The sequence below is a fragment of the Mesoplodon mirus genome (assembly GCF_964341445.2).
Source record: "Mesoplodon mirus genome assembly, chromosome: 3".
Classification (NCBI taxonomy): Eukaryota; Metazoa; Chordata; class Mammalia; order Artiodactyla; family Ziphiidae; genus Mesoplodon; species Mesoplodon mirus.
Window position 1 is genome coordinate 171,495,660 of NC_138978.1, and position 72,089 is coordinate 171,567,748.

The 72,089-nt window shown below is 38.3% G+C and overlaps 1 protein-coding gene across 1 annotated transcript; it reads right to left on the bottom strand.

The window, feature by feature from the left end:
* Positions 1-15,294: 15,294 nt before the first annotated feature.
* On the bottom strand, positions 15,295-33,190 carry NTMT2 (N-terminal Xaa-Pro-Lys N-methyltransferase 2; the record flags this gene model as incomplete). Its single annotated transcript, XM_082613515.1, is given in 5 exon segments — positions 15,295-15,447; positions 15,449-15,573; positions 16,344-16,593; positions 22,368-22,543; positions 33,037-33,190. Coding segments are annotated over 5 exon segments (858 nt in total).
* Between the last annotated feature and the right edge of the window lie 38,899 nt (positions 33,191-72,089).

The following is a 72,089-nucleotide window of genomic DNA, read 5'->3' on the forward strand; positions in this document are numbered from 1 at the left end:
ATGTGGCACATATATATACAATGGAATATTACTCAGCCATAAAAAGAAACTAAATTGAGCTATTTTTAATGAAGTGGATGGACCTAGAGTCTGTCATACAGAGTGAAGTAAGTCAGAAAGAAAAAGACAAATACCATATGTTAACACATATATATATGGAATTTAAGAAAAAAAATGTCATGAAGAACCTAGGGGTAGGACAGGAATAAAGACAGACCTACTAGAGAATGGACTTGGGGATATGGGGAGGGGGAAGGGTAAGCTGTGACAGGGCGGGGGAGTGGCATAGACATATGTGCACTACCAAACGTGGAATAGATGGCTGGTGGGAAGCGGCCGCATAGCACAGGGAGATCAGCTCGGTGCTTTGTGATCACCTAGAGGGGTGGGATAGGGACGGTGGGAGGGAGGGAGACGCAAGAGGGAAGAGATATGGGAACATATGTATATGTATAACTGATTCACTTTGTTATACAGCAGAAACTAACACACCATTGTAAAGCAATTATACTCCAATAAAGATGTAAAAAATAATAAATAAATAAATAAATAAATAAAGTAAAGTCTGCCCTGGGAACCAGCTTGCAACACACCCACTCTTACAGCATGTGTTTCATTTTGCCTACTGTAGACGCAGAATGCAATCACAATAATATCATGAGGCCATATGGAAGTGTGGGGTTAGGGCATACTCATTTTGTAATGAGCCAGAGTCGACTGATAGGATCACTCAACAAGTGGACCACTTTGGCACTAGGAGGGCTGGAGGCTAGGAAACATGAACAGAGTGGATTTGATGTCAGTGAATAGATGGTAAAGTGAAAAGAAAAATGATGTGTGGATTAGAAGGCATTTGAAAGGCAGAGGGAGCTGGCCACTGGAGGCGTTACAGTTGAACAAAGGAGCCTACAGGCTACTGAAATTCAAGGGTTTGGGTTCCTGGGTAGGGAATCCAGGCATGATCTGGCAGCTCAGAAAAGTCAGAAGGTTGCTGGGAAGAGTTTATTTGACTTAATTGTAACAGTAGAGAGATGGAAAAAATACCTAATTCCAACAGAAGAGTACTTGGGTCCCTGGAAAATCTGGCTATAGGTGAGCGATGGGGAGATCACTGTGAATTGGAATATTTAAGGGACATCTGTTAGAGGAGGCCTCTTGGTAGGATTTGATGAAATGAGAAGAAATCAGGATGGCCTGTTTGTTAAAGGTGAACAATTGGACAATAGCAGGAAAGCAAAAGTGGACATGGTGACAGTAAGGAAAAGATGGAACTAAAAATGCGTCTAAAGACTGCTGAATCCCTCACCATCCTCCACCCCGTCATGAGTCCAACAAGTAAGCAATGAAGAAATCTTGTGCTTGATTTCTTGATTAAAATAGGAAGAGAACAGTTACCTTCTCCTGGCTCAAATTTTCTTTCTGAGAAAGGAAAAAGTTGTTCATGATATGTTGGTTTCAGTTTTCATTTTTATTTTTTGTTTATTTTGGTTGGGTTTGGTTTTTAACCTCCCCAGGTCAGTTCAGGACAATAAGGCAATTCAAATTTAAAGGTATTGCTGAACTTATCAGAACCATTTGTCTTCTTTGACTTTAAAAGCCAGGCACAAAATGTTGCAAAATAAGATTTCCAGTCTTCCTGGCCTCTGCTTGTGCCAAGAATGCCCCATGACTGCCCTTTGAGAGGTAACAGCCTTTCAGATCATCAAGAAACCCTGGAGGTTGCTAATAAAAAGAAAATGATTTTCCATACAAAGTAAACAGATCCCTACCGCACGTCTAAAAGGATTTGGCTTTAGATGTGGGTGAAGGTTTGGAGTGGAGTTTTAATTTTTATATTACAGAAGCTCATTCTGAGCTTGAATTTTCATGTTATTCTTCAAAGTACAACAGAACCCCCTGTCAGGATATATCCAGCAACTGCATTCTTAGAACAGCTGTAAATTAGCCTGCTTTTCCTTTTCTCTCTTGAACTTGAGGTTCCTTTTAGGGACGCAGCAGAAACCCTTTAGGATGAAGGAAGTGAACTTTAGAGGATCTGTCCTCTTACCTAGAAGGATTGTTTCTATGGAATCTAGTCTTCTCTAGTTTCCCCCCCAAAACTGAAGCCTACTTTTTAGCATCAACAAATCATAACAGGCAGATTCTGAACCAGAAAAATCATCTTCCTGGGCTAAATTCTTTGTCTTTGCACAGCTGAGCAGAAGATTTGTACAATAAAATTTTTCATGTGAATTAAAAGAAAAAAGAGAGAGAGAGAGAATTCCCTTCTCTAATATCATCTCTTTATTTATAAAACACTTCTGAGTTCATTGGCAGAAAGGTACAATCTAATGTAACATACGGGGTGGTCCATTTAAAACAGTCCCCTTTAACACAGGATAGTTTTAAGTGTGGCCCATTATAAATGGGTCACCAGATGTATTGTTATGTCAGTCCTTCCTGGCATTGTAAAACTAGGGAAGTCTTTCAGGGGTTGGGAGTGTATGTGGAAATGCAGGGAGGCTGATTGAGCTTTACAGCTCTGAGGAAAAAAGGAATCCATGAGGAAGCCTGATTTTATACCTGGGATATAAGATACAAGAAAACAGATAGGAAATGTGTTCAATCGTAGTACCTTTGTTGTCACATGTAAGATTTTTTATTGTTAGTTTGGTTTTTTTTGTTTCGGAGTTTTGGGTTTTTTTAACGTCCCTGCTGGTTGCATTTCATTTACTCATTCAGAAAATATTCATTGAGCATCTATGTTGGGACAGCACTCTACTGAATCCTGGGGATGACAATAAAAAAGCAAAGGCAATGCTTTCCAGAGCCTATATTCTATTGTATAGAGATAAACAGATATAGCCATAGTATGTTGCTGACATAATGTCAGATACTGATAATGCTCTAGAGAAAAATACAGAAAGTGAGGAGGAAAGGGAAGAAAGAGGAGAATTAGGGAAGTCCTCTTTCAGCTGAAGGAAGTAAAAAGGTAAGCCATATGCATACCAAGGAGAGGAAACAGCAAATGCAAAGGCCAAGAGGCAAGAGTGTTCTTGGTCCTTCCAGGAACAGCAAAGAAGGAAGAGCCTAGAGTATAGGTCCCTGTGAGAGACTCCAGCTTTATTCAAACTTTTCTGAAGTTAAAGATAAGGGATGGAAGTGGAATGGGATAGAACTTGGGTTACTGTTATTTAACTGAAAGTAGAAATTGAGGCAAAGAGGCAACAATTAAGCTACTTTCCAAGCCCCCAGGGAAGTAATCACAGAGGATGGTATATGGTTAACAGGGAATCAGAGGGTGAGGGGAGAGAGGGAAGAACTTTGCCCACTAAAGCAAATGGGGGCAACCACATTTTGACTGAAGACTAGGTGAGTATGGTGATGCCCTACCAGGCGGGCATCTGTAGAAAGGATCACAGTCATCACATTCCAGATTAAAAGCAATCCACCATAATTTCCCAGGGACATTAAATTTTAAATATGCCTATTTGTACACTGAGTCACCTGGCATCACCCTTCTTCCTGATCATAGTGGCTTCAAACTGCAAGGGAAAGAGTGACTTGAGCATTAGACACCCAAACCCCAGGCCAGAGCCTGTGTTGAGTGCTCATCTTTCCCTAGCCAAGGAGCTAATACTCCACTGTGGACAATCTGGGCTCTTGGCTCCTTACACCATTTCTTCTGAAGCCAGGCTTGTGGTCCCAGGACCTGCTCACATTACAGAGAGAGTTAGGCTTTCTCATTAATCTCTGTCAGGACCATGTCCTCAGATTAGCAACCACTGAAACATAATCCCTGTGACGAAGAAATGGAGGGCCTGGCCCAGAGGATGTTTGTTTGGCATTTGTTTGTTTACTTATTTTTTAATATTCATTTATTTTATTGAAGTATTATTGATTTACAATGTTGTGTTAGTTTCAGGTGTGCAGCAAGGTGATTCAGTTATACATATATGTACATATTCTTTTTCAGATTCTTCTCCATTATAGGTTGTTAAAAGATATTTAATATAGTTCCCTGTACTACACAGTAGGTCCTTGTTGTTTACTTATTTTATATATAGTAGTGTGTATATTGTAATCCCAAACTCCTAATTTATTGCTCCCCCTCCCCCTTTCGTAACCATAAGTTTGTTTTCAATGTCTGTGAGTCTATTTCTGTTTTGTAAATAAATTCATTTGTATCATTTTTTTACATTCCATATATAAGTGATATCATAAGATATTTGCCTTTCTCTGTCTGACTTACTTCACTTAGTATGATAATCTCTAGGTCCATCCATGTTGCTGCAACATATATATATATATATATATGTTATATATATGTTTTATATATATATATGATAGATATATCATATCTTCTCTATCCATTCACCTGTCAGTGGACATTTATGTTGCTTCTATGTCTTGGCTTTTGTAAATAGTGCTGCTGTGAACACTGGGGTGCATGTATCTTTCTGAATTGGAGTTTTTGTCTTTTTCGGATATATGCCCAGGGGTGGGATTTGCTGGATCATATGGTAGCTCTATTTTCAGTTTTTTAAGGAACCTCCGTATTGTTCTCCATAGTGGCTGCACCAATTTACATACCCACCAACAGTGTAGGAGGGTTCCCTTTTCTCCACATCTTCTTCAGCATTTGCTATTTGTAGAATTTTTAATGATGGTCATTCTGATATGTGTGAGGTAATAACTCATTGTAGTTTTGATTTGCATTTCTCTAATGTTTGCTTATTTTTTAAAGAAATAAAAAAAGCTCAGTTTCCTATCTCACAGGACTGGTGAAAGAATTAAGTGAAATAATGGATGTAAAGAACTTAGCATTCACTGAGTGTTTACTACTATTATTATTTCACCACTTCAAAAGAAATTCCAAAGGGTTGAAGAGAGGAAGAGACAGAGAAAAGTATTTCTCACGTACCTTCTGAGCCAGAGAGAGGGCCAAAGGGCTAATATTCCAGAGACAGAGTAAAATTTCACGTCAAGAAATGGTAGCTTGACCCAGTGCAACACCCAGAAAGGCCTAATGAACAGGATTCAACATGCCACTGGATATTTCATTGTTTGGTGGGCTGGCTCTCATAATTTAAATGCAGTTTTAACAATACATATTGTCGGAGAACATCTGGTAGACACAGAGGGGCTGTCTGCCACATTCCTTTTTCCTTCTTGACAAATATTCCTCTAACCCTAGAGGGGGTGAGAACCAGACATTCTTCCATGACATCCTTTTGTTCTTACAGTAACTGAAATCCTTTCTGTACACATATTTAATCCAGTGGTGCAGGAAAATCGCAGGCTTTTTCGTCTGGCGAAAGTCCCAAGTGCAGGTGTTGGCTGCCTTCCCAAGACACTCTTTTTAAGAGTTCCTATCAAGAGACTGTGTCATTTCATCTCCAGTGCACAGCATGAAGATGTTACATGATTTAAAATTTTCTTATTATTTCCTGATCTCAGTCACTAAGGACACTCAGACACTGAAGACAATTTGGAATATCTTCCCAGCTCTGCCCCTCCTTTAACTGTGTCCCTCAACTACAGCCCACAGCTGGGGGGAGAGAGGATGGGATACACACAGTCATATTGCACAGCTGATGGGACAAGAGGTGAAACTCTAACCTGTGCCAGGTCAATTGGTGACCCTTTCCAGTGAAATGAGAATTGAGAACAAGATCAAGGGCTACTGAGAAAGAGTCAGCCGCTCTCTGTGGTTAAACCCAGAACATGCAAACCAGAAAGCCATGGTTGCCCATGTTTCCTGTCATACGAAGTAGCGAGCAGAGAATGCCACCCACAGGGAAAGAGAAAAATGAAGCATTGAAGGCAAATCCAGCTTCTGTACCCTGACACTGAATTAAATCACAGAGACAGAGTTTTGGGTGAAGTAGAAAAGATTAGCTTTATCGCTTTGTCATGCAAAGGGGGCCACAGCAGCCTAATGCCCTCAAAACTGTGTCCCCACCTGGAGGCGGTAGTGAGGAGTTTTATAGTAATGGTTCGAAGAGGGCGTGATCAGCTCGTGGACATTCTTCTGATGGGTTGGTGGTGAGGTAAGTGGGAGTCGGCATTATCAACCTTCAGGTTCCAACTGGTCTAGTGTCTAAGTGCTTGTGGACAGCATACAGTTAAATTCTCCCACCTGGTGAAGGTTTCAGCATCTGCAGAACAGCTCAGAGATATTGTTATGTGTATTCCTTGAGGGGGAACCAGGACCCTGCCCCAAGTTTGCATTGTTGTATCTTTTGACTGTTCCTCCCGTGTCTCCACATCCATTCCCTTCCCTAATTAGCGACTGTTTGAACCTGCTCACTGGAACTCAGGAAAGGTCATGGAGGCTGAATAAAGCCTATTTCCTGTAATCAAGAAATGGGGACACAGACAGGCTTTTGTGGCTAGGAGCCCCACAGGATCCTACTTTGTTTCGGTGTATGTGCAGAGAGAAGAAAAGGCTCAAGATGGAGAGGGTCTATTTCCTGGTTCCCAGTGGCTTTCTTGCCTCTGGTCCCATCCTGAGACCCAGCTGTACTCTGCCCTTGAGTTTTATAAGGCACCCTTGCATCCATATTCTAAACCTTCCCCTTTTTAACCCAGCTAGAGAGTGACCCAGTGTATTTCTTGAGTCCTCTATCCTCCATTTCCCTCAGAACACTGACCCTGCATTTCGTACACAGGGGGAGGCACATTCTCCTATTTAGGGCCCACGGGTGACTAGGTTCCTTTACCTGCATTTATATCACCAGTTTGCCTGTAGCTAACATAGAACCTGTCGTCGCTAGGGGAATGCTTATTACTCCATCCCTCAGTTTCCACAGACTTCCAGTCCACTTTCAGGAGAGACAGTAGGGGAAGGAGGGAGCATTTCTATCCCTTATGGTCTCTAACTCACTCTTCTGCACAGAAAGAGCAGCTATTTCTTTCACTGAGATTGGGAGAAGTGACTGGAGTCACAGAGTAGGTATTTTCTTCTCTCTTACTTGCTCTTGTTTCACTGTGGAAAGAAAGTGTAGAGGCCTCACAATCCTTTCGCATTGGTCCTTCATCCTCCCTGGGTAAAGGGAGACTGCAGATCTCCTTGTACATGTCTTGGCAAACATCAACTCTTCAGACCTGATTCTTTCCTGGGAGTTGGTGTGGGGAGGAGGGGAAGCAGTGGGCTGGTGAGGGCAATAAAGTCCCAAGATCTAGACTTGTGGAGGGGAGACAGAGCATGTGAGGAAGGCTTATCTGGGCTGCAGATCCAAGATACGTTCTCCAGCCTTCCTTTATACACAGTAAAGTAATATTTGATCCTTGATTCCTGAGTCTATTTCTAAACTGGGTAAACCATTTAGAGGAAAAAATACAATTGGTCCCTCAGGATCCTCACCAGTCTTGAAGATACTTTAAGGAATGTTGAGTGCCATGAAAGAAATAAATATCTAACTACAGAATTAGGTGCACTCATGAAGACTCTGCTGTGTGATTGCCTATTAAAAGATGTGTAATCTACCAGGGTATCTTAGTTGTTCTCCTTTATTTCCTAAACTGGTAATAGGTAACATATTCTACCTAGTGACTAGTTGAAAATCTTCGTCTTTCTTGATTCCTTTCTTTTTCTCATTAACCTCATCAAAATCAACAACTCCTATTGATTTTACCTTCCCAGGGTTTCCTCTGTTCTTATGGCACTGCTTAAGTTCAGGTCCCTTTATCCCTAGGTTTTTTTTTTTTTTTTTGCGGTACGCTGGGCATCTCACTGCTGTGGCCTCTCCCATTGCGGAGCACAGGCTCCGGACGCTCAGGCCCAGCGGCCATGGCTCACGGGCCTATCCGCTTCACGGCATGTGGGATCCTCCCGGACCGGGGCACGAACTTGTGTCCCCTGCATCAGCAGGCGGACTCTCAACCACTGCACCACCAGGGAAGCCCTATCCCTAGTTTTAATCACTGCTGAATCTTTCTGGTTGTCTTCTTGCCTCCAACCCCTTTCACACTGTAGCAAGAGTTACCTTTGTGAAATAAACCTGATGAGGTCAGTGCCCTGACTAAAATCCTTAGGTAGTCCTACAACCTTTTGCCTGTAGGACAATCTGAATGTACAAGACCTATCACAATCTGCCCCAGTCTACAATCAGCAAGTTCACTTTCTTCCATCATGCTTTATGATGTTCCAGCATCTCTACATCTGTAGCACCATGCCCCAACCTGATACCCCAACCAGATTTATATACTCATCATTTCTTCGTACATGCTATTAAATGCTCAACCATTTCACTGTGCCTGAAACATTGTTTTGCAGGCCTCTCTGACTCAAGAACAACCCTTTTATCCCTGGCTAAGATTTAAATCTTATGTGAATTTGGTACCCTTCATGCTCCTCGTTGCTATTTCCAAACGAATCTCATTCTCTTTCCTCCCTAGACACTCTCAGAGTTGTCTCATGTAAATAAATTATATTACTCATTGTTCATCATTGTTGATGTTGCTCACCATCCCCTAGATAATACCCCTTTATATCCCACTGATTTTAGTTCTTGGTTCACTTTCACTCTCTCCAGTTCTGCTAATGTCTCAATTCTTTGAAGATTGCTATATACACAGTAGACGACTCTAGACTATCAGTTTCTTGAATTCCTCTCTTCCAGTGATCCAGCCCTCCACACCACCCAGGCCATTCATTTATATATTCATAACCCTAGACCTTCTCATTACCAGTAATCTCTCCATAATCTCAGTTTAATTCATTCCATTCTCTAACCATAACCTCCATCCATCCCTCTAGTGCCCCAGTTCCAACTTCACCAGGATCTCTAATCCACTGATCTTTCTATCTTTTCACTGTCTCTAACCTTCTTAATAGTCTCTCTTTCTCCTCTCCTGATTCATCTTAAACTCCACAATCAATCAATATACTCACTTCTTTTCATATACCCTCAGTTCCTTGTTGTACTCACTTGACAAAACCACAACCCTGGTTAAATTCATCTCTTTACCTAATTTGTGCCTTCATTCATGCAAAAGAATGCACTGAAGACAAATGCTCTTGATTATGAACCTCAAGTGAACCCATATGCTGCTTGATGATCGTATTATTTTTCTCCCATCTAAAGTCAATCCCTCCACTTGCAAACTAGATCCCATCTTGTCTTACTTACTCAGTGACGTTGCTCTAGCAATTCTCCCATTTCCTCTCCTCAATCACAGATGTCTCCCTCTCTACCAAATCTTTCCCATCAGTCTACAAACTCAATCAAATTATTTCTCCCACCTTAAAAACAAAAACAAAAAACCCTTCTCTTGGCCCTACTTCCCTTGCTTGATACTGCCTTATTTGCAAATATGCTTCCCTTTCTAGCAAAACTCCTTGAACAACTTGTCTATATTCATTCTCTACAATTCTTTTTCTCCCATATTCATAACTGCTCCAACCCAGCTTTTGTTCCTACTTACTTATCAAAGCTGCATGGTCAATTCTCAGTTCTCCTCTTACTTGACTTATTAGAAAGAGTTGATATAGTCAGTCCCTCTGGCCTCCTTGATATACTTTCTTCACTGGGCTTCCAAAACACTCCACTCTAGCTTTACTTTATTGCTCATGCCTTAGTCTCCTTTGCTGTTTTTTCCTCTCCTTCCCAAACTCTTAATCTTTAACTGCTCCAGGGCTCACCCTTTGTCTTCCTCTCTATTTTCACTCGTCTTTTTGGCACTCTCACCCAGAATCACAACTCTGAATACCACCTCTATGGTAATTTTCCATCTCCAGCCCAGACTTCTCTCCTGAACTTCAGACTGGCCTATTCAGTGAGTTCCTCAATATCTTCACTTGGTGTCATCTAAAAACTCACACATGTTGACTTTAAGCTGTTCTGATTCCTGATCTTTCACCATGAAAATGGTTTCACTACCAACTTTCTGTACCTCAAATGATAGAAACTATGTTCTGGTTCAGTCCCAAACCTTTGCTCTCATCTTTGACTTCCCTTTATTACACTCCCACACACAGTCATTTAGCAAATAGAATTGGCTTTAATTTCAAACATAGCCAGAACCCAAACACTCCTCACTACCATCAGTGCTACCACCCTAGTCTGAGCCGCCATTACTTCTCTCCTGAATTACTGCAATACGATAATTTAGGGATTAGGAAAGTTGGGGGGGGGTGGTTTTTGTTTGTTTGTTTATGTAAAAGGGCCATATAGTAAATATTTTCTGCTTTTCGGGCCATATGGTCATTGTGGTAATGCCTCACTTCTGCCATTATAGTGCAATTGGGCATAGCTGTGTTCCAGTACAAGTTTAGTTACAAAAAAGCAACAAGCTGAATTTGGACCATGAGCCATAATTTACCAGATCCTGGTCTATCTGGTCTCTTTGCTTTTATCCCCACCCCCACTATTATCCTTTCTCAACACAGCAGCCAGAGGAATCCTTTTAAAACACAGGTCATATCATGTCACTTCTCTGCTCAAAACTCTGCAAAGGCCTCCTTTCTCGATCAGAATAAAAGTAAGAGCCCTTTCCATAACGTACAAGACCCTGTGTGATCTGGCCCAAGTCATATCCCTAAAGCTCCTATCTTATTACACTCTCTCCCTCATCCACTCTGCTGCAGCTGCACTGACCTCCTTGTTGTTTCTCAAATAGTCTAGGCACACTCAAGACTTGGGGCATTTGCACCAGGTGCCTCCTCTTCCCCCAGGTGTCCATATGGCCAGTGCTCTTACCCTCTTAACTTTGCTCAAATGCTATCTCTTCAATAAAACCAATACTGGCCACTATTTGAAATTATAACCTTCCTCCGTGACTCTCAATCCCCCTCACTCTATTTTTCCCTTTTACTTTCCAAAAATTTGCCACCTAACATTAAAAAAATAATTTACTAATTTCTATTTACTGCATTCCTATTTCTCCTAGAATACAAGCTCCACAAGGCCAGTGATCTTTGGCTTTTATTCCCTGTGTAACTTGAGACCCTAGAGCAGTGCAAGGCATATTTTTTTCAAAAAATATTTGTTGAATGAATGGAATCTGTGTGGCCTCCCTCAAATCCCAGAGATGTAGTGAGTCACTCTATTTTGTATATTACTTTAATTCTTTGTTCATGCTATTGTTTTAGTCCTCTTTACCCTGATTTATAATTATTTATGTATCTCTCTTGTCCATTACAGTGTCATGATCTTCTTGGACATTTTCTATATGTATATTTGCAGTAAGTAATACAGCCTGTCACACAGCAAAAGGACAAATAATGCCAACTTAATGAACATACAAAGGTGCTGTATGTGCGTAGTTCTCTGACACCAAATCATTAACTCTGCAAGTCAGTTATTATTTTAAAAGTCTCTCCTCAACCCCAGCTCTAGATACAAGTATATACACACACTACTAATTGAGATAATTTAAATCTATTTTTCACATATTTGCTTAATTAACTTGCAGTGACCTCTGCAAAAGCACTGGCCTCTGATGATTGTAAGAGGTAGTTTTCTGGTATAGACACCAAAGCATCAAAGAGTCAGCTAGAACTAAGGAAAGCAATAACACAACTGGTTTTAATTACTCATGACAGGCATCTGAGTATATCTGACACAGGTCTTCTCCCCAATACATCATTCAAAACAGGCCAGTTACAGGAAATGGTGGAGAAAAAAAAAAAGCCAGAATGGGGCCAAAATGTGTCCACAATATAAAGCAGATCATCTTTCACGTGGATGACCTTGTTCATTTTGTGTTATATTTTTACGATGGTCCTGAATGTATAAAATTGCTGACCCCTTAAGACTTGGCATGCTTCTCTACTGATGCTGAGGAGGGGTGGCTCAGGTTCTCAGAAGAGGAGATAGGTGAAGACTGTGCCTATTCATGAGTCACTGTATAAACCAAGGGGTCCTCCAAAGTTAATCTAGAATGGCAGGCATGTTTGTGATTAATTCATCTGTGAAGTAGAGGTGAGCAACTTCTACTTCTCCTCAACATTCACAGAAGAATTAACTTCATCGAACCTGGTTGGTTCTTTGGACTTGTTGCTTAGCAGGTAACAGGTGAGGATTCACCTGTTAGTCACTTTGTTAACACCTACTCTCAACTTTAACATATCTCTCTTACGAGGTACACCCTCCCACCTAATGAAACGATGGGCTTTGGTTGGTCATATCCTTGAGTCGGCTCCTGTTAAAAAAAAGAGATTTCCTAATCAGGCAGGATTTTACCGCAGGACCTAATTTTCTTGCTACAATCTCCTCCCAGATGCTTGTACGATCCCTGAGCTCACTGCCTTCTTATTTCTGTGCATTTCCTGGTTCTTGCCAGCTTGCACTGTTTGATCACTCTTTTGTCCAGTCTTGCACATTCCAGTGCTCGTGGAACTTCAGAAGCCCTTGGTTTTTCCTGCTGCTTTGCTCTGATTCCTGTTTGATGCCTCCAGAAACACAGACTGCCTCCTGAGTCTTTCTACTTTTATACTTTCAATAAAAGTTGGAGTTCCTGCAGTGTGCTAGGGCATATGCTAAAGACTGAGACTCTAACATGAATGCTCCATTAAGAAGCTCAGAATTTAATAGAGGAAATGGCAAGTAAGCAGGCAATTACAATGCACATGATAAGTACTGTAATACGTTAAGCGGAGGGTATGAGGGTAGCATAGAGTAGCGGCACCTAAGCCAGCACCTGGGGGGTGAGGGAAGCTTTCCTAGAGCCAGTAACATCTATGCAGTCTGAGCCAGACAAAAGAAGAATGAGAGATGTTCTATTCTAAGGAAGTAACGTCAATAAATGCCATGAGCCATAAATCATAGCTCCTTTAGAGATCTATAAGTATTGATAATTAAGTACGGCTGCAGGGGATGTGGGAAAACTGAGGCTGGAGAGGGAAGCCAGGGTTAGGTCACAAAAGGCTTTATATGTCATTCTAAGGTGATGGGAATTCATCGTATCAGTGACGGGGAGTCACTGAAAGTTTATACATAACATGGTCAGATTATGTTTTAGAAAGATTGGCATCAGCGTGGAGAATAGATTTCACCATCTAGCTACTTCCCTGAACCTGGCCTGCTTTCTTGCCTGCACTGTCTTATCTTCCTTTGACTCTAAAGGGCCCAGTTCGACACCCTTTTCCCTATCAGTGTCCTCAAACAAAACTAATGAATCATTTTGAGACCTTACAAAAATACAAGTTATTTGATCCCATTTCACAGAATCAAACTCTCACAGAGATAGAGCCTGGGAATCTCTATTTTATAAAAATTGCCCAAAGGATCCTGGGGCAGTTGGACTATGGACAGAATTTGTGAACTAATGTAGATTGTCACTTATAATACAACAGAGATGTGTTGATAAACATCAGCAATGTGTATGGCTTACTGAATTAGATTGAAGATGGCTGGAGTAGGTCTCACTCCAAATGTCTTCTTTCTACAGCATTAGAAGACCAAAACAATCAGCCCCTTACTTGGAACCTCAAGATCTTTCCCTTGTTCTTTGAATAACATGTCCAGACCTTCACATGACCTATTAAGCAGCATGATTTGGCTCCGATGGCCTCACCTCTCAAGCTACTCTTCCCTTTACCTTGTACTAATTATCAACTTGTTAAAGAGAGGGGATGTTGATACATTTACTCACCAGTTTCTACATTCTCAATTAAATTACAGAGAGATATGGTTTGGGGAAACTTTGTGAAATAATAAAGATCTGGAACTTTTCTAAGGAGAATGGAAAATGATTTGATTGAGGATGAGAAAAAGGACTGCTGCTCAACCTCAAAGACTCCCCTGAGTTAAAGATCATACATCCATATTCATAGGACAATTCTGTTATTTCCTCCTTGAGGAGCCAAGGAGCAGAGAAAATGGACAATTTTGTCAATCAGCATGGGAGTACTGGCAAAGCGTAAAGTCAAGAAGTAAGAGAATAAGGGTGCTCAGGTAAAAGAAACAGAAAATTCCTGGGATGGGCCAAAAAGGAAGATTCAGTTAATTTGCTCCAAGACACGAAGGATGAAAACCTGAGTACCCTTGTTTTGTCATATTACTCAGTCTGTTTGGTAATGATTCCCCATTTTATTTAATTCTGGTCTCTGGCTTCTCCACCAATGGTTCTAACTCACATTCTGTTACGTTACCCTAGAGCACTGCGAACAACATTCTGCAGCTGGAAGGTGCCAGTGGCAGAGTAAGTGACATAATTTTCCAGGACATAAATGAAACTACCTAGGTAAGGTTATATCAAGGTAGTAAATGTTTTAGAATAATTGTTTTCCTCCTAAGTTAGAGGTATGACTTACAAACATGATTTTTATGGTGATAGCATATCCATACAATAGACTTTCTTTACTTAAATTGATTGCATTTCATAGAAGACTCGATATATATCAAAACACAAATATGTCCTTCACATGAAGATATGAGAGTGTTTTAAATACAGTAGCTGTTATATTTAAACATTCTGCTAATAAAAATTAATTACATTTTTGTTTTTGAAAGATTTTAGATAATTTTTAATTAAACCAATGCCTTAAGTTAATCCAGTTAGTTCAATTTTCAGGTTTATCATTTCGTTTCTCTTTCCAATGTACAGTCATATCAATCAAGGAAACAGGAGCAGCTGCAATGAAGCAAGTTGTGTTGGAAGCCAATGGCTAAAATTAGATTATCAATGACATTTACTTATATGTTCACAGCTGAAATTTCAAGGGTAAAACATTTTCTCCTGAAAGGAGACACTTCCCCCATCACTGAAATGCAGACTTTTGTTATCAAATTATATCCATATTACATCACTGGGTGGTGAAACTGACCCAAAATAGAAAGTGAAACCATAGTCTTTTTTTTCTGCTAAAGCTAAAGACAAAATTAAGTAATGGAATTGTTTTTATAAGATTATTTTGACTGGTGCCTTCTTACTTAGGGGGAGATTTTTATCTAGAGAAGTAGTATTCCCAAGGACGAAGGAAGTATAATGTATCTAGCATGAGGGCAGAGAAAGGTGGTCTAGGCTTTACCCCACCCACCCTAAACTACTCTATAATGCAAATCTTCGGAGACCAAGGCAGTTTAGATTTTGTGAACGTTGCTCTCTTTTCTGTTTTTTTGTGTACACTTGTACAGTTTAGCAGTTTTTCCAGATGCCACTTTCCATTTCTCTTTTGGAAAATCCACAGAGTGTGTGCATGTACTTACATAATTAGTGGAAACATGTACATATTACATCAGTCATTTCCAAACATGCTGTAGTCCCTTCCCTTCACTCCTACGTGAATTACAAGGGGCACCTCAGAGGAGAACACCTCTTCCCAAAGCACTACTGTGCAGTGCAGCCGTTCACTCCCACTGCTGGTCAGGAGTGTCCATCGCTATGCAGTGCAAACATCCACACTGGGATGCACTGCTCTGGAAAGCCGTCCTGCTTCTCCTGGCCCAGCACCACCAGCCCACTCTTCCTAATGAGGCTCTGGAGGATGTCCATATCCCGAGTCACACAGATGGAAGACGTCAGACAGATGGAAGATGCAGCCCTCCCGAGCCACATTGTCCTTCAGTATGATGATGCCCTTTTCTTTCAGGCCATTTTGGCACCAGGAAAGAAATGCAAGAAGGTCTTTAATGGTCAGGTACCCTACAGGTGAGGCCAAGTAAAAGGGGGAACAGGAGGAAAGGGTGGATGGGAAAGGAGGTGAGTAGGAAAGACGGACCAACCACAAGGCTACAAATCAGGAGCTCATTTGTTCACTCAGTCATGAATTATTTAATAGCCTGAATTGTTTTGCTGCAGGAGGCTTTGAGAATTTAGATAAGAGGACAGGTATCTTCTTTGAGGTGAATCAGTGTACACTCTATAAAACAGATATTATCCTACCTAGTCTATCTATCTCCCAGGCACAAGATAAACTATTGCTCATCCCTTGGGTTCCCTCCATGTCCCCTGGACAGCCCAACTCTGTCATCATTCCTCTGTGGCTCACACACACACACACACACTCAGACCAAAATCCAATTCACCGCTGTCTCATTTCCTGGGAAGTTAAATCTAAGAAAGTCTAGTTTTTCCAGTAAATGGGGATAGACTCTTTTTGTCCCCACTTTTTAAAGTTTTTCAAATATTTAGGTTTCTTCTATGATTTAGGTTGGTCCAAAGGCACTCCGTCCCTAAGGATGGGAATTGTCAAGCTTGTTCAGAGGATGTTATGGGAGAAATCTGGAGGACCAGAGCTTTGGGGGAGTTCCCATGATACCTAAGGCTAGCTAACTGTTCTAAGCACAACTATAGCCAGACCTCCCTTTGAGTCCTTGTTCCGCCTCCACAAATCCTCCAATCAGCCCCATGTGTTTTCTTCTTCTCTATCTGGAAAGGGGAGAGTGGCAGATGCAATGCCATGCAGGACTAACCAGAGACCCACTGAATCCAGATGACATCGTATCTCCCCAGTGGGGGTGTGAATTCCTTCAGACTATAGCAGTGGTAGCTTTCTACCTTGTCCCCTCTGACCTGCAGGTAGTTCTGTGCCTCGAGGAGGAATGATTCCATCATGTCCACCAGTTCCACAGTGTTGAAAACCAGCAACAGGACATGCTTGCTGACCCTTCCTATCCCAGAGCCGCAATCCAGGGCACAGTCTGTCCCAGCTCTCCCAGGCCCCTGCAGAAAGGTACCTTGTGGAATACTTCAGGAACAGACACTCACCCTGAGTTTGGACACTCAATTACCTCTTTAAATAAACTTTATTTGGGTCAATTTCATATAATTAAATGTACTATTTTAAGTATACCATTCAATGAGTTTGGACAAATGTATACAGGCATGTAAACACTACCACAATCAAGTTATAAAATATTCAATGACTTTTTTCAAAGAAAATCCAAACATGTCTAGTTTTTGCCTTCTTTATTTTATTCAAATATAGGTCTTTCAAAGAATTTCAAAATAGGATTTTAGAAAATAATGTCTTAAGTTTGAAAACTGGGTAATTTTCTCTAAGATAAATGGGCCTTTGAAAGCCCTATGAAAATAGAACTTTGTTAACTGTAAATTTGGGTCAAACCCACAGCTAAATGGACCTGCACCGTAGCTTATTGCCTTGTTAAGAAAAGAGAGAGCAAAGCAGTGAGAGTCTTTCAGAGTTTTAAAATTACTTTTCAAATTCATACAATGAAAACATTTCAGTTCATACTGGGATGGATAACTGAAATTTTATTTTTTTCAGAACTGATTTTGGGGGCTCTGAATTATCTACTATTCTTGTGTGGAAGATAATTTTTAAGACTTGAGCTGAGGAAATGCAAACTGTTCCATTCTCAGGCCAGGATTTTACTTCAAACTCAGCCTCAATGGCACACAGCACATTCATGAGGATAAAAGGTGGTTGCAGCAAAGTCCCCTTGTCTCTTTTCATGCTAAAAATTGTTTTCTGCTTTTATACCAGAAGCTACATGATTTACTGGGCACAAAAGCCCTGAAATATTTTTAAAGAAAATCTCTGCATTAAATTAACTGAGGGTGAAAGATGAATAGGGGGTAGAGGTAGGAGGAAATAAGCCAATAAAAACTTTCTCAAACTTGCTTCTATAAAGTAATATACACATATACATATATGTATGTGTATATGACCAGTATATATCTATGATATGTATATGTATATATATGTGTATGTGCATATATACATATATATGTATATATATGGATATGTGTGTGTGTGTGTGTATATATATAAGATTCAGCTGGTCTAAATTATTTGGTCACAGTTGGGATGGCTGCTGAATAGGTTTTGTGCTAGAAATTACAGTAACAAGATACTTGAAGTTGTCAATCAAGATCTTAAGGAGAAAGTCTACACTTGATTTCTCAGGACCTAAGGGTTTTTTTTTTTTTTAAATAAATTGGCTAAGGATCAAAAGGTGAAGTTTAAGCAGAAGGAAACATCAGAAATGCTGCTTTCCAGTCCACTCAAAAGGCCTTCCTTATAGCAAGAACAAAGAAGAACAAAAAGTGAAGTAATTGTAGTTTCTTTTCAGAGGAAATAATAATAATCATGATTTATTGACTGCTTGTGTGTAGCAAGCTCTTTGCATCCAGAATAACTATAGTAATCAAAAAGCCCCACAAGATAATGATTATTCTCCAATTTGGAGATGAGGACCCTTAGACTTTTTTAATATCACCCAGCTAATGGCAGAACTAGAATTTGAACAGCGAACTGTGTGAATCCAAAGCCAGTTCTACCTTAGGGCTGTCACCTTGAGTGCCACAACTCTGATTCCCTTGGTAGTAGCTGTCTAATGTTACGTTGAAGAGAATTCTAAGGCTTCATTCAAACTTATCAGGAAGAGGTCTATGATTGATTAGTTATGTCTGCCTTGAGTATGGGAAGGGGAAGTGGTAGTACATGTGCCATTTGTTTGCCATTCCTACTTACAATATGCTACATCCCTCATTCAGATATTATAATTTAAACTAAGCTAATTCATTAAAAGGTCTAGGCTAAAGTTTTATGTTATGAAGGCCATAAAAGTAGCATCTTTTAAATAAATTTATAACATAAACAAGATGGAGGGAAATATAGGGAAATTATTTTAAGCTACTGAAAATGACTTTAGTTGAAATCTGTGTGCTCAACTAGAGATTCTCATTATAATTTTTTCTTATCATTATTTGGCCCTAAAGCCTCTACTGATCATGTTGCTCAGATTATTATAGCAAGTGGTTTTAAAAATTGAACCATGGGACAATAAAACAGAGACAACAGAGATCTATGCCAGAGGATTTAAAGAAGGTTATAATAGCTCAACTCTTTTCTCAATGAACAAATAACTATGAAGCTGTTCTGGTTAAAGTGAGGCAGGGCCTCACCCACTCAGCCTTCCTATCATTCTTCCAATAAGCCCTTGAAGGATCTCAGCACAACCCTGGAGTTTTAAAACCATTCATGTCTAATCTCCCTACTTTTTCAGACAAAGAAACTGGGGCCCAAAGAGGTGAAATATTTGCAATAGAACTTCCTTGAAAATGCGCATCCTCTGATGTGTATTTATCACCAACTTAGACCTGTGATATCTGACCGCATTTATCCTTGAAACAAGTTATTTACAAATACAAAATATGCCTTTCACTCAAATCCTGAGCACCTTAGCCCTTTGCCACTACTGCCTAGTTCTCTTCATTGCATATCACTCCACTTGGTTGGCACTACCTCTCATATCCTGGCACCACGTTTATTCCTCTGTCTCTCATTCACATGCAGCACCTCTGAGAAGGGACATTTAAAGGCTGATCTTGGGAACAACATCTCTAGCCTTTTGGATATCATGGCTGCCCACTACTGCGATTGGATTGAAATTTGATGCTCTTCCATGAATGTGACCAGAACTACATACAATGTGTGATTTCAAAACAAGATGTTTTGTTATTTTCATTTATTATCTTATCTTCATATTTATGGATTCATATAAAATAGTGAAATATTCTTAGAAATTTCATTTTCATTTTGATTCTGCCTATGTATTTTGTTTTGAAGAATATTATTTTACCTTCTTTCCATTGGAGTTTAAAACTAAAATGAGGGCTTCCCTGGTGGCGCAGTGGTTGAGAGTCCACCTGCTGATGCAGGGGACATGGGTTTCGCCCCGGTCCAGGAAGATCCCACATGCCGTGGAGCGGCTGGGCCTGTGAGCCATGGCCACTGAGCCTGCGTGTCCGGAGCCTGTGCTCCACAATGGGAGAGGCCACAGCAGTGAGAGGCCTGTGTACCGCAAAAAAAAAAAAAAAAAAAAAAAAAAAAAAAAACTAACTAAAATGAAAGTGCTAAATGCCACTTTAAAAAAACCATGAAATACAAGTTAGCCCCAAATTTTTTAGTCATCCAATCTCTGAGAAATGTCAAGAGATAAATATCATCAAATACCAATTACTTTTTATAAATTTCTACTTTCCCCAATAGAAAGCTAGAAGTAAGGAATGTTATCAGCTATGCTGTTGACATCATCTTGGTATCATTTGTTTATTTGCTAAAGTAAGCACATTTGCAACAAGTTTAAACACCTTTTCCCACTGTCTCATGTCACTAAGTGTTGAAAGGAAAGAAAAACTTTAAATTAAACAATCTGTCTTTTCCCAGTTGACACAAGGATAAATCATGTCAGATACTCATATTCCCTAACTCCTTGTATCCTGACCTGGATACTAATTTAGCATATTATTAAGGTCAAAGTACCAAAATATCATTTCTTTAAAAAGACTGTGTTTGTACTTAGTTAGAGGTCACAGCTTCACAATGAGCCTAGTCTACTAAGAAGGACTCCTTATATTTGTTTGAAAAGAGCAGGCTGCTCTTTTCCAACATAAATATGCAAGCACAAGGCTGTTTCCTTTCCCGGGTCCATGGGCGTGTGTATGGGCTCTGTCTGACCAGCATCCCTGTGGTCAGCTTGGCATTCCACATGGAGTGACAAGACAGCTGGATTACTAACTAAGCTTCTGAAATGCATTGGGATCAAAGTCAGCCTCACCATGAGGCGAGCAGGAGGGATTGCTCTTGGCCAGACTGGAGGAGAGTTGAGGTCTGTGGTACACACACACACACACACACACACACACACACACACACAAAGCAGGGATTTTTCTGCTTCATGAGACAAATGGAAAAAATATGTCGTGGATAAGAGCAGGGAGTTTGGTGTCAGACAGACCTTGCCAGGCGTTAAGTCCCAGCTCTGTCTCTTACCAACTGTGTAACCTTGAAAACTTACTTAACCTCTCCAAGCCTCAGTTTCCACAACTGTGAAAATAAGAAATGATAATAGTACTTACCTCACAGAATTGTTATGAAGAGTAAATAAGACAGTGCTTCTAAAGTGCTTATCAGAGTGACTGACTATCTCAGAAAAAGTGCTCAGTGAAATCAGTCAGCAACACTCATTTAAAAATATTCCAGGTTAACCTGACCTAGAAATAGCCCCAGCCAACATCTCTAGCTCCATAGTCCTTTATGGCCACAGCTGATGTCCACTTTGGCCCAATGGGTGCTCCATCCTGATCCTTTTTTCTATACTCAGGCAAAGGGTGCTCCAGGGAAGCTGGATGTGAAGTGAACCTCACCTCAACACTAGGGATATTATTAATGTTATGCTTCTAAATAGGTTGACAACATAACCCCAAATATTCATAATATTCTTAATGTTTCCTTCATTAGAATAAAATGGACACCAAATTTCAAACGAATGACTTCATAGAGAATTGGAACAAAACCTATTTGCTGGGTAGGATTTTGTTCTCAGTAGAACCAACAACAGCTTTATTGTGCGGGTTAAGTCTATTCTAACAACTGAATGAAGCTCCTTAAAATATAATGAATGCATTTTATGAAAGCTTGTTATTAGTAGTAGTAGCAATACATTAGATTTATTGGGCAATAATTATGTGCACTAAAGTAAGCACTTGACTTATATTATCTCGTTTGAGCTTCACATTATCCTATGAGGTGAGTTCTGTGGTTATGCCCTAGTCACAGGTGAAAAATTGAGGTTTAAGAGCATTTAAGGAATAAGCCCAAGGTTGCTTATACAGTAAGAAGAACTGTAATGACTCTAGAGCCCAAGATTTTGGCCCCTACAATATATGATCCATCTTCATATGGCATGGAAGTAAGGAAGTGGAGTTTCACCCAACACCAAGTCTACAAAGGGATCACATTCTTTCAAGGCAATGTCTCAACTATGTATAGAATAATATAAAGAGATTCTACTATACTTACCACTTTCAGACTGAACATAAGCTTGCATTTCCTTACAACATTGAATTTTTATTACAGGGACTCAAAAAATCACCCCCAAATCCAAAATGGCATGATCTCTCATCAATCATCTGGGTATCAACTGTTTATCTATGAGACTCTGAAAGAGAAGTCTTCTTTTTTTTTTTTTTTTTTTTTTTTTTTTTTTTTTTGCGGTACACGGGCTTCTCACTGTTGTGGCCTCTCCCGTTGTGGAGCACAGGCTCCGGACGCGCAGGCTCAGCGGCCATGGCTCACGGGCCCAGCCGCTCCGCGGCATGTGGGATCTTCCCAGACCAGGGCACGAACCCGTGTCCCCTGCATCAGCAGGCGGACTCTCAACCACTGCGCCACCAGGGAAGCCCAAGAGAAGTCTTCTTAATCCACTAATTGTAATATTAACACTGCTAGTTCACCTTCCCCTGTAGCATAAGAAATTAGCTGGTGCTAGGAGGGTGAAATGCCAAGTGGGACAAACCAGTCATTTAATGTGACCTATCCTTTCTGAACATCTTAAAACAGGCTTTCACACTAAACTCTTGGCAGAGCCATAGGGCTTTAATATGACTTAAGCAACAACACAGAAGCATGTGAGCTCAATGTTTGCAAGGACTTTGCCTCCTCATCAAACTGCAGTTGGATAACTCACCCCAACAAATTTCCTAAGAAATTCCTGAGAGGCCTGGATATCTGGGTTGGACAGTTCAATGAAATTTCCCATCATACCTTTTTCTGTAGCTGGTACTTCTTGGTAGAAGAGTTTAGCTCTGGCATAGAACTGCATCTCACCATTGATGACTTGACTTGTTAAAGCACACAATTTCACTGCAAATGAAATATTATTAATATTTATCAGTATTTAAATGGCAGAACAAGTTTATTCTTATCATGCATTGAATTTCCTCTTAGAAGCCTGCAAATTTGTGCTGTGGAAGAAAGGGTATTAGTTTGATGTCAGAAGATCTGGGTTTGAGTTCTGGCTCAGTGACTTATTTGCTATGTAACCTTGGGTAAAGTTCTTAACTCCTATGATCTTCAGGTATCTCATGCATAAATCACAATCATGTGGCATTTTCATGATTTAATAACACTAGAGTTTAATTTTAAAAATAGCTTGTCACTGTATTAAAAAAAGCTGAACAGTGTTTGCTACAGTAGAATAAATAATATCGCAAGTTTCAAAGTAACTTTTACCTTTGACCTCCAAATATTTTATGAGAATTTAATCACTAATCTTTACTTCTAATCACGAGGTAGATTACGCATAGCTATTTTTTCATCTCTTTTTTTTATGCAACTCATACCCAAATATCTCTTTGTACCAACATTACAGAAAATGTGCTTGAGCTCTATCTTCTGAAAATAAAATAATAAAAAGAAATATAATATTTATTGAGCAACTATTCTGTACCAGGTAGTGTACTAGGCATATTCACATATACTATGTCATTTCATTATTTCAGGTATTTTAAGACATTTATTTTTAGAAAAACATGTGTTTTACTTCTGAGGGGTAAATGAGTATGCATTTAAGTGTGTTTTTTAAACCAAAAGGCACACTTGCAGATATAAAATATTTTCATTAGAGGATATTCAGAAGGAAATGATAGAAAGTGAGATAAAAGGGAGAAACTTATGGTTCAAGATTGTAGGCTGAAAACATGCATTTGTCCTCCCTGCTCCCCAGTATTCCCCAAGAATCGCTTTAATAAACTCAACCCTTAACAATGTAGAAAATGAGAAGGGGCCACCAATGGATTCATGATTTCAACAAATTTCTGAAAGACAAAAACAGATAAAGTAGATGGAACAGAGCTAAAGAATTTACAGCTCGGGATAGTTGCAAAAGGAAGTAAGAGTTAATAAAAAAAAAAAATCTGTCTACAGGCCAACTGGTGAGGTGACCAATGCACTCCCCACAAAAGTGACAAGCAGCACAGCTATAATCCTAGGGAGGGTAAATATGTCTCTTCTCTAAAAAAAAGGAAAAAAATTAATTAAGTGCCTTAGGAGAAAAAGACCAGTTAGTGTTGGAATCCTAGAACACTACTCATTCTAGCATATAGAGGATTCCAAGTACCTCATTTGCTCATACTCAGAGTCTGGCAAGATCTACCAGCAAATGTAGAGCTTCTTGTCATCCTTTCTATTCAGTGGAGAAGTATATAACAGAGGAAACCTTCTCCATTACCTAAAATCATTACCTAAAATCCTTCATTTCTAACTATGGATAAACAATGATTTCCAAACACATGGGGGTAAAATGGCAGTCTGAAAAACAAAGATACAGATAGACAATCAAAACTGACCCCAAAGGAAATAGAAATAATCCAGGAAATGAATGAGAATTTAAAGCAAACCTAAACAAAAACTTACATCCTTGAAGAGGTATAAGAACAGGTGTATCCATAAATCGAAGATGTCAAGAAAATGATAATTTAAAGAATAATAAAGAATTCTTAGAAATTAAAATTTTGATTACCAAACACTTTGGAATATAACGTTGAGTAAATTATCAGGACATAAAGGAAAAGATAGATATGGAAAATAGAAGTAAAAAGATTAGAGCTATAAAGACTTAATTCATGTACTCCCCTGGTGGTGCAGTGGTTAAGAATCCACCTGCCAATGCAGGGGACACGGGTTCGAGCCCGGTCCGGGAAGATCCCACATGCCATGGAGCAACTAAGCCTGTGTGCCACAACTACTGAGCCTGTGCTCTAGAGCCCGTGAGCCACAACTACTGAGCCTGCACACTACAGCTACTGAAGCCTGCACGCCTACAGCCTGTGCTCCGCAATAAGAGAAGCCACCACAATGAGAAGCCTGCGCACCGCAACAAAGAGTAGCCCCCACTCACCGCAACTAGAGAAAGCCCGCGTGCAGCAATGAAAACCCAGCAGAGCCAAAAAAATATAAATAAATAAATAAATAAAAGTTGTATGAGTTGAAAGTGCTAAGTACATTCCATCAGTGCTCAGAATTCAATGAAAAGAATGAGCTATGATCAAAAAGAAAATTTGAAAAATATTTTTTTAAAAAAGACAATTCAGAAGACCCAACATCAAGCTAATTAGGAGTCTCAAAAACAGAAAATGGAGGGAAGAAAATTATTACAGAAATAATAGAAAACAATTTCCTAGAGCTGAAAGAGACTATAAGGTCCAAAAGTACTGAGCAGTATGGATTTAAAAATGCTAATAATTAAATAAAAGTCACATTTATACATATCCTTAGGAAATTTCAAATCACAAAGAGTAATGAGAAGATCATTAAGTTATTTAGAGGGAAAAAGTTTGTTGACCTTCAAGTAGGGTTGCCAGATTTAGCAAATAAAAATACAGGACACACAATTAGTTTTGAATTTTAGATAATCAATGGATAATCTATTAGTATAAATACACTTGAAATATCACACATTGCATGGGACATACTTATACTAAAAAATTGTTCATTGATTATCTTTTTTTTTGGCGGTACGTGGGCCTCTCACTGTTGTGGCCTCTCCTGTTGCGGAGCACAGGCTCCGGACGCGCAGGCTCAGTGGCCATGGCTCACGGGCCCAGCCGCTCCGCGGCATGTGGGATCCTCCCAGACCGGGGCACGAACCCGTGTCCCCTGCATCAGCAGGCAGACTCTCAACCTCTGCGCCACCAGGGAAGCCCCATTGATTATCTTAAATTTAAATTTAGCCAGCTTTTTATATTTTATCTGGCAACCCTATGTTCAAAGAGCTAGAATCAGGCTTAGAATCAGATCTCATCAGAAACCCTGGAAAACAGTGGAGCAGTGTCATCAATATTCTGAGGGAAAATTATTTTGAGGCTAAAATTTGTTACCATTCAAATGGTGAAAGAATATTTACCTCCCATGGATTCATCCTTCAGAAGTTTTCTGAAGCTATATTCCAGCCCAATGAGGGTTAAAATCAAGAGAAGATATACAATGAAAGACAGTGAAATTAACCCAGGAATCCAATGAAAAGAAATCCCAAAATGACAGATACTAACAGATCTAGAAAGAAATCAGCTTATATTACAACAGAAAACATAGGCTTTAAAAAAATATCTTCAGGAAGTAGAATGAACTGGATTCTGGGTAATAGATAGTAGGTAAGAAGTAAGGAGACATAGTGATATTCTTAGGAAGACATATTTTTAACCTCAATCAACAAAAATAAAAGACAGTTGAAAATTCTAAGTAAAATATACAACAGTATAAAAATGTTACAATCAGGATATGAAGCAAACCAAAATATGACATAATTTTATGTAGAAGGAGTATAAGAAAAGACAATCTATTTAACCTTAACTAGGAACATTTTTCTTCAGGTAAACAAAGATTGTGACATTGGACTAATGCACTACCTGGCTTTGAATTGAACAATGGTTACATAATCCCAAATTTTGATTCTAAAAGTTAAAAATCCAATAAACACTACTACTATCCATTTTAGTATGCTTCATCTGTGGAGCTAAATCAGTATTTCCCAACTTGAAAACACTGGATGTGGCCAACATTTGGACCCTTGAATGATCATGAATTTGCTTAAAGGGGTATAGGAATCAGTTCCCATGTACTTTATTTTCTAGAGACTAACAATGTTATATACTATATCTCCCATATATATTAACCAACAATAGATTGTCATTTAAAAAATACAAATCTTTTAAAACTATTAATAATATATAGATTTTTTGACATTTTATACTCAAGTTAGTTACTGATTGAGAAAATAAAACATTAAAAGGAGCACCCTTATGTTCAAAAACATTGGAAACCACTGACCTACACCAGTCCCCCTTCCCTAGTACTTGGTAAAGTGTTGTGTAATCAGGTAGCTCAAGAAATGCTGATAATTTCAACAGGGACAACAAAAATTAATCTTCGCCATGCCAACAACATGACTGTTCCAAATTCTTCTGTATGTCTCAGAAAAGCAGGCTAGGAAATCACAGCTTACAAAGTCTTCCCAGAGTTGAATGCTTTTTGGGATCACAGGCAAGCCACAGCCCAGTACTCTCTCATTGATCCAACCAAAGCAGCAAAACAGCCACACTCATCATCACCTGGTTAAGTCAACAAGTTGGTGGAGTTTATTAAAACCCTTAATCTGGAAATGGGAATGGTCCATTATGCCAGCAACATTTAGACTACAAGTGAATGCCAAGTTCAGCAGGGGTCAGACTCAATAGGTAAGTTTTTATGGTAATGGGTTTGTCACCTAATTGACAGGAACATTTCACTAAAAAGATATATGAGGTGTAATGGCCAGCCCCAGGTTCTCCCTTCTTGATAGCTCCTGCAATGGTGCCAGTTGATTCAGATAAGGTTATCAGTCATCAGCCTGTGCCTTTTTATTATAGAAATACATCTAGTGGCTTATTCTTGCATGATTGCAATGTTTTTGTGAAACTTGGGGTAGTCTAAGACAGAGGCTAGACACTCTATTAGTTCTTGATATAATATGGTACTTATTTCTTGACCTACATTATGAGTTGAACTCCCAAGGACCTTCCAATGGCTTACTTGTTACAAAAATAAAAATAAAGTACATGTGAATTTGCCCTGAAGAAGAATAAAGATCTCATGAACTCTCTAAGAAAAATTTTGTTGAGAGATAAGTGTCTATGTTTGCTGAGTACCTTTTTCCTTTTCTCTTTTTAATAGTTGGATATAACTATGTTAGACTTTATTCCAAACGCTAGACCTGTTTGTCAACTGAAAATTGACCTGGGAGTCTTCAGAGGATATGTAGGCTAGATTTAAATGGTAAGTTTGAAATGATCGGAGATAGAATATTGAATCAAGTTAGTCTATAAGAGAAAAGAAAGTCCAACTAGAAGATGCCCTTATGAAGTGTAAGATCTCCCATAAAAGAGGTTTGTAGGTGATGACTTCTCATTTTAGCCATTAAAGAAGTAATGGTAAAAATTTAAGGAAGGAAGAAAGAAGTGAGGGAGGGAGGGAGGAAGGGAGGATGGAAAGAAGGAAGGGAGGAAGGAAGGAAAATGTACCTGGGCACAATGGAATATTACTCAGCCATAAAAGGAAGAAAATCCTGCTATTTGTGACAACATGGATGGACCTTGTGGGCATTATACTAGGTGAAATAAATCAGAGAAAGATAAATAATGTATGATCTTACTTACATATGGAATCTAAAAAAAACCAAAGTCATACCTGTGTTTTCACCAACAGGAAAGGGTAGGAAGTGGGATTTTATCAATGTTCCTGGTAAAATCCAAGGGTCTGTGTGTGCCAGAATGCTAGAAAGTCATCATTAACAAGTCTCAGAATTACCCTGAGAGGTCCTCTAGGTTTTATTTCTTCCCTGCATGCTTTAGGTGTCTGGTGTTTCTTGCCTCTAAAATAATGCACTGCCTACCCTGAAAGTTTTAGTGGGTTTTTTTCTTTTCAACTGAGAGCTATTTCAGTGTTCCCTAAATTCTTTTCAGCCTTCAACACAAATAACATAAGCAGAGGTGGAAAAGGAGGGAAAATACACTTTCCCCTCTTTAGCAAGAATGTACTCAAGCTCCCACCACACATCACATCCCCTGCCCACTTGGCTGAATGTCTTCCTAACTCTATTCCAACTTGAGTGTTCTGCCTGACCCACTGTCAAATTTGGAAAGGTCAGAATTCAGGTGAAGATACTGGGGACAGATTTTTCATGGTGAGAGTTTGCATCAGAAGAGTCAGAAGCTGATTCAGCAGTCACCACGCCTCCTCTGCACCTCTGCAGCATCCTGCAGTGGTCTGCATCACGATTTCCACATTCCACAAAAATTATCTCTGTGGGTCTCTCTCCTACACTAGACTCTCAGGATAAAGCTCTATTTTATTTTCCTTGTAATCCTAGGACTTACAATTACACTTAACACATAGCAGGCCTCCTTTAAACGTTCACTGAATAAAGGAATATTGTCTTGCTTTTTGTTCTTTGAATAATACACAGGTTCAGCAAAGTAGTGAATGGCTATAAGGAAAAACCAGCATAATCACAAATAAGTCACACTTTTTGCAGTTTACGAAAAACTATAGGAGGATATATCTTCTCTCCTAATTAGGCATACCCAAATAATAAAAAATATTAACTATCACTGATCAGATATGTATATATGTGCTACATATGCTAAGCATTTATATCTAACTGAATATGTAAGATAAATGTGATTATCTGCAGAAGAAAACAGGGCATCAAGAGGTTAACTAAACTGCCAGTGAGTGACACAACTGGGATTTAAACCTAGGTCTATTTAAATCCAAAACTCATACTTCATCCATCTAACACAGTGTATCTGAAAGTCTGCTAAATAAAGGGAAATGATCTGGTTCTTCATTTCTTTAAAGTGAAAAAATGATCTTACAGCATTTGCACTGCAAAGGTAACAATAAACATTTGGAAAATGTATCACTGTACAAAAAGTTGTGCAGCAATGCCTACCACAGGGATGAAATCAATTTGAAAAATGCCAAGAGTTGTATGCTGAGTTTCATTTGGAAGTTCCAAGTGTATTATAGGAAATGTTTTTATTAATTCTAGTTTTTAATTGCGATGGCAAAGGCGTGGCCATTGTTCTCAATTTCCTCCTCAGAGCCTAATTCTCTAAAAAGGGGTAAGTGAAGGGGGGTTGGTTACTAACCATTAGTGGGTACCTCCTATGTTCCAGGCATTATGCTAGGCACTCTCACTCATGTCATCTCTTCACACTCTGATCCTCACAACGACACTACAAAACTGGGATTATAATCATCATTTTACAGGTAAGTAATGAGAAAATCAGAAAGATTTAGTAACTTACTCAATATTACACAGAAATGAAGCGTCACAGCCAGGCCCTAACCCAAACCTATTTAAATGCAAAGTCTTAAGTCAGAAAGAGAAAAACAAATACCGTATGCTAACACATATACATGGAATCTAGAAATAAAAGCGGTTTTGAAGAACCTAGGTGCAGGACAGGAATAAAGATGCAGACGTAGTGAATGAACTTCAGGACACAGGGAGGGGGAAGGGTAAGCTGAGACGAAGTGAGACAGTGGCATGGACATATATACACTACCTAGAGGGGTGGGATAGGGAGGGTGGGAGGGAGATGCAAGAGGGAGGGGATATGGGGATATATGTATACGTATAGCTGATTCACTTTGTTGTACAGCAGAAACTAACACACCACTGTAAAGCAATTATACTCCAATAAAGATGTTAAAAATAAACAAACAAACAAACAAGTAAATAAATGCAAAGCCTTTGTTCCTTTTGCTAAACCACGTGGAACTATTGTTCTAAATGTGAAGTTAAACTAAGCCTTTAACAATGTCCAGGAGTAATAGATTCTTGCTCAATATATAATTAATAAATATTCGCTGACTTCTATGTACTAGAAATATGCTGTGGATAGTGCTAGAAGAATTACTGAGGAGTATTTATATGAACATCTCCAGTTGGGCCATATATAGGCCCCTGCATGCACTGGTCTACAAACTGGAGATTTATATGAATTGTTTTCCTATTCTACTTCTGATTTGTTCACAAACAGCCACCTTTGGAAAATTCATTCACTCCAAGCCTCCAACTGAATTTGGGCTGGTAAAACTAGATTATATGAACCTACTCACTGGCTGCCCATCTTGTTGATTATCTCAGTAGAAAGCCAGTGCTCCTCATAGACTATGTTTTGTATTCCTGTCAATTCAAAAAAATGTGGTAAAACTTATATTGCGCCTCTCATTTGTCAAGTTGCCATTTACACTGGGAGGCAGCATGATTTTGTGGTTAAAAAAGACAGACCATGGAGCTAGACTGCCTGGATTCTAATCCTGCTCTACACTCGCTACCACATGCTCTTTGGCAAGTTACTTACTTCCTCTGTTCCTCAGATATAGGCTGGAGAAAATAACGGCACAACATAATAGAGATGTTGTGAGGATTAACTGAGATAATATATGTAAACCACTGAGAATAGTAATAAGCTTGTTCCCATTTCTTTGTGAAGACCTGTTGTATTCAATGGCATAGCTAAGGTCTCCATTGGAGATTTTGAATATGCATGCTCTTGCTTCTCCATGAATCACTGAGGCTAGCCGGGGATATTTCAGCAAATGTCCCCATGACTGAATGTCACTGCACGGTGTGCTGATGTGAGCCTGGCTGCCTAACACAGGCAGTTGGAGGGAGGAAGGAAGGAAGGAAAAAATCAAAGAGTCCGGTTAGCCACTGTTCTTCCCAGAACTACCCCAAACAACAAACTCTCTGTGCAGACTCTACAGTAGGGTTCCCCAACCTTTTTAAAGAAGGGCTTTATTTTCATTTCTATGAAGTCTTGAAATCACCAGGAGGAGGGGAAGCCAACTCTAAAACACTTCAGTGGGGCTGAGTTTTATTTCCAAACTGAAAAGACTAATATCCACGGCAGCCTGAAAACGCCCATATAGCAAATCAAGCTCATCCTCTTCGGTAATGCCTGTTCTAAGGAAGGCTACGTGGTGACTTTAAAAGAGATCTGACTCTAAGGAAGGAGATAAAAAGCTAATGCTTACTGAGCGTTGGCTAGTTTCACATATATAATTGCATTGAATCCTCCAACAGCCCCACCGTTTTGAGGAAAATGATGCTCAGAGACTTTAGTAACTTGCAGAGGTGATTTTCTCTACCACTAACAGTGCTAGAATTTGGACTCAGGACATTGGTAACCTGCAATTAATTATTAGTAAGGGGCCCTTAATTTGTCTAATAAATATTTATTGGGGTCTTTCAATTCATCTTTAGCTACTTTCAGAGATGAGTTTCTTTTCTAATAATTATTTTTAAAATTTGGCAGTCATCTGCCCCTTAGTGAACCTCTCATAAGTTATTGTAATTAATATCTTTCTCCAGACTAATGCAACATGAGCCAACAAGCTACTGTTATTGAGGTGTGGCCCAAAGAGCGTCTCCAGAAAAGCAATGCTCTGACAATATGTGGAGTGGTCAGAACGTCATCACCTTCCAAATAGACTGCTCTAATTTTTCCATTTGAATACAAATGAGGTGTACACTATGTCCTAAAAGAATTACTCATGTGTAGTGCTATCTACCAGAAAGAGCCCTGGTCTTGGGTTCTTGCTTTGGTATCTAAATTAGATCTCACCATCTCTGAATTTTCTTTTCCTCACTTGAAAAAATAAGATAGGGGGCGAGAGTGAGAAGGTGGGTGGAAAAATAATAATACCCTATTTATCACATAGCATGGCTGTGAGGATCAAATAGAGTCATGAATGAGAAATTTTTATAAGAAATACATATAAATATAAGATGAAAGTATTTGTATGTCTAGAGTTAAAGATTCCCTTCAGAAATGGACTTATAGAAAGAGACTTTGGTAAGCTGCTAACATAGTTTTGAATGCAATACAAAGAATTATGTAGCTCCTTTCACGTCTGGAAACCCTGGCCACATCAAGTGTACAATGGGGCTTTCAGCAAGCTTAACAAAGCAGACTGGGGTTGATACACACTGTTCCTGCTTTCATGGGGGGGAAATATAAATCAAAGGGAGATACTTTACTCCTTAATCGCAAGTTATTTCCTCTTCAGTGTTGTTAAGAGTGCCCTGAAGTAACCATTTTCACAGAGGCTGAGAAAAGTGGTGTAGACAAACCAGATAAGCTTTTTATTGCCCTATTGTCCAATTCCCTGAAAACTAGAGGAAATAACTAAAATGGAGACAGACTACAGCCCAGTTTTTTTCTTAATATTCAAAGACCAAACTAAAATCTGCTCCTTTTAAGCTCTTGGACTATTATCGTAATTTAGAAAGGTCAGAAAGGATTATGTGGAGTGTGTGCTCATGCATACAAACACACACACACACTCACACACAGCCACACACACCAACAACCTTGATCTATTATTGTTTAGCCTTTTTAAAAAATTCTTTGTTGATATGCTTCTGTATTAATATTCTCATCTTTGAGTTACCTAATTTGCCCATCTCTAAATTTTTGCAAATATTAAAAATGTCCTTCCAAACTCAAGAAATTAATTTCTATAATCCTGACACTCAGGCAACCAACACCCAGAGAAGCAAGTTACCCATGTCTGAGGTGCATGGAAGTCCCAAAATAGAGGCTTGCCCTGCCAGGCAATACTTGATCTTTGCACTTTCCATAAAAGAATGCCATTGAAACATTTAAGCCCACTGACATTGGTTGTTGTGTCCTTTTTTATCTGAAAAGTGTCCTTGTTCTAATTCCTTTTGCAAAAGCCCCACAATCTCACACAGTTGCTCCAGTCATTTCTTGTCCCTTATCTAGTTGCTCTGACTCACTTACCCAGGGGAATATTTTCCAGCAGGTAGAGATAGCTGTGAAAGAAGTCATTGCAAATGGCTTTGTGAAGAATAAAGGACATGCTATGCCGACTGAGTTCATCATTGGTCTTCTGCCTGCGGGATCTGAAGGCAAAGTGGGCTCCCAGGTAGGCCATGGTGAAAGAGGATAATAGTTATCCCTACAGAACAAGGAAGCTTGCCTGGCTGTTTCTTTGAATTAACTTTCTCTTCCTACACGAACTTGAAACTGTCATTTTAAACCAGCCCCTGTCCATCTGTATCAGGAGAGGTGTCACGGGGTTTGGGGGGAGGGGCGGCAGACACGGGGAGGTCAGACACTTGGCACATCTACCTTCTGATTGCTTGGCTGACACCACTCCAAGCCAACAGGTGCTAACTAAAGATGAAAACAGGCTGAGTGAGACCCTGCTTCATCCAGGAAAAAGCACGCCTCCCTCCTTTAGCTGCCACTTCAAACAGGCAGGAGCACAGCTGGCTAACACCCTGAATACTTGCTTTAATTTGATTCCTAAATTGGAATAGCCTAATTTCCATTTCAAAGAGTTGTGAATATTTTGCACGAGATCCAGTTCCCTGATTTCCATCACTCCTCCTGGAATGCCATATCCTCAAGTTACAAGGACCCTTCAAAGTCATCTTAGCTACCCACACTTCTTTCATCAGTACAGTTTTGCCCAAATCATTTCATAGAGATGGACGTGTGTTTCCCAGTTTTAAGGATCTTCAAGAGACACAATTATATGAAAGCCTGTTCTGATGTTAAATACCCTTCTCTGTCACCAAACTCTTCCATCTAGCTTGCTCTAAACAATACCTAGTAGTGTAAGCCTGTTTCTTCCTCTCTGCCTATAATGGATATGATTTTCCTCATAAGTACTCATTTGATTTCTGTACTGGGTATCTTCTGATTGTCCCTCCAGGTCTGCTCTCCACTCTTCCCACATTACTGTGTGCAACTGGAGACTGGACTATATTGACAACATCAGTGAACTTCCTTGCCTTCTGGCTTCTGGTTGAGTTCTGCCAATGGGTAGTGCCAGCAGGAGGCTGGAGGAGAGTGATTCAACGTACTTATTCCCCTGGCACGTTCCCTGCAGAGATGCCATAGGCTGACTGCTTCCTATGGTGAAAAGTCATAGCTCCTGTCCAGGGGTCTTCTCATACAAATATCCTCTCCTAGTTCTGATATCTGCTCCCTCCTCATGCTGCTTCAGGCCTCGGGGGAGTGATACACCAAGCTGTCACAAACCCTGGAATAACATACTATTCCTTGTAATTTCCCTGTACTTAACTTACCACACCTTTGTAAATAGTCCCTTTATTAAGCTGGCTCAAATTCTCAATTTGTGAATGTCATACATTTCCTGTAGGGATAACAACTACCATTTTAACCCTCCAATACTCTTAACAGGAAAATCCATAAGAACTCATACTCTTTTGGCCCCATACCATGTGCAACCACTGACTATCCAGTGTCCCTGAAAACACATGTTCACACCCACATACACACAAATGTACACTTTATGGTAGGCAGCTTCTAAGATGGCCCCATAGATCCCCAACTTCTGTATGATATTCACACCTCTGTGTCCTCTTTCCTGAGAAAGAGCTAGACTTACTGACTCACTTCTAAAGAATAAAATATGGCGGAAGTGATAGAATGTCACTTCCAAGATTAGGTTATAAAAAGACTGTCTTGGGCATTTTCTTTTGCTTTCTTGCTTGCTTGCTCTCAGGGAAGCCAGCTGCCTGTTGTGAGCTTCCCTAAGGAGAGGCCTACATGGCAAGGAAATGCCTCAGTGCAACAGCCCAGGTAAAGCTAAATTCTACCAACAACCATAAGTGAGCTTGGAAGATCTTTCCCCAGCAACCTGATAAAAGACGCTGAGCCAGCTAAGCCACACTCAGGCTACTGACTCAGAAATAAATGCTTCTTCGAAGCAGCTAAAATTTGGAATTTGTTACAATGCAGCTAATGGAGAGCTAATTCACACATGGTCAGTGGAATTTTTTTAAGATTTGGAATCTAACCATGATCTTTCTTTTAGTTTAATTTATGTGTTAATCTTTTAGTGGGAAAGGAAGTAAGGATTCCATTTGATTGATTCTGACCTACTTTTTTCATTTTCCTGTGCTTCTATATTTCCATTTCCCCTCTCCCTACCTCAAGGGGCAGCCACTCAATTTCGGTAGGATTGTTCCCATCCCTGGCTTCAGGAATTACCTAAATTGCAATCCAAGTTATCCACTTTCCCCTTGCAACACTGTGTGGTTCATGGATGGGTACACCATCCTGTCCTGAGCCAATGAATGCATGGTGCTCCCCCAGCTCCAGTTTTCACTTGGAAGTGGGCACATTATCTAAATCTGTTATTAATGTCAGCTTGAGTTGGGCTTTCTGTGCTAGCAATATGGAATCTCATCTAACACAAATACCATCGTGTTTCATTTTTACTCAATTCTGATGAGGATGGAGATAAAGTAGATGATATTAAACAGAACAGGGAAACTTTAAGTAAGACTATTTCATGGTGTTAAGAGGAAGGCTCTTAACTACAGTTAAACACATTTGACTAAGTTAGAAACTCATTTCCACCACTTACATACTTGGTAAACTTGACAAATTCTTAGCCTTTCTGAGCCTCACTTTCCTCTTCTGTAATATGACGGTAAGGATAATAGTATATACCTCATATGTTAGCTGTGAGAACTAAATATACTCCATGTAAAACACCTCAGTGCCTGGCACACAGTCCATGTTTAGTAAATGAGAGCTATTATCAGTATAGTCTTTGGAAGAAAGCTGATAAGTTATAGGTCCTAAAAACACTTTCTGTCTGTCTGGCTCTTTTGGGGTTATATTCAATGTAGCATTGCCTCTTACTGTGAAATTTCACCATATATCCAGGAGACTTTTTTGCACTGTATGCATTTAAAAGTTGAAAAGAAAAGAAACTCAAATTAAATATGTTATTGGAACTCACTCATCATCCCTTCAGAATTTTCTGTTGTTGTAGGAAAAACTAAGCAACAGAAGAAGAAAACTCAGGGAACCTCCTTTGTTACTTGATTTGTCAATACATCTAACAGGAGGCAGGTTCTTAACTTCAACATCTTAGTAGTATTTTGATAACCTCTCATATGCTGAAAAGGTTAGGATGTATGGTCCTAGGAGAGAGACTGGCAATCACTGACTCCAGCTACTCAGTATTCTTTATTTGCAAGATATTGCAAGATATTGGCAAGTTTCTCCATTTTTTACAAAAACTAACTTTCTTTCACTATAAAATGGACGTTAATTACTTATGTTTTGAGAAGGATTAGTAAGTGTTCTAAGATCTCCATATTTCAGACCTGTAATTCCTATGTGGGAATGAAAGACAGATTGGCTTATACAAAATGCCTTCGTCAGCTTTTGTTTACCTCTGTGAGTCACATTAGGTTTTGCGACTATTTCTCATACTGGTATAGCTTGTACCAATTTCTGGTTCATTGTGTTTATTTCCTTATGCAAATAATTTTTCTCTCATGGCTGAAATGTTCTATTTGCTAAAACCTCATATGACTCTCGACTATATTCATAGTAAATGAATGAGGGTATGATATAGATCTCCAGTCTACCACAGGCATCCAGTTTCCAGGTAGGAAAGGAAAACAATGAATGTAGAGGAAAGAAATAAGACTATAGCAAAAGAATGTGGAAACTCTGAATTTATCCAGGTTGGTTTGCCTTCTAACAAACAGCAGATTCCTTAGTGAGGAGTAAACCACTGTTAAATAATAAATTAGCATGGAGAAAGACTCAGAATTAAGAAAGATAAAGAAAGAAAAAATTCATAGAGGAAGTATATTCATTCAGTAGTATGATAAACTAAATATTTGGGGAAATCCAATCAATATAAAATACATATCAAATTAAAATTCCATAATACTTCAAACTGAAAATTCAACAGAGAAGATAAAGTAAAGATACTTTCAAATGAAGATAGAACTTACCATTCATAGATGCTCACTGAAAGGAATAACTAAAAATATCTACTTCAGGAAGAAGGAAATTAAGACAGGGTGCTATTAGCATAAGAATAGCTAAAAAGATGACTAAAGCAGAATGCAGAGCCCCCCCCCAAATCTATTCACATATGTTAAGTTGATATAAGACAGAGATAATATTGCAGTAGAAAAAAAAGATACTTTCAATAAGACCCCTGATGTTGGCACAATTGGATCCCTACCTCACATCCTACACAAACCAACTCCAGGTAGATTGAAGACTTAAAGGTGGGAAGCACAATTCTAAAATTCTTTGAACAAGTTACAGGAAAACATATTTATGACACCAGGGTAAAAAAAAAAAAAAGATATATTTTTTAAGATGCAAAAAACAAAAACCATAAAGAAAGAGAGTTAATTAATTTGACTGAATTAATATTTGAATAATGAACTTATGCCCATCAAACGAAACCATAAAGAAAGTGAAAAGTCAATCAACAGAAAGATAAATATTTGGAGCATTGATAATCAATAAAAATTTGGGTACTAAATATATGAATAGTTCCTATAAATAAATAACAATACAAATAATCCTACAGAAAAATGGAGAATAAAGAGTATATAGAGACATAGAAAACAAACTTACAGTTACCAAAGGAGAAAGGGAGGAGGGGAGGGATATATTAGGAGTATGGGAGTAACAGATACAAACTACTATACATAAAATAGATAAGCAACAAGTATTTACTGTATAGCACAGGGACCTATATTCAATATCTTGTAATAACCTATAATGAAAAATAATCTGAAAAAAATATATATGCATATATATATAACTGAATCACTTTGCTGTATACCTGAAACGAATACAATATTGTTAATCAACTATATTGCAATTTTTTAAAAAGTATATAGAATTGGTGGTTAAAACAAGACTGAAATAAAAGCACCTGGATCAAGATTCCCAACTCCAACCCAGGGAAGTAGATCTGGAAGACTAAAACAACAGGCCAAAATCATCTAAATTAAATTTAGGATAAAATCAATGCATTTTATTGTATACAGGTTTTAACGAAAATTAGTGGTGAGAATACAGAATGAGTAATTATTGCTTGATAAACTCTATGTGTCTTTGTACTAAAATGGGCATTTAAGTAGACTTTAAGCTTGGAATGAGACAGCAGTATGAAAAATAGGGCAAATAGGTTTCTATGAGCAAATCTTAAACAGACCACCAGCTCTCACTTCACCCTATACTGGTATAACCTCATATGAAGTGTCTGCCTCTTTCTTTATCCTGTTATGTTTAAGAAACAGGTACCCAATAAAGATTACCCCTGATTATAACTTGGAAGTCAGTAAGAGAGATTATTACCCTATATGTGCTTAGAATATATGGTACAAGAGGAAGTTTGGATGACTATTTTCATCTAGTGCAGTGCTTCATGTAGTACAGAAAGGCTGTCTATCCATTGAGTTAATTAGATTCAAGGTCAACAATCAGATTTCCACTTAACAGTCATTATTAAATAAAAATGGGGCTTGAGGTAAATGACCCGTTGCAGCTGAAGAAATATTTAAACTCATAATTTTCAGGTTAAGTTATTCAATTAAACAGACAGAAAGACTGGAGTAGCCCTTGAAGAACTCTTTCCTGTCGTAATGAGGAGGAGAGAATTCAACTGGGCTGCTTAGTTCTAATTATGGTTTTGATTCCCCAAGAATTTAAATTAAAAAAATACATTTACATTTCTAACTAGGGGAATATGTCCTTGCCTAAAACATATGTTTGGGTGTGTGTGTGTGTGTGTGTGTGTGTGTGTGTGTGTGTGTGTGTGTGTGTGTGTGTAGACTTTTCTCATTTCTCATTTATGTTAATTTAAGGAATTATAATACATTCAACTTCATTTCAAATTCTCCTTTTAAAATATAACAAAGCTTGATTTCACATAATTTCCATAATTTAATACTTCAATATGATTTTGGATAGATAAAAGTGCATACATAGAACACTATCTAGGTAAATTAACTTTTGTACATTTTCCCTAACCAAAAGATATTAGGCAATTATTAATAAAAGAAAATCAAATTATCCTTTTTAAATCTTAAAGAATTAAGAAATATGATGAAGTGTCAGATTGATATCCTAATATTTCAGCTTTCCCTTCAGTGTATCAACCCTTATTTTCCATTATAGTAGGAAGGCAAGTTGAGGGAGGAAGTAGAAATATGAGCTAGAATGTAAAGAGAATATGCCTTATCAGTAGTACTAGGTCTTCGTAGATTCGGGCAGAGCATGATGAGGTGAACAAGTAGGTGGGCTCTGGCCTTCCCACCCTCACATTGGCCAGAGGAGCAGATTTTAATTTTAATATAGAATTCTACATAGACTTTCACTTGAAAACAGTGTTCTGGTCCCATCCCCTCCTTTCATCATGCTTCCCCTTTACCTGATACCCTGTTTCTTACTCAACTTGCCCTTGGCTTTCTCCTCAACAATGTTTTCATATGTATATGAGCCTCCATAATTACCCCATTGTGCATTTAGGAAGCTATATTTTGGGATAAATATTCTATTTACACTACCCTCTGATTTCAGCTGAAACTGAACATATATCACTACCAGATATAAATTTTTCAGAGGCCTAAGTAAAAGAATATGCTGTCCAATCCACAATATGTAATACAAAATAAAATTCCCTCTGTTCTGTCTCTTAATCTCAATCCCCACCCCCTGTCTCTCTCTGTCTCTCTTTCTCTCCCCAACCCCCTGCCACCCCACAAGCATAGAAACTTGGACTCTTGATGTCCTTTGGATAACCCAGCATTGACGACAGAGTTTCTCAAAGTGTGAACCTCACACAATGAGCATCAAAAACTTCTGGGGTGTTTATTTTTTCCAACTAAAAGCTAGAAAAATAAGAGACTTTTTTTCTCTGCCACAGTTATGTTTTTTATTTTCTAATTGACTGGGTTTTGAAAATTATGAAATAATTCAGACTTACAGAGATTTACAAAACAAGCATTCATGTTACCATCCAATGTTAACAAATGTTATATTATGCTGTATAAGCTTCAGATTTGTCTTTTCAAGAATTAAACACTTATACAAATACAGTTGGGAGCTCTTTCCTACCCCCATTGTTCTACTGCCTTTCTCAGAAAACACATGCCAATTTGAGGTATGTATCCATCCTATATAGGTGTTTGTATTTTCAGTATATATGTACATATCCATAAATTGTCCATAAATTGTCCATTGTGTCCATTTTTAAATGGACACAAGTTGGTATTCTGTAATTCACTTTACTCAGTCAACTATATGCTCTTGATATTTTATCCATGACATTACATATTCAACGTACAACGGGGAGAGGGGGAGCAAATACACACACATTCATTCATTCATTCATTTTAACTACAATATAGTGTTCTATCATATAACTGTACCACTTTTCATCTCTCCCTATTGATAAACATTTAGGTTGCTTCCAATCTCATACTTTACCAACATCCTTCTAAATCCTCCTGGTGCATATGTGTAAGAGTTGCTCTAGAGAGTATGCTCTACTGGAATCTGTGGGTTGTAGCCTATGCACTGCTTTAACTTTGCTACACATTCCAAAGCTGCTTTCTAGTGTGGATACACACATTTATCCACCAGCAGTGTGAGACTTTCAATTTCCCTATATTATTCCTAAAATCTGTGATACGTTTTAAGTTTTGCTTATCTGTTTTTATGGGCATTTCACTGATAATACTAAGTAAACATTTATATAGCACCTAAATTATTCCAGGCATTGTTCTATGTACCTCTTTGAGAAGGTTCGTTTTAAATTTCTTTTTTAAATTGAGGCATAGAGAGGTTGTATAATATGCCCAAGGTCACACTGTTGATAAGTTGTAGGGTTGGGAGTTTGAACCCGGGTAGCCTAGCTCAAAAGTACATTCTCTTAGCCTCTGCACCACTTAATCATTATTCAAGAGAGCTGCCTGTAAAATGGGGGAAAAAATGACTTTAAAAATCTGTCATATTGGGGCCTCCCTGGTGGCGCAGTGGTTGAGAGTCCGCCTGCCGATGCAGGGGATACGGGTTCGTGCCCCGGTCTGGGAGGATCCCATGTGCCGCGGAGCGGCTGGGCCCGTGAGCCATGGCCGCTGGGCCTGCGCGTCCGGAGCCTGTGCTCCGCAGCGGGGGAGGCCACAACAGTGAGAGGCCCGCATACCGCAAAAAAAAAAAAAAAAAAAAAAAAAAAAAAAAAAAAAAATCTGTAATATTATCAGTAAAGTAGCAAGAAAGTCTTATTGTTGCAATTTTCCATCTCAAATTATTTTGATGAGGCTCTTCTGTAGGAGAAGAAAAGAAATATCTTCAATTGTGCAAGCTGCACCAGGCCCTGGGAAAGCAGACATGAAATGGTTGGGATGGCCAAAAGTTGTCACTGGGGACTAGGGATTAGAACCTGGTCAAAGCAGCAAATAAAAAAAAATTTTAAAAGCTCTTAAAGGAACCTGACAAGGGAAGCTTAAATCTTATTTAAAGGGTTGGGTTGTACTAAGCCTTGAAAAATTCAATCCTCTGGAGGACTATATCTCACTAAGAAAACTCCATGTAAGTTTATCATGTATCCAACACCTAGACATTGGGCCTTGGAGACCACTAGGATAATATTTCCTCTGGATTAGCACTGAAGTTTGAAAGTGACATTTGTACGATGCATACTTTAAACTCTAGGGCTTTTCTGATTACAAAATGATAATTCTGAGGGGAAAAAAGTGCTTACTGCAGAGAGAAGTTGCAATGATTTATATGTCTTGGACAATCTTCCTTTTTCACACAGAGTAACTTATTAGACCAAGTATGTTTTGCTTTTCCTTTTGTTTTTAACTAAAGTTGTCTTTTGATTGATATTAAGGGTAGAGCGTATTTGTTTTAGTGTGTTTTTATTTTTATAGTTCCACCAAGTCCAAAAGAATGATTGTATAAATGCTAGTTACAAGTGACATTGGCAATTAAATTGTACACATAGCACAGAAATGCCAACGTTAAACCAGAGTAACCCCTGAAGCTTCACTGAGCGGTCCTTCCCTGCACAGACTCAATGGATCACTCTCCAACTGCTCTGGCTCTCTGATGAAAGACAGACAAGAATGAAGTGAGGCTGAAAAGCTGTCCCTCCTTTATTTTTGGTGCATCTATCAAGATCTCTGGAATCACTGTAAAACTCCTATCGTTCCAGTTATAAAGGGTGCTTTGAATGAATTGAATATCTGGTGACAGCCAAGGTCATAAACTGCTTGATTCCCTTGGGTCATTTTTCCCAGGCTGATTTTAATCGTACTTTGGCCAGTATGTATATTTTGTGCAGTTGTGAATACTGATGGGTTCAGTGACATAACTTAAAATAGTACATCTCTATATTTGCATATGTATGCATACATCCAGGGTATCTAGAGAGTAAGCGAGACAGACTTGCATTTGAAGCCAAAGGAAGCCTTCTAACTTTTGTTCTACTTCTTAACTGCAGGCTGGATTCCTAACTGATTCACCTCTTTTATAAATCTGTGAAATTTGCCAGTACGGGGACTAACAGATTATGGCTAGATCAGAGCAAATCCATCACCTCTAGTAGAAAAACAACACCTAGACTTGCTGACTAGATCAGTAAAATCATCGTTATATGGAGAATTCTTCCCTCTCAAAACTAAAATGAATCTTGAAGCCAAATGTCAGAAGCCAAGTATCAGAAGACAATAAATTTTTTACACTTCCACATATTCTATAGAAAGAATTAGAAAACTGGTGTGAAAAAATTCCTGGCTTCGCTTATCTACTCTGTGCTCACCTTGCTTTTCCATTTTTCCATCACTCATTCCCTATTCCTATCCTCAGCTCCAAGACTTCTTTTATCTGGATTTTGAAAGTTTTTATTAAGGCCTGAAAGGTGTAGTCAGTTCTTGAGATATATGAAAGTCCGAGCAATTTTACCAAATTTTTAAAAAGTTAGAATACACACACTTTTAGGAAACAGAAAATTGGTGATTCTTAAAGTTAGACAACTCTAGAACCACATTTAAAATCAGCTTTAGCCAAAGTGACCCCACAATAATATAAAATTAATATTCAATTACAGTGATTGAGATCAAGATTCCAGTTTTGAAGATCCACATGAGGCAATTATTAAGAACTAGAGGAAGACCAGCTGAAGAGCAGATATGCAGATCTGCTATGACTTTGTAGAATTTAGTGTGTATCACTTGAGGGAGAGAGAGCAAGCCCTAAAGTTTAGAACACTAACAGTTTGGAGGAATCGTGGAACATTGGTGGTTGGATAAGATCTAATATAGAATGAAAATCAATGACTAAACAGACAATTTTACACCCACGCATTCATTTAAAAATATTTTTTGAGGGAATTCCCCGGCAGTCCAGTGGTTAGGACTCAGCGCTTTCACTGCCAGGGCCTGGGTTTAATTGCTGGTGGGGAACTAAGATCCTGCAAGCAGCATGGCGAGGCCAAAAATTTAAACATTTAAAAAATTAAAAATAATTTTTTGATCACCTACCATGATACTGTACTAGGCACTCGGGTCAAATAGTGAACAAAACTAATCTCAGTCCCTTATCCTCCTGAAGCTTACAGTCTAGTAAGCAACAGAAAGTAGCCAGGTAATCAGAGCCTTGTGAAAGCATGCATCTCTATGACGAGTCCTAAGAAGGAGAAGCACACAGGCCATGAGAGCCTGTCAAAGGTAGAGATGATCTATCTAGGGACCACTGCCCTGAGAAAGTCACCCCTGAGCTGAGATCTGGGGAATACGCAGGAGTTAACTAGAAAGGAAAGGGAAAGACAGATGCTTCTCATTAAAGTAAAACAGAGTGTCTGGGTTTTTTTTTAACATAATTAATTGATTTAATAGTTTTTAAGACCAGGATTAAAAGATATTAGAAGCAGCAGTGTGAATGGGTGGTAACTTTTTTTTCTTTCCCTGAGTTTATTGAGGTACAATTGACCAATAAAAAGTATATAACAATATTTAAGGTGTACAATGTGATGCTTTCATATACATATACATTGTGAAATGTTTGCTAATTAACATAGCCATCACCTCACAGTTATCTTATTATTATTATTATTATTTTTGGTGAGAACAGAAAAAAAAAACAGATCTACTCTCTTTGCAAATTTCAAATACACAATATAGTTGCTTTTCTTTTCTTTTTTTTTTGGCTGTGCTGCCCAGCTTGTGGGATCTTATTTCCCTGACCAGGGATGGAACATGGGCCTGCTGAGTCCTAACTACTGGACTGCCAGGGAATTCCCTACAATACAGTATTATTAACTATAGTCATCTTGCTATTCATTAGATCTCTAGAATTTATTTATCCTGCCTATCTGAAACATTAAGATTTTATATGTTTACTCCCCAACAAATCAAAGGAGCCTGCTCAGGCCCCTTGTCTGGTCCTATTTCCAGGCTCTGTCCTCCACTGTTAGGATGTGGCTTTGATCCTGAAGATAATTAAGCAAAGAAAGGAGGGAAAAGCATTCCAAGAAGAGGGAACAGCTTATGCAAAGGCCCTCTGGCTTAGGCAAGAAGCAGTCTGTGCAGAGCTTTATAAACTGTGTCAAAGAATTCTGTCAAATCTAAAAACATAGATAGCCATTTAGGACATCTTAAGCCAAAGGGAAGAAGGTGGAGACGGGGCTAACATTACCAGGTTTGCATTTTGGAAAGATTATTTTATCTACAATATGGAAAACAGATGGAAGGAGTAAAATGATGAAAAGTTTGATTGTAAATATAACCTCTGCCTCAGAAATGTTACTAAAATGAATGGCTTCTGTCACATTATATGGAAGAAGGATATAATCATCACTCTTCAGTTTATTCATTCAAATGACATTTACTGTACACCGGCTCTGTACTGATTTGGTACTGGGGCTATAACAGTGACACAATAGATAAAGAAATTCTCTGCCCTCCTAGAGTCTACAAAATAGACAAAATATAAAAGTACATAATACAGCTTATTAGAAGTTGATAAGTGCCATAAAAAATAGAGCAGGATAAGTATGCTTTGGAGTGAAAAGAGAGGAAAATGGCATGTAGTTTTAAACAGGATAATCAGGATAGTTTTCTTTAACCAGGTGTGTTTTAGCAAAGACTTGAAGGAAGTGAAGTCATCCGCCTTGCAGAGGTCTGGGTGAAGAGCCTTCCTGGCCAAGGAGCAGCCAGTGCAAAAGCGGTAGCATATCTGACATGTCTGTGGAACAGCTGGGAGGCCACTGTGCCTGGAGCAGAGTAAACATGGGGAAGGACAGTAAAGATGAGAACAGGGAACACAGGGCCTGGAAGGACATTGATGGTGCTCTGAGTGAGGCAGGGAGTCATCATAAGGTTTTGAGCAGAAGAGTCTCATGATATGACTTCTTTTTAAAAAAGGATCAGATCACCCTGCTGCTGTGTTGAGAATGGACTTTAGCAAGGCAAGAGTGGAAGCAGGGAGACCAGTCAGGAGGTTTCTGCAGTAACCAGGTGAGAGATGATGATCGTTCAGACCACCATCACCAGACTTATGAATGGCAGCAGTGGCAGCTAGAAGACAATAACAGCGGAAGATTTTCGAAATTGCAAGAAAAAATTATTTCAATACTAAAATACAAATACACAACCAAACTATCCATTGGGATGTGAAGGACGAATAATGACATTTTTGACATGGAAGAAGGCACCAAAATTACCTCCCATGGACCATTTCACTAAAGGAAGATACTAAAAAGTGTGCTACACCAAAATGAGAGTGTAAACCAAGAGGGAGACATGGGATTGCTGATTCTAAATTAGACAAAACTCTTACAATTTTGACTGAATAAAAAACACAAAAGCATCATGAATTCTTTTTCACTTATAATCTTTTTCTAGCTAAACAAATAAACTTCAGAAGTACTTATAGTTTTCAACACAAAAAGACATGTCCATTTGAATATTATTTGAATACTATTATTGAATACTATTATTTGGATATTACTGACAGGTTGACAAATTAGTAAATAAGACAACCAGTCAGATCTGTGGATTTTGGAAAGAATATGATATATTTCATAGGACGTAGCAATAAATTCTATCTGGGTGTCTTTAAGATTTTTTGTAGGAATAATACTTCTAAGAACAGTTTTAAACAAATAATATAATAGACAAACCTATTTTTACTCAAATCTTAAGACTGGATAGGAGTGTAAAAATTGAGACTTTTGTAAACTTTTCCAATCATCATTTTATCAGGGTGAGTTTTATGATGCAGAGATTCTCTCTTTTATGCAACTGTAAGGAATGAGGGAACATTTTCCCATTTTGATTTTTCTCAGATTTTTTTCACCAACTGTTAGAAAGGCCTGAAATTTTTAAGGGAAGGATTGGAATTCTATTAGCACTGAGGAAAAAAATTGGCCAACCCTTGAAGCTCAAAGCTTACATTATGAAAATTAAAGGGTGATTATTGAAAAAGGAACTATAGGGCATGTAGTATTTTGAATCTACAGGATCCAGGAAAATGGGGAACCATGATCAAAGAAGAAAAAGAATCCCCAGGATTCTAGTGAAAAGAACCTCCATAATGGCAAGTATGCTACAGTTCTAGATAATCACCAGCCAGTTTAGAGCAAGAGGGTGGAGGTCTCTGGGAGGAAATAAATATGTTACCTGATATGTTGGATATAGTAGGAAGAGACCAACAGAGTGTAAGGAGAAATGTGTGATAGGTACATAGAATTCTAAGGAACTAAAAAAAGGAGGTTTTTACTGATTCCAGAGAAAACCGAAAGTTATAAAAGAATAAAAAATGTAAGTTATTATAACTACACAGCACAGCTATGAATATTATTCATATTATTGAATATGAATTTAACAAAAAATTATGATTTAACATTTTGAAAAATGTAGACGTGAAGTGGGGATAGGAGGCAGGGGTGTAAGAAATCTAAATGTTCATTTTCTACTACAAAGATGTCATTATATAATATCTAAATAGAAAAATATCAAGAAATAGAATTGAAGCATGTTATTTAGAAATAAGCTGGTAAATACAGAAGAAACAGCTACAAGAGTAACTTGGAGAGCAGGAATAAAAACTGGGTGGTTGGGCTGAGGTGGGGGACCAATGGACCTTTAATGAGCATCACTATGTCATCACAATCCATCAACTCTCCGGGTCTGAGTTGGTGCAAGAAACTTAAAGGCTATATAGGGCAGGTCTGTGGTTCATCAATGCAAAAAAGATACTTAGGATTGGGGAGGAGATTAGTAGAGCAGATTTGGGCAGGTACTTAATGGCCTTACTTCTGTTCCTCTTCCATGAAAGTTCGGGGAAACAGGCAAGTTTGAAACAAGACAGGATAAGGGACAGACAACACTACTTCAAGGTGTAGTCAAGTATTTAAGGTTTGGAGGTAATGTTAGTTTTACTAGTGACCTACCCCCTTGACTCTACACAGCCCTTGGCTGGACACCTGAATCAATAGATTTTTCATCCTCCCTGATGTTGACCTATAGTTTCTGACCCTGGCTTAACAAACCACCTTGTTTGTCCTGTTTTCTGATTTTTTTGTGGTCCTCCTCTTGCCTTAACAACTTCACTCTTATCATTAATGTTCCTAACTTTGGCCTGGAAAACTGATCTGATTTTCTGCATTCTTGATTTTCTTCCAGTTTGCTGCATCTGTTACTTCCTTCATGCTAATCTGTTTCTTGGGCCACTGGTAACCTAACCTTGATTCTTTGGTTGCCCCATTTGATTCAGGATTTGGTTTAGTACTCATGACACTATTTCTAATTAATGCTGCCATATGCTCCAAACTTTTCTCCTGACAGTGGTATTATTGTGCCAGTATTGGTTGGCTACTTCTTACAAGTGGTATTGGCCAAACTATGCTTATGCAGCTAAACCAGAGGACTGAACAAGTTAGATCAGATGCTGACAATACAGAAATTAAAATGTGTTCCTAGAATGAACAAAGCACAATCGGAGACCCTTAGACTCAGACAGATCCAGACAGAACTGCTCTTTGTGTCCCTCCACCCCCATCCCACAGTCAGGGGAGAGATTTTCAGAGGAGGAAAAAAGTCCAAAGAAAGAGCTGGAAAGGTCATACAGGGACTTCAGCTCTCAGAGGAGTTCCCCGAGTTTACTTTAGGGTTAGGAGGTTTAACTCTCAGGGCTCCCACAGTGTCTGTAAACCTAACTTCATGTTGGAATTTTAAAAAGCAAAGGATACTTAGGCCTCTTGATAGTTCACAGTCTCTCTAAATACCAGCACCACCTCACAGTGGATGAAATAGTTCTTGCCTGATTAAATTTCAGTAGATTAATATTGAGACACTCATATTTGACATCAGGGATTCTTTCTTGACTTTCTTTTGCCTGGTTTTATTCAATAGCCCCAGAGTGAATTAATTAAGATAAGACCAGAAAAAGAAAAGAAGGAAGAAAAGAAGCAATTTAGTGATATACTGGCTCTAGGGGAAGGAAATCCACATAATTGCTTGTTCCTTCTTAGAGAGTCCTTTTAACAGATGGTAACTCTCATCTCTTCTTGGAAAAACAACAAAGAAAGGACAAGAAAGTACTGAAGACAGTACTTGCCACTTATTGAGTGTGTACTAGGTGCTAGGTCTTTGTACACATTAATTAAATTAATTCTTATATCAACCCAATGAGATGGGTGACATTTAATGAATGAGGAAAGTAAGATTCTGAGCCATTAAATATTATAATTTGCCCAAGGTCATTTAGCTGCTAGCTGAAGAGATGGGACACAAAACAAAGACTATATGATGCCAGAGACCATAATCCTAACTTCAAAGGCATATGCTCTTCCCTGCAACATTGGGAATAAAAGGAAATGATAATTTAAACTTTTAGGGGAACGATTAGGATTTAGATGATGTTCAAATCCAAAAAGAAATGATCTCCCTTTATCATTCAGTCAGGAAGTCAAAATGTCTCCCAGGAAAGCAAGTGAGAATTTCAATTCAATTCAACTAATATTTTATTGAGTGCCTTCTAATACCAGACTCTACACTAAGGTTTAGAATATATAAGAGTGAGTTAAGACAGGCATAATTTCTGCCTTCAAGAAAGCGGCAGCCTTTTTTTTTTTTTTTACTGTACATGGGCCTCTCACTGTTGTGGCCTCTCCCGTTGCGGAGCACAGGCTCTGGATGCACAGGCTCAGCGGCCATGGCTCACGGGCCCAGCCGCTCCGCGGCACGTGGGACCTTCCCGGACCAGGACACGAACCCGTGTCCCCTGCACTGGCAGGCAGACTCTCAACCACTGCGCCACCAGGGAAGCCCACAGCAGCCATTTTAAAAGTAAAAAATATATGTATAATAATGATTACAAACAAAGAAGGGGAGCAAAAATCTGTGGGAGGGAAAAGCAAGGGTACTTTATAGTCTAGAACATAGAAGCTCTTGCTTAGGAAATGAAGGTTGAGAGAAAATGTAAATGATAATGTGAATTAGCTAAGTAATGGCTTCAATCTGATGTCACAAGTTAACCTAATGAACTAGAATCAGAAGAGTGACAAGCTCTTCTCAGGAGAGATAGCACACACTACTGTGCCTCCTTTGCCAGAGCAGCAGAAGGGGAAGGAAGGGTAAGAAGAAAACAATTGAAATTTTAATAAATGTCAAAAGGCTACACATGGGCTGGCGTGACAGTATAGGACCCTGAGAGCCCCAGACACAAGGAGAGTCTGAAACATTCAACAACTATGAAAAGAGTTCATAGTTCAACTCTTTTAGTCCTTAACTGAGAGCTCATGAAAAGGACCAAGAGCATGGCAGGAGAATTGAGAGAGTCATCTGCTAAATCACAGGCATGCAGGGTATGCCTAAGACTGAGGACAGAGCAGAAAGACTGAGAGAAATGCTCTGTGCTCTGGATCCTGCACGAAGTATAAGACAGCAGCTGTCTGTCACTGGGAAAGAAAGAAGAGACCTGAGAGAGGTTCCCTCTGAGGCTCACGCAAGCAGGAGCTGCTTAAGTCAAGGGCAGAGACGGAAAACCAAGTGAAACCTTTCCACCTCCCCACCACCCCTACACACATACTCCAAGCCTCGCACCAAGCACTAGGCCACAAAAGGAGAACTGAGATATATGTTTGGCACTCCAGGCCTTACAGTAAGTACCAGACAGCATCAGGTCACAACTGGGAAAATGTGAAGCCTATGGTTCCTTGAACATAATTAAAACATTCACAAAACCCAGACCCAATTAAATCACAGGCTAGTTTAATTTACTCATGTAATGACCTCACAGAAGAAGAGGAACGCCTTTTTCAGAGAGTAAATGTTATTTACCTTACAATCTACTATACTTCTACTCAGTGTCTTGCATTCAATCAAAAATTATGAGACACACTCAAAAAATAAGAAAAGATAACCCATAATGAAATTATAAAATGGAACAAACCCAGACATGGCCCAGATGTTGGAATTATCAAACTGGGACTTTAAAATAATTATGATAAAAAGGTTTTTTGGGGCTTCCCTGGTGGCGCAGTGGTTGAGAGTCCGCCTGCCGATGCAGGGGACACGGGTTCGTGCCCCGGTCCAGGAGGATCCCACATGCTGCGGAGCGGCTGGGCCCATGAACCATGGCTGCTGAGCCTGCGCGCCTGGAGCCTGTGCTCCGCAATGGGAGAGGCCACAGCAGTGAGAGGCCCGTGTACCACCAAAAAAAAAAAAAAAAAAAAAAAAGGTTTCTTAAAACGAATGAAAAAATTAACAACTTACATGAACAGATGGGGAATTTTAACACAGAGATTAATATTATACAAAAGAGTCCAATGGAAAATCTAAAAATGAAAAAAGCATGATATTGGAGATAGAGAATACTTTCAGTAAGTTTACCAGCAAAATGGACACAGCAGAGAAAAGAATTGTGGAACAAACTCAGAAGGATGTATTGGTGAATTCTATGAAACATTTAAAAAAGAAATAATATCAATATTGTACAAAAATTTCAAAAATAGAGGAGGAGGGAACACTTAGAAACTAATTTTATGAGGCTAGTATTACCCTGATACTAAAGCCAGACAGAGAAAAGAAAAGCAAAAAAGAAATGAAAACTGCAGACCAATATACCTTATGAACATAGATGTAAAATTCCTTAACAAAACATTAGCAAATTGAATCCAGTAATACATGGAGAGGATAATACACCACGACAAATTGGATTTGGCACCAGAATGCAAAGTTTATTTAACATTTGAAAATTACTCAATATAACTCACCACATCAACAAATTAAAGAAGAAAAATCTTATTATTTCAGTAGATGCAGAAAAGGCATTTCACACATTTATGATAAAAACTTTCAGCAAGCTAATAAAAGAAGAAAACATTTGCAACCTTATAAAAGTCATCTACAAAAAACTTACAGTTAGCATTATACCTAACAGTGAAATAGTAAATGCTTTTGCTCTAAAAAGCAAAGCAAGCCCTATTTACTAAACAAAACAAAAATGTTCACTTTAATCACTTCTATTGAACTTTATACTGGAGATTCTAGCTTGTACAAAAGGACAGAAGAAAAAAATAATAGAAACTGGAAAAAGGAAGAATCGTCTTTATTTGCATATGACATGATTTTGTATGTAAAAACTCCTAAGGTAACTATAAGAAAACTACTAGAATTAATAAGTGATTTTAATAATGTTGCATGATACAAAGTCAATATACAAAAATCTATTGCATTTCTATATATTAGCAATGAACAATTAGAAATAAATTTTTAAGCAGTACCATTTACAATAACATCAAGAAACATAAGATCCTAGGGATAAATTTAACAAAAGGTATATAAGACTTTCGTTTTAAAAAGTACAAAACAGGGCTTCCCTGGTGGCACAGTGGTTGAGAGTCCGCCTGCCGATGCAGGGGACGCGGGTTCGTGCCCCGGTCCGGGAGGATCCCACATACCGTGGAGCGGCTGGGCCCGTGAGCCGTGGCCGCTGAGCCTGGGCGTCCGGAGCCTGCGCTCCGCAACGGGAGAGGCCACAGCAGTGAGAGGCCCGCGTACCGCAAAAAAAAAAAAAAAAGTACAAAACAGGAGAGATTTCAAGATGGTGGTGTAGGAAGATCCTGAACTCACCTCCCCCACAGACACAACAAATCTACAACTACAGGTGAAATAATTCCCTCAAAAGGGGCCTGAAAACCGGATAAACAAAGCCTCCACAACAAAGGGTAAAAGGACAGCATCCAAATGAGTAGGAGAGGCAGAGATATGGTTTCAACATGGAAAAACCCACACCCTAGACACAGTGATCCACAACCAGAAGGGATCACAAAAGTATGGATCTTTTCCCTGAGGAGCAATGGATTTGAGCTCTACATCAGGCAGCCCAACTCCTGGATCTTGCGTAGGAGAGACCCCCCAAACACCTGGTTTTGAAAACTAATGAGGAATATGTCCAGGAAAACTGTATAACTGCAGGGAACAACGAAAACAAAAAGAACACTTTTAAAGGGTTTGAGCATATGGTTGCTAGACCTTAAAACTGGCACAAAAACACCAGATTGAAATCCACATGGACTGTACATGAAGGGAACCCTCTTACTAATTTTGAAGCATCTGCCAGAGAGACAGGAAACACTTGGGATGTTCTCCAGGGACTGAGAAATGAGTGGGAGCCATTTTTGTTCTTTCAGGCTACTTTGCTAATACTGCCACTGGCTGGGCACCATCTTGGAATTCTCCCTCTAACCTGTTAGTGCCAGAGGGCACACACTACTAAGAGCCCTGTCCACTCCTACACCTTGGCTGGACCTCATAGATGGCCCCACCATAGATGGCAGCCACAGGCAGACCCAGTAGCCACACTGGGAGCCAACTCACACAACAGCATGCTTCAGCAGCAGCTGTGGTCCCACCACAACAGAGGGCACACACGGCCCACATATGGGACATCCCTTGAGTACTTAGCTCTGGTGGCCAGGCAGGATTGCACTTCTGAGACCCACAGGACCTCTTCTAAATAATGCCACTCCTCAAGACCAGGAGAAATAGATGATTTACATAAAACACAGAAACAAATGCAGAGATTATGGTTCGCATATAAGAATGGCTAAAATAAAAACAATCTACATCAAATGTTGGAGAGAATGAGAAGCAACTGGGACTCTAATACATTGCTGTTGGAAATACAAAATTATGTAACCTCTTCAGACAACTCTTTGGTAGCTTCTCAAAAGGTTGAATATGCATCTACTATGTAACAGAGCAATTCTACTCCTGGGTATTTAACCAAAACAAATGAAAACTTATGCCCACAAACACCCTTGCTTATAGCAGTTCTATCCCTAAAGGCCATACAATGAATGTGTTATATGCAAAGGAAAACTATTCAGCAATAGAAAAGGGACAATGTATAGATATATACAACAACATGAATAACTTTCACAAACATTTTTCTGTGTGAAGGAATCCAGACATGAAAAGTGCATACTCTGATTCCACTTGTATGAAATTCTAGAATAGGCAAATTAAGTTATAGTGGTGGAAATCAAATCAGTGGCTGCTTCTAGGAGAGTGGAACTGATTGCAAAGGAGTACAAAAGAACTTTCTGAGATGATGAAAATTTTCTGTCTTGGCATGTGTGTGGCTCATACAAATGTAAGCATTTGTCAAAACTGAAGGTTACACTTGAGATCTCAAAAAATTAAACAATCATTCCCAATCTCCACACATTTGGAAACTAGATAACATTTCTAACTACATTAGGGTTAACAAGTAAAGCATTATTAGAATTAAGTATCAATGAAGGCACTAAGTATCAAATCTTGTGAGACATACAAAGCTAAAGCAATATGACCCTCAACCCCTCATCTGTAATTCTGAATGCCCCAAATCCATGAAAGCCAATTTTTAAAAAAGTTTGACAGCAAAGCCTGAACTGATGTGATATGAGGCTAATTATTATGTCAGTGTATATGAACACAGATTATTGGCACAGGTCTCACTGGGGATTTTTATAATATTCAGTGTATACCACATTGTCATTCTAATATCCCAAAACACTAAATTCTAAAACACATTTGAACCCAAGAATTTTGGATGGTGGAATGTGGGTCATGTAATATATAACCTTAATTAAATATACTAGTTAAAAAAATTAAAAATAATGAGCTAAATATTCCACACATAATAGAGAAAAAATTTTAAAACAGAAATGAATAAAATAAAAAACAAAGATATGACAGAAAAGAACAATAAACCAACAGCTGATTCTTTGAAAAGATTAATAAAATAGTCAAACATCTGGAAATACTGACTGAAAAATCCTAGAGAAATCACATATATCATATGTTGGGAATAAAAAATGGGACAAAACTATAAAGGCAACAGAGAGTCTAAAATTTATATATAATGTCAATAGTTTTGAAAACGTTGGTTAATGGGCATGTTAGAAAAATAAAAACAAAAAAAATTAAAGAAGAAGGAGAAAATCTAAATATTCACTTTAACTGATCTCTTTTCTTGCCTTAGTGCATCAATGAATAGATGTTATGATAGTAGGTATTCTGATATTTTTTTTAATCTTTTAAAATGTTACTTTATTAGTCCAGATTCTCCAGAGGAAAAAAACCAATAGGATGAGGATAGATAGATAGATACATAGATACATAGATACCTACATAAATAGATAGGTAGATAGGGATGATTTTAAATTGGCTTGCTTAGTTGTGGAGACTGGCAGGTCCAAAATCTGCAGGGTTGGTCAGTCGACTGGAGACCCAGGGAAGAGTCAGTGTTGTAATTCCAGCCCGAAAGCCATTTGCTGGTGGAGGTCACTCTTTTGTTCTATCACACCTTCAACTGATTGAATGAGGCCCACCCACATTATGAAGAGCAATCTGTTTTACTCAAAGTCCGCCAATTTAAATGTTAATATCATTGAAAAACAGTCTCACAAAAACATCCAGAGTAATGTTTGACCGAATGTCTAGACACTATGGCCCAGCCAATTTGACACATAAAATTAATCATCACAGTTATCTTTTCAGGATTATGAGAGGAGTAACATAATATGACATGTTTAACAAAATGATTCTGGCTGCTGATTGAGAATAGACTGTAAGGTGACAAGTGTGGACTCAGGACACCAGTTAGGAAACTACTGCATTAATAGAGATAAGATATGATGGAGGCTCAAGCCAAGTTGTTAGCCGTCGAGTAGTGAGAAGTCACAGAGTCCAGATGTAGTTTGATGGTAAAGCTAATAGAGTTTCTTGACAGAATGGATGTAGGATGTAAAAGAAAGAAAAGAACAAAGAATAACTTAAAGGTTTGGCATCCAAACTACTGAGAGTATGGAGTATCTTTCAGCTAACAGAAAAGGCTGTGGGTAGAGCAAATTTTGAGAAAAACTCAAAACTTTAAGATGTCAGATATACAAGTGGAGATGTTGACAAAGTAGTTGGCTTCACATCTGGATTGCATAATTCTGGATTTCATTTTATATTCTATTTGTATACTGGGAGTTATCAGTATACAAATAGAATATAAAGCACTGAGATTAGATGAAATAAAGAAGGAACTGAATATAGATACAGCAAAAGACCTCTAAACACCAAAGACCCTGGGCACTCCAAAAGTAAGAAGTCAAACCATAAGTATTGTTCAGATTTCATAAATAATTTTTAAATAAAATGAAATTTTTATTGGAAATATCTTTTAATAAGATAGATTGGATCTTATATTTTCAATTAATGTATCTATGGATAAATAATTTACTAGTATAATGAGACAGGACTGATCATAAATTCTATTTGTTTTAATTTAAGTTGTTTTAATAGGTATAGACACTAAGAAACAGTCTTCAGAGTATGGGAATGAAAGTTTTATTATACCATATCTCTCTCTATATTTTTTAAGTTGATGTGGACCATTTTTAAAGTCTTTATTGAATTTGTTACAATATTGCTTCTGTTTTATGTTTTGGTTTTTTGGTCGTGAGGCATGTGGGATCTTAGCTCCCCAACCAAAGATCGAACACACACCCCCTGCATTGGAAGGCAGTCTTAACCACTGGACCACCAGAGAAGTCCCTATATATTTATTTATATTTATTATTTTTATGTCAAAAATCCTATATGACCTATTATCAAAAATTTTTTTAATTAGATAACAGCTAATAATTTAATTACATCTTCTGTCTGTTTTGTTGAAAGCAAAGAAGTGGAAATTTTATTTGCAAATGAAGCTGTAACCCAGAAGCAACCATTTATCAATACCACATTAATATTTCAAATTGTCCTATTGGTTGGAGCCATAGAGATTTTTTACACCTCAGAAAAATGTATCATAGTAATATCCTAAATGGTATATCCTGAATGTAAAGTGAGGAAAGAACAACTGTGAAAAAGAAGGTGGGAAAGTAATACCTGCTCCTTCAAAACAGGTGCTTTGTCAGGCAGATCAATTTTGGGAACAAGTATCAATATATATCAAAGTCAAAGAGCTGGACATTTATTCCTTTAATCTATTTCAGGCATTTTATTTCTGAGAAAGTCTTCACCTACCACCCAAGATTTGTGACCCTAGTTTGAAGAGTAGGATAAAAGGTGAAAAGGCTTAGAATCAAGACCAAATATGAAATGGTAATAATAAAATCTTGTATTTGCATAGGAAGTTTTAGTCCACAAAATGTGTTTATTTTCATTATTTCAATTGACTCCTTCAACAATCATGTGAGATAAAACAGAAGTACAGAACAACAACAACAAAAACCTTAGAATGTGGAAATATGTTGTCTTTAAAAAATGTTAGCAACAGTATTTTAAAGATTTGTTCTTTTATTTCTTCTCCTCTATATTCAGATACTATTATCAACTGACCTTCACCTAAACAGGCTTTGAAAGGAATATGCACAGTAACACTTTACTACTTCCACACTGAGGTTTCATTTAAGCCTAAACTACACACACACATAAAAATATTCATCCACAAGTGAAGCTTACATAGAAGGAAAACAATACTGTACACCCAATCTACCTCAAGATATATGTCATCAAATCTGCTTAATTCAGAACCTTGCTACTCTAAGCATTTTTCCTCACTTCTTACTATAAGTATTAAAACTATGTCTGGAAACAAAAATGTTTCCAAGTAAATTTGAGGATGAATATCTACACAGTAAATCTGATTTCTTCAATGAAGGTCCCTGCCTGACATGAATGCTTATTGGTACTTGTATCTTGATTTGGTGAACAGTGTCTTAATTTTATGAAGCCATCCATGATACTTCCACAAGGAGTTTGTTTTTGTTTTTGTTTTTGTTTTTGCGGTACGCGGGCCTCTCACTGTTGTGGCTTCTCCCGTTGCGGAGCACAGGCTCCGGATGCGCAGGATCAGCGGCCATGGCTCACGGGTCCAGCCGCTCCGCGGCATGTGGGATCTTCCCAGACCTGGGCAAGAACCCGTGTCCCCTGCATCTGCAGGCGGACTCTCAACCACTGCGCCACCAGGGAAGCCCCCACAAGGAGTTTTTTACGAGTATGACAGATAACTACAGTCACATTTTAAGTCCCTGAAAAAAAATTAAATGATTCAGAAATGATGTACTTCAATCTATCCTGTGTTGAGAAATACCAGTAGAACTGATAAGTGTTGTGGACAATGATATCATTATATATAGGCATACATTAAAATATAATCTATAAAATAAACTTGTGCTCTATTGGCACTGGTTTGATTTTTCTTATGTTGTGTAAAACCATATGGCTAAGAGATAATCACGTGTAATTTAAATCTTCAGCACCGGACTTCCCTGGTGGTGCAGTGGTTAAGAATCCGCCTGCCAATGCAGGGGACACAGGTTCGAGCCCTGGTTGGAGAAGATCCCACATGCCGTGAAGCAACAAAGCCCGTGCACCACAACTACTGAGCCACATGCCACAACTCCTGAAGCCCACGTGCCTAGAGCCCATGCTCCACAACAAGAGAAGTCACCGCAATGAGAAGCCCGCTCACTGCAACGAAGAGTAGCCCCCGCTCTCCACAACTAGAGAATGCCCGTGCACAGCAACGAAGACCCAACGCAGCCATAAATAAATAAATAAATCTTCAGCACCATGGCCAGCATCTACTTTGCCTATAAGCCTCTGCATAGGCCAGTAATGAAAATCACAGGCATCATTTGATTTCAGAGGTTAAGGAATCCTTAGGTCAACCAACCAACTATCCATTTAATCTCTGCATTTCATCTACTGCTATCCAGACTCTGGCTTGAATGACCAGCATCACCCTATGGTTATAGTAATATATACAGTTCACTTTGCTAATGCTATTAACATAAATGAAAAACCAAGGCTAAAGCAGTCCTATAGCTCTGAAAAAAAAATGTTTACTGTAAATATGTAACTTTATTTTAGTGTCCTATATATGCCAGGTCAATTGATTTACTGACTTTACTTATTACAACATCCCTCCACTGCATGTAAAGCGAATTGTTCTAAGTTTCTAGGAACTGAAATGGGCTGAGAAGGGAGAAAAAAATATGAGGAAGACACAGTCCTTTATCTCAAAGAATTAATATTTCAGTGGGTGATATACACAAGGATACAGCAAGCTACAACACTGTAATAAATTCTATAATCTAGACTAAAGTGTTGGGGGAGATAGAAGAAGGAGCAAGTCATTCTATTTTGAGAATCAATCACTCTTTCTCAGGAGAGTTGAAAGATGAGTCAAAACGTTAAAGGGAGATAAGCAAGAGAAGAGAAATCCAGAGAAAGCAAACTACATGAGCTAAGCTATAGAAGAGGGAAAATACATAGTGGTTTGGTGATTCAGAAGCAGTCTTATATGACTTGGAAAGAGAATATGCGGAGGGTTGACTGACAAGGTAATGAAGAGCCAGACTGAAAATGTCCTCAGATGGAATGCTAATGTATAGACATCCAATTATGATAGTTCAGTTTGCAGAGTTGGGGCAGAAATTTGTGTGGCAATATCCTAAGTAGTAAACATTGAATAGATTGAGAAATCAACATGTCAAATTCCCGCTGGACACATCAGAGGTATTTCAGTTCAATACCTCTCAATTAAAAGGAACTTTTTATTATGTTTAGCCAACATTTCTCCAAATTGGATTTACTCATATGAGACATTTGATTATATGGGAAGAACTAACAGTGAACAGATCTCTGGAGTTCCAAGATTACTTAATGATAGCAGCAAAGACTGATATGACGCAGGGGCATACTTAACATAATTTAACCAGAACTGGAAAGTCTCAGGCCCACCAAAATAGAGACCCCCCTACTCAGGTGCCTTGGTGCCAAAAATTATACAATTAGTTCCTTTGGTGTATCCCTCATTAACATCTTAGTGTTACAAGACTATAAGAGACATATTCTTAACCATGAGAGAAGACTGCTGGAAAATCATGAAGACAAAAAAGTATGCACTAAAAGTTAGGAAGAAAGGAGATTATAGCAGAAGAATACAAGAGAGAAACTTCACATATCTACCTACTGCCAGCCCTGAAAATACATTTGGTGTAAAAAATACATTAAGCATCAAAACTCAATAATGTCAATAAACATTTACTAAGAAGCTACTGTGTGTCAGGAACACTGGAATAAAATATATTAATAAAACATGGATCGTGGTATAGTTTGAAGTCAGGGAGCCTGATACCTCCAACTCTGTTTTTCTTTCTCAAGGTTGCTTTGGCTATTCCGGGTCTTTTGTGTTTCCATACAAATTGTAAAATTTTTTGTTCTAATTCTGTGAAGAATGCCATTAGTAGTTTGATAGGGATTGCATTGAATCTGTAGATTGCTTTGGGTAGTATAGTCATTTTCATAATATTGATTCTTCCCATCCAAGAACATAGTATATGTCTCCATCTGTTTATGTCATCTTTGATTTCTTTAATCAGTGTTTTATAGTTTTCTGAGTACAAGTCTTTCGCCTCCTTAGGCAGGTTTATTCCTAGGTATTTTATTCTTTTTGTTGCAATGGTAAATGGGAGCGTTTCCTTAATTTCTCTTTCTGATTTTTCATTGTTGGTGTATAGGAATGCCATAGATTTCTGTTCATTAATTTCGTATCTTGCAACCTTACCAAATTCATTGATTAGTGGGATAGGGAGGATGGGAGGGAGGCTCAAGAGGGAGGGGATATGGGAACATGTGTATGCGTATGCCTGATTCACTTTGTTATGCAACAGAAACACAGTATTGTGAAGCAGTTATACTCCAAGAAAGATCTATTAAAAAAAAAAACATGGATCGTTTCTTTGAAGAGTTTACTCTCAATTGGGAAAAACAGAGGGTAAAAAGATAATTTTGATATGATATGGAATGTGCTCTAAGATAAAAACAGGATTCTGTGGATTCTTACTGTAATGCTTCATGCAAGAGGCAATAATAAAGCTGGTTTTTAAAGAGTGGTATTTTTAATAATTTTATTGGGGTATAGTTGATTCACAATGTTATGTTAGTTTCAGGTGTATAGCACAGTGATTCGGTTATACATATACATGTATCCATTCTTTTTAAGATTCTTTTCTCATATAGGTTATCACAGAATATTGAGTAGAGTTCCCTGTGCTATACAGTAGGTCCTTATTGCTAATCTATCTTATATATAGTAGTGGGTGTATGTTCATCCCAAGCTCCCGATTTATCTCTCCCCCCGACCACATTTCCCCTTTGGCAACCATGTTTGATTTTGATATCTTTAAATCTGTTTCTGTTTTATACATAAGTTCATTTGTATCATTTTTTAAATTAGATTCCACATATGAGTGATATCATGTGATATTTGTCTTTCTCTGTCTTCACTTAGTGTGATAATCTCTAGGTCCATCCATGTTGCTGCAAATGGTATTATTTCATTCTTTTTTATGGCTGAGTACTATTCCATTGTATATGTGTACCACATCTTCTTTACCAATTCATCTGTCGATGGACATTTAGGTTGCTTCCATGTCTTGGCTATTGTAAGTAGTGCTGCAATGAACATTGGGGTGCATGTATCCTTTCAGATTATGGTTTTCTCTGGATATATGCCCAGGAGTGGGGTTGCTGGATCATATGGTAGTTCTATTTTTAGTTTTTGAAGGCACCTCCATACTGTTCTCCATAGTGATTGCATCAATTTACATTCCCACCAACAGTGCAGGACAGTTCCCTTTTCTCCACACCCTCTCCAGCATTTACTGTTTGTAGACTTGATAATGGCCGTTCTGACTGGTGTTAGGTGATATCTCATTGTAGTTTTGATTTGCATTTCTCTAATAATTAGTGATCTAGCATCTTTTAATGTGATTTTTGGCTATTTGTATGTCTTCTTTGGAGAAATGTCTGTTTAGATTTTCTGCCCATTTTTTGATTGGGTTGTTTTTTTGACATAGAGCTGCATGAGCTGTTTGTATATTATGGGGATTAATCCCTTTTTGGTCACTTTGCTTGCAAATATCTTCTCTCATTCTGTGGGTTGTCTTTTCATTTTGTTTATGGTTTCCTTTGTGTGCAGAAGATTTTAAGTTTAATTAGGTTCCATTTGTTTATTCTTGTTCTTATTTTCATTACTCTAGGAGGTGGACCAAAAAATATTGCTGTGATTTATGTCAAATAGTGTTTTGCCTAGGTTTTCCTCTAAGAGTTTTATAGTGTCCAGCCTTACATTTAGGTCTTTGATCAATTCTGAGTTTATTTTTGTGTATGGTGTTAGAGAATGTTCTAATTTCATTCTTTAACATGTAGCTGTCCAGTTTTCCCAGCACCACTTATTGAAGAGACTGCCTTTTCTCCATTGTATATTCTTGCCTCCTTTGTTGTAGATTAATTGGCCATAGGTGTGTGAGATTATTTCTGGGCTTTAGATCCTGTTCCACTGGTCTATACTTCTGTTTTTGTGCCAGTACCATACTGTTTTAATTACTGTAGCTTTGTAGCATAGTTTGAAGTCAGGGAGTCTGATTCTTCCAGCTCCATTTTCCTTTCTCAGGATTGCTTTGGCTATTTGGGGTCTTTTCAATTTCCATATAAATTTAAAAATTTTTTGTTCTAGTTCTGTGAAAAATGCCATTGGTAATTTGATAGGGATTGAATTAAATCTGTAGATTGCCTTGGGTAGTAGAGTCATTTTGACAATACTGATTCTTCCAATCCAAGAACATGGTATATCTTCCCATCTGTTTGTCACCTTCAATTTCTTTCATCAGCATCTTATAGTTTTCTGAGTACAGGTCTTTTGTCTCCTTAGGTAGGTTTATTCCTAGGTATTTTATTCTTTCTGATACATTGGTAAATGGGGTTGTTTTCTTAATTTCTCTTTCTGATCTTCTGTTGTTAGTGTACAGGAATGCAAGAGATTTCTGTGTATTAACTTTGTATCCTGCAGCTGTACCGAATTCATCAATGAGCTCTAGTAGTTTTCTGGTAGCATCTTTAGGACTTTTCTAAAGAGTGGCTCTTATAAAGAATAAGACTGGTTAGGATTTTCTAGGCAGAGAAAATAGCACAAGCAAATGCATACCTGTAAAATAACATCCTTCATATAGAGAATAATATATAGGGTGTTTTTTCTATATTATAAATTCCTAGGTAGGTATTTACATGATGCAGGGGATCCTGAAACATTGAGAAATTCAGGATACTGTTTTTTTGCCAATAATAAATGCTTTGTTATGGCGATCCTTACATTTTTGCCTTCAAATTTGTTGGTAATCACTTCTACTGAATTAAACTGAACATAATACATACTTATTTATTTAAATAAATATGTATTAAGCTAGTTAGTATGGGAAAAGCCAGAAAAAGCAGCAGTTGGAGAAGTAAAATGACAATATTATTTTAGATTTCAAGAATCAACATCAGGGCTTCCCTGGTGGCGCAGTGGTTGGGAATCCATCTGACAATGAAGGGGACACAGGTTCAAGCCCTGGTCCAGGAAGATCCCACATGCTGTGGTGCAACTAAGCCCGTGAGCCACAACTACTGAGTCCGTGTGCCACAATTACTGAAGCCCGCGTGCCTAGAGCCCGTGCTCCATAACAAAAAAAGCCACTGCAATGAGAAGCCTGTGCACTGCAACAAAGAGTTGCCCCTGCTATACGCAACCAGAGAAAAGCCCACACGCAGCAATGAAGACCCAACACAGCCAAAAAAAATAAAATAAATAAAATTTAAAAATAAATAAATTAAAAAAGAAGAATCAACATCAGGATGTCAGTATCTACATAAGGAAATGTATGTTATTGTAAGCCCAACTTTATTAAAGGTTGATAATTCTCATATTAACTCAGCAGTGCACTCCACAAGTAGTTTTACTTTTATTAAAAAGATTTCTTGGTTAAATTCAAGGCCTGAGTTTAATGGACAAATGATTTCTAAAAATGGGAAGGAGGAAAATCAAACATAAGGAGTCAAGTGCATTGATCCCAGTGAGGAGAGAAAAGAGTATTTATGAAAGAGTGACTTCAGCTTAATTTAGTATATATTTACTGAACACCTCTGATGTGTTATTGAACACTGTTTCAGAGCTAGAAAAGCAATAAAGATAGTCAGTGGGCTTGAAAAATACATAATCTGGCTATGGAGGCAGTCATAGAAACAATATGAACTTGTGACTAGCTAAAAAATCAAAGACAAAAAAGCAATTATTTTTATTTGAAAAATTGGAGGGTCAGGGAAGTTTTCATAATGATGACATTAAAACTGAGTCTAAAGTGAGTTTATCAGGTGAACAAATGTAGAAGGAAGAAGCAAATTTAAAGTGCATTTTCATGAAAATTTAAAGTTCATTTTTATTTGGGAAATGGCAAGTAATGTGGGATAGCTAGAGGTATCCCACACAGGCTTATGTATCATATGCTGAGTTTGGACTTTATAGGTAATGGGAATTCATCAATAGTTCTTAAACAAGGGTATAATAATCAAGTCTGTGTTGTAGAAAGACAGGTTTATCAGCAAACAAAACGTTAGAGGTGAGAGAACCTCTAACTTAGAAGGCATTTGTAATTATTGAGATTGGTTCCATTTCACTAATAGACATTTTTTCTTTTGTTCCCAGGGCTTTGCACCTTCTATTCCCTCTGTATTCCTGTTGCCCTGACAACCCTTCAATGAGTTCAGAGTAACCACCACTTTCCCAAGCAGAGAAAACTCATTTCCCATTTTAGACCATAAAACCAGTGACTATGAGGACCAGGCTGATCTCACTCACCATTGAATTCCTAGTACCTGGTACATAAACAGTTCTCAATAAATGCTTATTGAATAAATGAATGAATTCAGAGGTGTTCAAGAGAGAGAAGCATCATGATTCAGTGATCAATTAAATTACATGTGAGGAATGTAAAAGTAGAAGGAATTAAAACTGATTCCAAAGTTTCTAATTCGGTCAACAAGATGAAAAGTGATATCATTAACTGAGAATAGGAATTCAGATGAGAAAGAATGTTTAAAGAAGAAAATGTGTTTTCCTTGGAGCACGATGAGAACTTAACTAGGAATGGAGCAAAAAGAAAGCGAGAACAAAGAGAAATTTGGGGATAAGTCAAAGGAAGAGCTGGTAATAACTGGTGGCAGCACATAAAAATATTATTTCAAAAGATCCATGATCTAGGAATCAGGAAGGACTGAATAACCAACCTGAAGTTCTAAGGAGTAGCCTGGGTTGGCAATTTTAACTTGAATTTTTTACCTAATATTCACCAAAAAGAGTTTTTGTTTCTTTAGAAGAGAGTCTAAAAGACAAAGTCTAGTAGACCTGAAAGGGATGAAATAGAGCTTACTGAAAAGTAGTACCAAATTCCAAATAGAACAAAACTGGCCTCTATAACTACGACATGTAATTGTAAAGGGCCTTTCCATATTTCAGCTAGAACTCTGAGATTTTCACACTGGAGTTGGAAGCTAGTTTGACAGTATGACAAATAAGATGGTTTCCTCTGAAGTGTTCTTTAAAATTTCTTTTTAGAGAGAGAGAGAGAGAATTTGATACCATAGACTATTTCATCCTATGTGTGGTAGTAATGGAAAGGACCAGCTGCAAAAATGTGACGCCTTTCTAGCAGCCAATATCCAACACTTCAAGCCAGAAAAGTTAACTTCAGAGCCTCAGACAACATAAATTTACTTATTGTCCTGCTATATCAATTTGATAAATACACAGAATAAAATTCTTTACCTAAAATTCTATACAGTAACTATCTTTGAGCACTTAGCCTGGTTCAGCCCTTTGGAAGGCACTGGGAAGAAATTTCAGGTAGTAGTAGTCTCATTTTCAAAAGTAAAGATATTGTCATAGTCACTTGGAATGTTCATGTCTCCTCAAAATTCATATGTTGAAGCCCCAACCCCCAGTATGTCTGTATTTGGAGATGGGGCATCTAGGAAAATGATTAAGGTTAAGTGAGGACATAACGTGGGGCCCTGATCTGATGCAATTGGTGCCCTTAAAAGAACAGACACCAGAAAGCTCTTTCTAAAAAATAAAAAGAAAAGCTGTCTTTCTTTCTCTCTCTTTCCAAATGCCAAACGTATGCACCCTGGAAAGACCGTAGGAGGATAAAGTGAGAAGGTGGTTGTTTACATGCTGGGAAGAGATTCTTTACTAGGAACCAACCTTGCATTACCTTGATCTGGGACTTTTAGCCTCCAGAACGGTGAGAAAATAAATTTCTGTTGTCTAAGTCACCCAGCCTGTAGTATTGTAGTATGGAAGTCCAAGCAGACTAATGCAGCTTGTAAGTAATAAAATTAGCACATGTGCTCAAGTATTCTGACTCCAAATTTCAAGCTTTTCTACAGTGCCAAGTATTTTAAAATCTAATAATCCAGGTACACAAGAAAAATGCACATGAAATAAAAAGGAAAAGAAAACAAATGACAAAATGTTCAATGAAATATAATCAGATGTAAGAAAGGGGGTATTATTGGAGATTTCATAAAGGATTTAAGGATTGGTACAACTTTGGCTAGATAGTAAGGAGACTGTTGGGTGGAAATGGTGGAGAAAATACTTAAGAAGATGCAGAAATGAGCCTGGAAGATTAGGCAGAAGGTTCTTACACTCCATGGGAGAAATGGGATCTGAAGCATGATTAATAAGGTAAGACTCGCTGTGGGCTTGAGATAATAGCAGAGCCTAGGGGACGCGCAGCAGAAGTACATTACTGTTGAAACCATCTCCATCTCTGAGGCAGCATTGGAGATTGGGTTATGCCTGGCAGGATGGAGCACCTTTACCTCAAAAGCCAGGGGCTTGGCTGATGCCTAACCACCCTTAATTCAAGGTGCTCCTCTGTGAGTTTTAAAGTTTTAAAAACAGGAGTTTTACAAGAGGATACCTCACCAAAAATGAGTATCTAGTAGTGTTAGGCATGGTCCAGAGTCAGAAAGCTCTTTAGGAATAGGAAACAAAAAGACCTAAAGAAAGGCCAGGAGTCTATGATAGGGATGGGTACCAAAATGTACTAAAATGTACCCAGGATTTGTTTTAATCAGGTAGGGTGAGGCCAACAGATCAGGAATGACTGCTATTGAAAAGATGGTTTATTACTACAGTTCCCAGGAGGAGGGAGCACTCCATGGCTTGCAGGGCCACACAATGAAGCACTTGGATCAGTCAGGAGGCAGAGGGGAGAAGAAAAAATCATGAGGCAGAGACTTATTGGGGTTTTTGAGAGAAGGAATGGGTGAGGCAGGGTAAGTGCACAGTGGATAGTTTAGGATCAGATAGTTTGAATAATTCCAGTGGGTTCTAGACTATAGGGGTGTTTCCCAGTTGTCTGTTACCTAGTTGCAGGGAGACTATGGGCTTGGTGTATAAGAATAGATAATGGAGGTGGTTGGAGGTATGGGCTCTGATTGGTTAGTTTGCATATCAAAGGTGTGCTCACAGGCAAGTTGTTTGCTATCTTTGGGAACTAAATAATCCTGGGAAGGGCAGTTCCCCCCTGGGTCCTGGGTCCCCCTGGGTCCCCGAGATGTCAAATATAGGACATTAAAAATATGAATAAATATTCAAAACACTATCCAAAACGTGTAGAATGAAAGAGTGAACTGAAAGAAGAGGTAAGGAGTCAGGAGGTGATGTGAACCTGATATCTGGGTCTTGGAACACTTGATTTAGCCACTTGGATTCAGATATGTAGATAGATGATAGATAGATACATAGATAGGTAGATAGATGGAGTATGGTCAGGCCCTCATTATCAAAGGGGCAGTGAGGGGCATGCCCCTCTACTGGTTTCCCTGGTAACTAATAAGCCCACCTGACATCAATTCCCCTATAACTGGTAATCTCCTCTTCCCCCCTCCCCTCCCCGGGAACAAAGACTACCCCCGTGTCCTGCCTACCATCTGCCGTACACAGTGGAGTGTTGCTCTAGGACCCTGCTTCAGATGTGTAAGCTTCCCCATCCATTAAACCACTGACGTCTCTGTTGCTGACTCTGGGCTCTTAGGTCTTGAAGCTGGGCAAGCACAGACCTTGCAGGACTGTGGGGCGCAGCCCAACAGATAGATAGATAGGCTTTTTTTTTTCCTTTTTTTTTAAAGGGGCTACAACATAACCAGGCTGAGTTTGGGAACAGCCTGTAGGTTGTTAAGAAAAATAGAAATAGATTCAAATAACTGCATTTCTGGAAATTTATGAAGTCATTAAAGCCTAAGAATATTATGCTGGGTATGACTTTACCAAATCATGCCCTTGTGGGTTGAAAAAATTAATGTACCTCCAAATTTACAGTTATAATATTCAGGTATCAGCTTACTTAACTTTCAGTCTCTGGCCCAGTAACTTTTAATTCTGAACATATATTTAAGACAGACATGATTTTAAACCACGTTTCATTAATGGGCTCTGTTTTAAATGAGTTTCTTTGTGTAAGTAATGCCACTTTGTGCTCGATTTGTTCAAAAGCTATTTAAAAATCCGTTGAACCTCAAATTCATTATTATGTCTTAATGCCAGTCTCATTTATGGAAATCATGTAAAGGAACAGAAATATTTCATCTCATTCTTTCTTTGCTTCCCCAAAGGGAGTTAATTGTGCTTCTTTAAAGCAAAGTGACAATTTCTGATACAAGTTTATTTAATTTTTTAAAAATTACATAGAACAATCAAACATGAGCGTTAATGAGAAACATATGTGAGGTTCCAAATATTCTGTAAATGAATGCAAAGTAATGTTCCAATCAACATGGAGTCAGATTTCCTGGCCTGTTTCTGCACATACGAAATCAGAGAATGTGAGAGGGTGAGCGTAGGTGTGTGGCCATTCATGACTCTGTGTGTATTTCTGTGTGTGTTGTGAAAGGCTTGCTTCTGCTGCAGCTCCCAGCAGCCTAGAGAAGCAATCTTTCACATGAAGCAAGACACACTCCAGGATATTAAAACACTCTACCATTTCCAAGAGCCTCTGTTCACACCAGCTCCAGAGTAAACACCAAGAAAGAAGGAGCCTCAAGCTGCTAAAAAGCAACAAAGCAACAAGGAGAAACAGTTCCAAATCCCATAAAAATAAAAAATGTTTCAAGAACAACTGCTCATTTGTTCAGAGAGTGCCCACAGAGCAGGAAGGTATATAAAACTCAGTACCCCTTAGATTTATAGGCAAATAACCATTATCTACTATGTGTAGATGAGTGTAGGATAATTTTATGCAAACCACAATAAGTAAATTCAAACAGTAAGAACTAAGCCTGCACAGTAAGAGCAGGAAATTCAAGGAGAAAAAAAAAAAGAAATGGCATTTTCTGTTGATGTATCACCAACCTGGGAAATCCATTATAGAGCCAAAAACTGGAACAGGATTTTATAAAGGCATTGGCTTGAAATAGAGCTATGAATCCCTTAGGATTTGTGTGGTGACTTCATGCCTTAGGCAAAATGTTGCTCGCTAAGATCTAATTACTAATTGGCCTTACGTAGAGGATTATGGAGAATTAGTATATTGGGAGTTTTTACATAACAGAGTGTACTTGTATAAATTCCTTGGGAGCCTTCATGGTGTGTCCAATTTTTGAATGAATCATTTTCAATGAAGTATCATCAGGAGTCAAACACCCTAACCAAAGGAGCTTGGGATTTTATGAACTTGGGTCCCAGAGCAGTATAGTTTTCAAATCAAAGTAGTGTTTTTATAAGATTTTTCAAAAGCAGGATATTTGACTTTGGTCAAGTTTAAAATCTCTTTAAATTCTGTGGATTTTAAATTTGAAAGTGAAATAAAGGTTTTTTAGGTTCAGATTTCATTTACTTCTTATCAAATGTGGTTTCCTGGATGGAGGTGGGAGATGAAAAAGGCTTTCAAAGAATTACATAAAATGCCTGTAAATATATTCATTAAAATAAAAGCGTCGATTTACTTCTAACAAACCATATTTTAAGGAGGCATGTGTCACAGAATCTGACATTTATAGATTCCATTTGAAAAGTATGTAAGCATAAAACCAGAGAGGAAAATGTTCTTAGAGCAAGACAAGTGTAGGTTTTAGTGAAACTAATTCTGTTTCAATGGTTTTGCTGAATTAAAAGCTCCAGGGACTTCACATCATGGGGTAGAAGCATAGCATATTAAATGAGCTTGCAGGGGCTTTGAAGTCAGAAATAACTGGGTTTAAATCTAGGCTCTGGAGGGAATGAGGAAGAATTGGAGGCAATGAAGGAAGCGAAGAAGGATAGGAAGAAGAGAGGAAGGGAGAGAGGGAAGTAGGAAGGAAAGAGCATGCATTAAGCAGACTCTCTGTACCAGGTCCTAATCAAGGTGCTTTCAAGTACATTTATCTTCTGTGGCTAGCTGTGTGATCTTGGGCAAATAACTGTACCTCCTTGGGCCTCAGGTACCTTATCTATAAAAAGAACAACTGTTGTGAGATTCTAGGAAGATAGTAGTGGCAGCATAGTTTTTCAGCATAGTCCTCCTGTATCACCACATTAAAAAGATAGCACCTAGATAGCAAAAACAAAAATTCAACAAACTGGGTAACAAGGTACAACACAACCTCAAAATGCAAGCAGGTAGAGACAAACTACCAATAGTCACAAGACCTTTGTGTCATTGGCATCTGTGTGGGAGGAGAAAGCAGTGGAAAGTAACAAGGCATTTGATGACCCAAAGAATAAGAGAAGCAAAAAACTCCCAATAGATAATACCTGAAAAGTACAACATGCCAATTTGAGAAGAGTGTCTGAAACTGAGAAAGATATTGTTCACTCCAGCAACATGGGAGTGTAAAGCACCTGTTGTAAGTTCTTTAAAGGTGAAGCAGTCTGCTATCTAGGAACTCTCACACTTGACACACGAGGGCACAGGTCTCTATACTGAAGAGAAATTACTGGGACTGGAGGCATGGTTTAGCAAGAAAGAGACAAAAAAGGAAGAAGATACTGATAATAGTGGGGAAGCTGAACAGAGCCAGAAAATCTCGGAAAGCAAGGTGCTATATTTTTAACACTGTATGCAGATAGCAGAAGAGGGAGGTCTGTGAAGTCAGAAAAATCTACTACTACTTTCTAAACATTCAAAATATAATTTTATAAAAAATGAACAACTTAAAATGTATCAAGGTCAAATCCCATATAATTATAATGAAATCATACCAGAAAGACATGAAAGATAGAAAAAAAGATCAAAACTGCAAATTATTATTTCAGAAGAACCCAATCTATATTAATGATATAGAACATGAAATAACATAAATCAAAAGTAGAAAAGTCAGAAATAAGGTGATTCAATTCAAAACAGAATTAGAAATTTAAAATGTTTTAAAAATGTAAGCTATACTAGAATACATGAGTAAATAAATGCAACAAATAAATAATTAAAATTAGAAAATCAAAAGAAGAAAAAATTAAATTATAATGAGATGAAGAGTGATAAAATGAATTTAAGAGAAAATGACATTTAAGATAGGTAAAGGAGTTGCAATATATGAGTATTAGGAGTCCCTGAAGATGAAAACCCAAGGAAAAGAGCACAACAAAATTTTTTAACTATAATTCAAGAAAGTATTCCTGATATTTGTTGGTGTTGTTTTGTTGTTGTTTTGGTTTGGTTTGGTTTTTTTTTTGCGGTACACGGGCCTCTCACTGTTGTGGCCTCTCCCGTTGCGGAGCACAGGCTCCGGATGCGCAGGCTCAGCGGCCATGGCTCACGGGCCTAGCCGCCCTGCGGCATGTGGGATCTTCCCAGACCGGGGCACAAACCCATGTCCCCTGCATCAGCAGGCGGACTCTCAACCACTGCGCCACCAGGGAAGCCCCCTGATATTTTTTAAAAGGATGTGAAACTACATATTGAAAGAGCACACCATATAACTGACTATCCATGCAGAATAACCAACATCAAAACATAGTCTAATAAAATTACTAGACCTTGTAAAAAAAGAAAAAAATTTTGGCCTTTTATGCAAAAAACATGTGTGACTTATAAAGAACAGAAAATTACATTAACAAACTTTTAATCAGCAATACTTTATGCCAGAAGAAAATAAAGTAACATACTTAAGACACTTAATACATTATTCACCAGAGACCTATCAATATGTTTTTAGAGAGCGATACAATTATCATCACTGGGGGAAGTTGTTAGAGCTTGAAATTGATCAAGGGTTCATTATACAACTTATGATTGTTGCTATCATTCACATTTTGCTCTGTTAGGTTTTTGTTCCAACCTCGTGTATATTATAAATGCAAAATTTTCAAAAATGATGCATTGCAAAATTTTGAGTGAAGAAGAATTTTTCAGTGAATTTTCTGATTGTCTGAGTGACATATATACTAGTGTCTCAGAAGATGATAGCTCTTCAGAATATCGTTCTGATTCAGACGATATGAATATTAGACCAACAAAAAGACAAAAAACCTTAGTGATTGATTCTGATATGGAAAGTGAAAATGAAATTCATGGTGCTGGAGAATGCTCCTTTGCTTCTACAGAAGAGTGGATTGAAGAGAACATTTCGCAAAATTAGAAGACTTTACAGGTGTGTCAGGTG